Source organism: Tripterygium wilfordii, chromosome 20 (assembly GCF_013401445.1).
Source record: "Tripterygium wilfordii isolate XIE 37 chromosome 20, ASM1340144v1, whole genome shotgun sequence".
Classification (NCBI taxonomy): Eukaryota; Viridiplantae; Streptophyta; class Magnoliopsida; order Celastrales; family Celastraceae; genus Tripterygium; species Tripterygium wilfordii.
Window position 1 is genome coordinate 4208005 of NC_052251.1, and position 71142 is coordinate 4279146.

Here is a 71142-nt window from a genome sequence, read left to right on the forward strand (position 1 = left end):
ATTGAACTCAAAGCCATTGCTTCATCTCTGCTATGCAAATGGAACGCAAAAGCTAGACTTGCAATAGAGTGATGAAGAAGAAGTGTGACTCGAGTGGGAGTCTAACAAGAAGTCAATGATTCTTAGATTTAAAAAAAGAAAAGAAATAAAAACTGAACCTGCTAGTTTGTCGTTGTGGAAAGCAACAACGGCACGACACGTATTTATTGCGGTGGTCACGTGTTAATCTGTCAGTCTCCATACGATCTTATCGAAATTATTTTTATTTTAATATTATTGATATTATGTTTGGACTCGTATGATACACGAATAATAATAAAAATTTATAATTTCATTGAAATGCTTGATAATAGAAGGAGCAACACATGGGGCTAGTTTGGTAAAACATTTGTCAAGTAGTAGATATGCCAACAGAAATTATGATAGCAGAAATGCTTGACAATTTTAATAGCAGATATGCTGCTTGAATGTTGTGTGGTGTTTAGTTGAACTTTTATTGGTAACATGTTTGTTGTGTAACATATTATGATAAATTACGTGCAGGGGTATCATTCATATTAGTTGTAATTGACCAATATACATGTATCCAATTGTAAAAATTAATATATATAAATTATATATATTAATTTTAATAAATTAAATATATGTACTTAATTATCAATTAATAAATGAATTAAATTTTTAATTAAATTAAATTTATTTTTAAGTACTTTATTAAAGGAGAAATATTTTATAATATGTGGAACCACTTCACGTGAAGATTTTTGTTGTCTTACAATTACACAAAAATACATCCATATAAGTTTAACACATATGAGGGTAAAATTGGAATAAGCATATTATGATGGGGACAAAATGGAGAAAAGCTGGTCAAATGTGGTGAAATTGTAGCATTTTCAAAAGTAGTATAAATGGTCTCTCAAAATCTCTGGGAATATGTGCCCATATTATGGTGTTTGGATGGCCATCAACATTGATACTAGCAGGTAGTATAAATGCTGGTAGAAATTGTTACCCAAACGGGGCCATAAAATGAGTTTCTATTGAGTTTCGAATAGAAGGACTAATACATAAAACGAGTTTCCAAAAAAGTGTATATATAATGGTGTTTGCCATAAAATAATGATATAGAAATATTTTGATAAATAGAGTTTGGATTAGAGTTATCTAGTTTTCTTAAATATCTAACATAAAATTTTAGGGAAAAGAAAATAGTACTCAGATGACATAATATTCAAGATGACTCTCAAAGATCACATGTTACTTTTTGAAGTTATTCTGTCTTGGAAGAAAGCCTCTCGAGACACATAATCAGTGGAATTAAACAATCTAACAACTGGATCAATGAATTTGTCGACATAATTCATTTTAAAGCCTACAATCTTCAATGGAGAATTTTCAGACTTATTCAAGAAAAGATAGTTTCATGCTTCTATTTCTTGTGAAGATAGAAGAAAATAAAGGAGAAGAAGACTCAATGATCGGAGTATACCTCAGACTGAGAGAGTTGTTAATGTACATTAATATTTGCAAATACAACAAACATATTGGACTTGTAGAATGTATATTTTCTACCCTTTTGTCCGAAACGTCAAGTTAAAATATGGTAAATCCTTGTTCAAAAACCTGTGAGCATAGAAGAAAATAAGAAATTATTGATGGATCGTACTTAACACAAGAGGGGGGGTGAATTGTGTCCCCAAATTCCGATAGGAATCTCTTTTTATAATTTAAAAGGAAATCAATGTCAATTAACAATTAGCACACAAATTTGAACTCTAATGATTATCCTAATCAATATTCATTTCAATGCAAGATGTGATACAATATGGTAAATGATCAATTATCAAATAATCAAGGAATTGCAAAAACAGATTTTTTTCAAACAACACACTGCGCACAGATTTTACAACTCAAATTTCACCTAGCAAATCAAGTCAGAATTCAATGAAATTTGGTATGCAGTATCACAACACCCTAATGAATACTATATCAAAAATTCAGATTAAAATTCAAAGTTTAGCTATGTGAACAGTGCACGGACAGACTAGTGGTTCAGAAAATTCTGCAATCAAAACACTTAATCAATCAACAAGCAAGCAATGCAATCATGAAAGTCCACACAACAATTTATAGTAGTTCGGAGACTCTTCTCCTACATCTACTACCTAGGTTCACCAACCTAGGATTTTCCAACCTCCACTAAGGATGTGGTTTTCTCAAGAGCTCCACAAAACTCACAGGGGTTTTTAGGTCACCCTTAAAACTGAAGATTTCAAGACAATCTTCAAACTTTACAACCAAAGGTTTCAAGCACTCCCTTAAACTCAACCTCAACAAGGTTTTTGCCCAATGAAGGGACTTTTACAAGTGTTCGGTATAAATGGTTCACTCAAGGTTTGCACTAAGCAAATGGGGTTGAGGAACACTCAAGAATCACAATATCACCTCACGGGTTGGATAGAAAATGAAGAATAATGAGGATTTTCGAATCTGAAAATAAGAAGCCAAATGAGAGGCACTCCCTCTTTGCAAAAGCAAAATAGTGAGGAAGCCTTTAGAGTGGCTTGGGTAGAAGCTTGGATTCAATGACACAAACTAGCTTGAAAGCTTTGAGAACAAGAATTTCTTCAATGTAATTTTGGCTTCTCCTAGTTGGAATGAGGAAGAACCCCTCTTTATAATTTACCAAGCTCTTGTGATTTCCACCATTGGATCTTTTTCTATCTTCAAATCTCGACCTTCAATTACATGTGCAAATCTTGGCCATTGAATGAATAGATCATTTAAATCTCAATCTTGCAATATGTAGCCGTTGCACTTGCATCATTTTCCAAGTCTAGCTTTCCAAGATTTGAGTTGTCATGTGCACTTGCAGCCATCTTTGACAATTTGATTAAACTTGCACCAAATCTTGACCTTGGTATCTCCAACAATTTTGTCATCTTTGACCATTTGATCAAACTTACACCAAATCTTGGCCTTGGTATCTCCAATGATTTCCTACAAAATGTGTAGCAACTTGCAACCATCTTTGACTCCAAAAATCAAGTAAGATATTCTTTTAAGTCAAAAATTGCAAGCAAGAATATGGTCTTATGCACAACCATTGGATTCACCTTTTAAATGGTCATCTTAACCCTTCAAGTCTTGTTGTAATCTGATCCATTCATAATTCAAAACAATTCAATCTCAGCCATAGATTAGTGTACCATTGGAGCTTGTAGTCTTCAAGAATATCTTCATAATCTAAGTCTTGTCTAGTTGCAAAATATACTTTCTCATCTCTTACAAATTTCAACCATTGCATTTGTCCTTTAGCTTCATCAATTGTCTTCTCACAAAAATCTGATCATTGACCTCAATAAAGGAAGCATGTGCAAGATCTTGTTTGATGAAGATAAGAGATCCTTCACGTGACCAAACATGTCCCAATAGCAAGGCTGACCCTTCACACGTGCTTGCAATAACATTCTTGAAAAGTCCTTGTTGGCAACTTCATAGCCAAGCAAATTTAAACATGTATCTCTCTTGAATTCAAATGAGCTCTTTAACATTTCCTGCAATCTTTAAGCAAGCTTGGTATCTTGATTTCAAATGTGTAGAGACATTTTCCAAAGCTTGAGACATCTTCTAGAACATTAAATCAATTAATTTCAACTGCTCTAGACTTCATATACTTGGTCCGTATAGCCTTCATGTACAAATGTCTTCATATGGCATATATTGCTTAAATCGGACACCTTGTGTAACATTTAATGTCCATGTCTGAATCTTGACTTCAAACTCTGAATTTGACAGCACCACTATATCTATATTATACAGCTCCAAGGCTAATTCCAAACATCAATCAAAATGCCTTAGTGGAAGGTTGATGAACATAGGTTTTTCTTGGTTTTCTAGAGATCCAAGCTCATACTTGAAAATCGGACTTCAATTCACTTGAGCAAACTGAATTCTGAGTGATATAACATCCTCATGATGATTAACCTACAAAGAAATAGGAGGTAGAACTCCCCAATTGCATGTAAGCTCAAAGAGCTTCATATAGAGCGCATAGGTTAATTACATTAGAAAAACAACCCAGAAAATTCATATTACTGCATGATAAATAATTTTATATATATTAGAATATAAAATTTCATAACAATCGGAAATCGTTTGGTCACTCAACCAAGCAAATAAGTCACTAATAGTGAAACCGATAAATTCTAAGTGTAAATTCAATGTTATTTTGCAAACTCAGTGTAAATGACCTTTTCTCTTGAACTTTACTAATTCAAATATGTTCATAGTGATGAAACTAAGATGCACACGAAATTTCATTTAAATCGGAGTTCATTTGGTTCACCACGTTCACAAAGAACACATATGCACAAAATTAGGTAAAACCTAGTTTTGACGGAATTTAAGCATATGACCAAATATATATGTGATGCACTTAATTTATCATGATTATAGTCCTAGAACATATATTAGACCTTTATGTGCATGTGGTTCAAGTTTCAAGTCATTTGGACCTAAGTTGGTTAAGATAAATTATGATCATTAGAAGATTAATGTCCTAACTTAGTCCATGCATGTTTGTTTTCAAAACTGAATTTCCAGCACTATCTCAAAAATATATAGATATCAAATTCACATAGAGATATGCATAAGCCTTCATTTAAGTGTATATGCACAATTAAGATATTAAAAAATTAACCAAATAACCATTTAAGCATGTTTTCTAGCATTTTAGGATATGTTCAAGTCAAGCATGCTCACACATTTTAGCATACAATCATACACAATCATCAAAAACACAATGTTGACTAGACACTAAGTCTTGGTCCAACAATTATTAGTATGGATAAAACCAATGCAAAAAAGAGTGGAGAAAGAGAAAATGAATTAGCATACCCAACATGCCTGACTTCATTCCTCCCTACTTTTTACTCCAGAGAGTGCAATATATAATTGTCCATGACTAAAAATTGGCTTTGACAAATACAAACCAACATGAGAAAGTGATTGTTCTTGACTTTTTGTTTATTGTCATAATTTAAATAACCAATGGATATTGTCTTCTTTGAAATTTAAATGGCAACTGAAAATCTAATGAGGATAATATCATTTAAGAAATACATCTCTTGTGACACCTTGCTTAATGAAATAACATTAACTTCTATAACATACTTTCCCAATTGTGTCACTATTAATGCAATATTTCTAAGCAGCATGATTGGAAAAACCAATCTTTTTAATTCCTACGGAAGACCAGAAGATGCAATAGAATTTAAGAATTCAGTTGTGTATAAATTTTTACGACATTCACATCTGTTATGAAAGCATATTTCAGAACGAAAATAAGTTTTAGAACTAAAATAAGTTATGTATTCACCTAGAACTAATGAAAGCATATAATTATTCACCGTTTACACAACTTCAAGAGTATGTGCTTGAATTTTCATCTCATACAAATACTTAGAATCACTCATTTTTTAAAGCAAAGAAGGATATGTGCTATCAACAATTACTGACAAGGGATTGTCTGAGTCCTTGATAATAATTTGGATTTATATAATTTCCTCGTCATTATGATCTCTAATTTTACCGTCACCAATTTATAATATCCATTCTAAGAACTCCTTTATATTGTTTAAATTAAATTGATGATTGCCTGTTAGAAGTCTCATATTTTTTTCTCAATCTTAAAATCTTAACAAATTTCCATGAATATTAATAGTTTATCGTTGCAAATATGATGTCTTGTCTTGTCCTCTTTTGAACAACACTCAAAATCTGTCTAAAATCACCCCAAAAACTATAACTTTGTCTCCAAAGGGTTATAAAGTTAACTTATCTTCAATGTAAATGTTGATATATAAATACCCCTAACAATCATTTATAATTATAGTTTATCACTATGTAAACTATAATTTAACAATTATTCTTTATCACTATTTAAATTATAATAGTTGTGTCCTTTATTACTATGTATATCATAATTTCGTAATATGATACTTTTATCATTGTTTAAAATAATATGATTATCCTTTATCACTATGCAAATCATAAATGAATAATTTCAAATTAAGACGACTTTAGACTATAATAATCGTAAACATGTATAAAATTTTGATTATTTTAAAAATTAATTAAAGCGAACATATTTTAAATGTAAAAATTTGTTTATCATTTATCAATATTTAAATGATATTCTAAAAATTTAAATTTATGATGAAATATTTTAAAACTATACATGATAATAATATCTGCAATCAAATCTAAAATTTTTTTATCATAACTGTAAACATATTTTAATTTTATCCTTATCCATTCTACCGTCTCTGAAATAAGAAATTCAAGGAGTTTACCTGACATCCTCCTAACAAAAAAATCTAGGAAATATAATGTATGAGGAAGTTTTTGGAGAGTGTGCACTAAAGTCAATCATATGATGATTCTTTAGCACATTATATTATCATGAATATTTTATTAATAAAGTTTGTTTTAGTTATTGCAATTATTTATATTTGTATAGTATAAATTATTGTAATAATGTCCCTAGAATATAATGTATATTCTTAAATATCCTTAGCCGAGTATTATTGTAAACAGGGAAGCCAATAATACATAGAGGCTAATATGTGTTTGATTAATATATGATATTAAGTCAACACGTAGTTGCATGAATTGGAGAATTTATGTACTGGAACGACCTACCATGAAATCATTACATGGAGCGTGTTATGGATGTCATAAATAATTTCATAGTGATGATGGTGTTTTGTAGTCCTTTGACCTGAGATCACCATTGTTCCCGATATAAGAAATTGTTTATTTTGACACCGTCAAACGTCTCCCACTCTCCCTTAACAAGGTGACTATAAAGGTGGTGATCGGGTGTACAATAAATTATGTAGAGGGATATGAGTGATCAAGATGGAATTTGTCCTTCTCATAACACGGGATTGATATCTAAGGCCTCTTGATTGAATAAAGCTAATAAATGCATGGCCATGCTCAAATGAGTTGATATAATGATATCAATGTCATTTGTTTCAGTTAGCTTATTCGGGAATCAAGAAACATTGATTGAGCTATACGAGGGTGACATATCCATATCTCGTGTTCAATCAAGATATCGAGGATAAAAGGAATTTACAACACGGTAACATTAGTCGCGGTAAAGGTTGAGTCGAAACATTGACTTTCTCGTAATTTGGGTAGCAGTGATATGTTGCTAGACATCCCTCGCTGCTTGTAATTCTAAAATAGGATTTTATAATTACTACCAATATTACGGGAACCTACAGGGTCACACACTAAGAATGATAAGCAATACGAAACGTAAAATTCATTAGATGAATTTCATATTTAATGTGAGCATTTTTCGGTCCTAGTTGGACAAGGATATTTTGATTTTGGTATGAAGAAATTTCTAAAAGCCAAGAGAAAGAGTAGGACTAAAACACTAGAAGCCAAGTGAAGTATTTGAGTAGGACTCAAACATTTTGGAATTCTATTTGATCTCATTTATATATATATATATATATATATATACACACACGTTGCATGTATATAGATACGTTTCATATTGAACGTGTAAATATATGTATATATATATATATATATTCATCCTTTCGTAAATATATATAAATATATAATAATTTTATGATTGTAAAATACATGTTTTGTTAAAACATATAAGTTATATGTGAGTTTTTCAAGAGTAAGGCTGAGAATCTTTTGAAAGGTGTTCTCCAATTTTGCTCACTATATTGATTCAAGGTGTTGAATCGGATTTGAAGACGGTGGGTTCGTTTTGGTCTAGCAATCGGATGGCTCGTGAGTTTCATTCATGGACATGAGACGTACACTAAGATTGCATCGTTCGTGTTGATACCGTACAGGCACGATCAGAAAGTTTGTGTTCGTTGTATGCTTCGACAGTACGAAAGGTGCGCTACAAGGGTAATTGTTCTAAACCCATAATCGAATGTCGGTTTTAAACAGATCATCGGATTAGGAATCGAAAATTTTTATTATTCCGCTGCTTAATCGTTGTTCGGTTCCTAACAGAAGTACCTTCATGAACTCAGATTATATGAAAGTTGGTATCAAATAGCATATATAATATCAAAATTAATAAGAAAGACAACATTTTGTCTTAAATTTGTTTTGTTACATAAAGTTATAGCTATGGAAAGTTATTCATAAAGGCAATACCGGTAATTTCTAAAAGTAGGAATCGGTATGACAGTGAGGAGCGCATGTGGTCTTATTCCTAACCATGAAAACAAGGAGCTAATACTATCCAAAAAAAACATAGGATGATCCTTTCCTCCCAAACCTCAATTTTCCACACATCATCCGACCCTAAACATCATTTGGTTAAATAATAAAAATAGCAAGTAATTTTCATATTTTTGTAGTACCTTGTTGCCAATTGGATTAGTGTTGATAAATAAGAAAATCGATAAAAATTTAAGACACGAGTAAAATGATTGAAGTGAGTCAAACATAAACTTTGCAAATACTCGTCAAAAGTTGTTGATGCTGCAAATGGTGGTCTGTATTTTCTTAATTATCCAAGTTCTACTATTCTTTCTTGTGGAACGTATTTGTATCAAGTATTCATACTCCCTCTTGTCATATATTGAGGAGATAGTTCTCATTTCTAGCAAAGAAGCACAAATATTAATAAACAAGATTTATTTCACAAATCCTCTTGTTCAGACTTAGGTTTGAGCAAGTTCTATCAATGCACCCCGGCTTTTTCGAATGACATCCCTGGTTAATCGCACCCTCTAAAAATTTAAAATTTAAGATATTTCTAATCACACCAAAAGTAATCAAATGCTCAAAGTCTCAAACAATTTTGAAATACACCGAAAGCTCGCGAAAGCACTGGCGTGCCACACAACTTGATGAAGAGAAGATCGCGCGAGAGTCTTCAATTCCATCTAGCCACATGAAAAAAAGAAATAAGTATTTCTCGAGATGGATTTGTTGCTGAGATCCTCCATTGATGGATCTCCATCACACTACCATCCATCTCTGACTATATTGTAGCATCCTCAGGGACAGACAGATGGTATGCAGCTCACATGGTGATGATCTTCAGCAAGAGTGGAGATTACCGTTGGATTTGATGTGGACTCTATTAGCATTTCCTGCGTGAAACCTATTTAAGTGCTTTGTAATAGTTTTTTCAGATATTATTATTATGATGACTTTGCTTAAATAATAGCAGCCTTTGAGCGAATGTTGATTCCCATATTCCTAGCTTGTGTGTAATATAGGATTGTGGAAGAGTTGGACTGTCTTTGTGTGTTGGATTTCTACGTGAGTGATCTGCACTGAATTAGTTTCATTGCGAGCCGATCATTGATTTGATGTTTGTTTTTAATTTGAGTTCTTTGTAAATAAGTGTTCTTTGTATTTTGTTTTAAATTTGTAGATGAAGTAAATAGGGTTAAGAAGCAAATTTTATCAATTTTGGCTATGTCTCTGTTGTTGTCCTGACCTGAGGCCTCTATGATTAATATTGGCTGACTATGGATTTTTCATTAAATTACTGGGAATCTTAAAAATGATTGATTTGCTTGCTAAAATGTGGGTGTGATAATATATTTTCACAAAGTTTGTCAAGAATAATCACCTTGCCCACTTCTCTGGATTATTCATATGTTTTTATACATCATCATTCATCTCCATCTAGTGAAACCCTACAAGAGAAACATATCAAACCCACAATTTTAGAGCACAAACCAGAGGAAAAAAAAAACTATGTAAAATACAAAAAATAGCATTGAGGAAAACCATACCACCATGAGACAAAAAATGGACAATCACTGTTAGACCCATTGTAAATATAGCATTGAGGAGGACCAACTTCCCAATCGACCACTATAAACTGCAGGTGCGATTGCGGGTAGTCTTTATCAATAAGATCTCTGAAAGCAGCCTCACAGATTTTACAACGTACTCTTGACGAATCATTCTTAACGTTCATTAAGATCTGGGATACCAGGACGGTGCAGGAGTCTCCATACTCTCAGTTGCCCTCAGACAACAAGCTCATGAGAATTAAACTAGTAATAACTCACGTATTTGGAGTCCAACCCTTCTTAACCTTTGTAAGCATCCCCAACTCAGGGCTGGCATCACCACAGTAAATAAAAAACCCCATAATACTACATAAATTGATAGCGAACATCCCACTCCATGCAAAATTATAGCTAAAGCAGCGGCAATAATCCAGTTAGTTGGCATGTAGGCTCTTGCTTCAGCCATTGCTTCATCTCCATGCTTCTCCAAGCTAAGGAGTTGCTTTACCTTTGTTGTATGAATATAAGTTTTCTTAACTTCCTTTACAAATTCAGATAGCTGAATCCCCAAATTATCAAAGAAACCTAACAAATCATCACCACAACAACAAATATTAAATAAAAAAATCTAGTCTATATGCATTTGATATTTATTTATTAGATTTTCCCAATCATTAGTTTTAAAATAACAGATAACACATATACATAATTTGTGTATATAATTTGTGCATATAATTTGTGTATATACATAATTTGTGTGTATACATAATTTGTGTATATGTGTATATAATTTGTGTATATACATAATTTGTGTATATGTCTGGCAGAGACTATATAATACTGCACACTTGTGATACACAGATGTAATGCAAACAGATATATACTTATATATATAAACTCAAATGAACATTCAATAAATCAAGACAACGTCAGTATATCAAACCGAATTTATGTGTATGCAAATGTATATAAATATCAACTACTTTCTAATAAAAAATCAGTGTAATCAATTGTAAAAAGTATATGTTTATATGTATAAATAAACATATATAATATATTACTGTTTAAAATTGTATGACTTTTGTAGATGAGAAAAAAACAAGGGTTCATCACATAGAAATGTGTGAGACACAACAATGCCTTCATAACTAGAAATATATGAGCATTTACTAGGATTTTGACCAAAGCTCTTGAATTTCACACACAAAATCCACTTGACTAGACTCCGTCTTTAATCAACTGTGTTACGCAAAGGTGATACCCTTCCCTAATTACTATTAAGTTAGCAACAAATATGTCATTGATCTTGGATTTAAAAGACTAACACTAATAGACCACTATAAACTGCATGTGCGATTGTGAGCAGTCTTTATCAATAAGATCTCTGAAAGCAGCCTCACAGATTTTACAACGTACTCTTAACGAATCATTCTTGACGTTCATTAAGATCTGAGATACCAGGACGGTGCAGGAGTCTCCATACTCTCAGTTGCCATCTGACAACAAGCTCATGAGAATTAAACTAGTAATAACTCACGTATTTTGAGTCCAACCCTTCTTAACCTTTGTAAGCATCCCCAACTCAGGGCTGGCATCACCACAGTAAATAAAAAACCCCATAATATTACATAAATTGATCGCGAACATCCCACTCCATGCAAAATTATAGCTAAAGCAGCCACAATAATCCAGTTAGTTGGCATGTAGGCTCTTGCCTCAGCCATTGCTTCATCTCCATGCTTCTCCAAACTAAAGAGTTGCCTCAGGCATGGAACTTTGAGTTCAATTTTCGGAAATTGCTAATGCGAGGTTGTCAGTATTGATGGTGAATTATCCCACCATTCGGGCACTATAAGGCCTGTAGTAATGTGCCGTATAGAATCTTATGTAATTAAGAGCTTGCTAAAGCAAGTCCAACTCGAATGGGAATGTTGTTCCGCGATTAAAAATAGAGATGATTAGATTTTAGATCGATCGATTCGATGACAGAGGTTGTTTAGATCATCTAAAATTGTGTGATATTGAACTTGAGAAATTCTGGCCTCGTAGGAATACTTGTGGGGGAAAACTGATTGTATGTACTAGTCACCGAAAACTCTCATCATTTACGAATGAGTTTTGATCTTGGTTTTTTTGAGAATTTTGGATTTGGTTGTGCTTCGAAGCCTAGGATATTTCTGTGTCCGAGTACATTCGGCACCGAGTTCCTTACCCGAGTTGTAAATGGAAGATGCCTGATCCTGCTAAGATTGACACGGTGGTGGTTTACAAGAAACCCGATCCACATCTCTGGGATAGAGTAAGTACCTTATTACTGGATATTAATTTGAAGTAAAAAAAAGACTGATGTTTTCTGATGCAAAGTTTTGTGAAATTGTTTCAGTCTCCAAGAAGAAACTGTTGCAGGGTGAAGGAGGCAAGTAAGAAAGGGAGCATGGTGGTGGATGTGGGTGTATGTAGGGAAGGTGAGATCAGTGGAGTTAATTAGGGATTGTATGTAGGATCTTCTGCTCCTCCTCCTCGTATCATTCTCTCATTTGTTTTATTATTTATCTGTAATTCTATTTTACAGTAATCATTGGACAGACGAACAGGTTGCTAAATCTACGGAACTTGTAATTTATGCTTTTTTTTTTTTTTAATTTATATGGATGTTGAAGCAGCCTAGTTTGTCAATTAAATAGCAAAACCTACAAAGTTTTTGATTTGGACAGGGCTCGTGATGTAGTTGTGTTTTTTTTTTCCCCTTCTTCTTTTGGTAATGATCAGGCACCAGGAAGACAGAGATATGAATGCTTTATAAATGCTGTGTGTCCAATCCAAAGACATGATCATTGTGATGTATAGGGTTAGTCTGCTTAAAGAGAATTTCTTTGAAGAGTTGGATTGAGTGTCAGCTGGAAATCATTTGAGGTAATAGGTTCAACTTGACAATTTTCACAAACCTAATAATCTAAGGGAAAATTGCACCGGTCTTTATGTATCCATGAAAATTCTAATTACATCAATATCCCCATTATTTATGAGTTGAAAGAAAAAGTCACAAATCCTAATGATTTTAATGACGGTTTGTTACGTCACCACCATCGTTAGATTCTCCTCATTTAGATGCATAATGTCCAGTCAGATTCTATCCAAAACAGTCATCGGAAAAGGAGACCCGAAATTAACCCGTTTTACTCGAGTAATATTAATGTTTGAAATGTAAGTCCTTATACTTTTCTTTTTCTTTTTTTTTTTTCTTCTTCTAAAAGAGTCTCCGTTAAGATTATCCGTTCATGACATTTTTAATGTCGTGGATTTTATTATATGTATGTAGAAAATGACCCGTCCGAAGAAGACCCACGAAGGTCTAATTCAGAACGATGGCAGAGGAAATGACGCACCTATCGGCTATCGGAGAAGATCCATGGCCATGAGTACTCTCATTCTTCTGATTCTGACCACGCTGAGAAGTCGTCGATTAAGTCCAAAACATACCTATTATGAGAGCTGGAGTCTAATGATATGGGTCTTGGTCTTGCCGTCTTGGAATGGAAGCTGACAGTGATAGACAAGACAGATGGGTCTTCTCTAGAGATTGGCTTTAAGAGTTGTATGGTTGAGGTAATCTATTAATTTTACGTATGATTATTCTTGAAATATTTTATTTGTCATGGTGAAATAACTTGATAAGGAATAATATAAAGTTGTTATTAAATAATTACCTAACTAAGCGTAATTCATAGGCATTTGCTTATCGAATCTCATGATGAATTTATGCAATGCGTAGTGCCAATGGATAAACGAAAACGCAAAAATTAGCAATTTTCTCCTAACTCGTTGATTCCTAAAAATGTCAAGAAGGCATGGCAAAATTACAAAGAATATTCTTCTCAAAATTTATTTCAATAATCAATTTTTAACTGTACTAAAATTGGCCTAAAAATCATCAAGATACGTAGACAAACCAAGAGGTGCTCGAACTACAGTCGTTGAAAAGTCAAGGTGGGCCACTAGCAACCTACAAGATACGTAGACAAGAAACACTCAGAAAAACTTGGCACCGATGGAGTGCCAGCCAAAGAAGTTTTGATGGTCAAGACAATAAAGGCGAAGAGCCAAAAAGAGAAATGCAATAGATGCAGATGGTGGCTGTTATCATGGAGATCGGCGCGGTGGAAGAAAGTATGAAGAGAAAGAGTGTGATATAAGTTTTTACAAAGAACAAGCTCGGGTAGGCTTAGTTCTTCATGGTTCGTCATCCCTTCTCTAGGAAGAACAAAGGTTTATATAGTTTGGTTAAAGTAAAGATAGTGACATCACGTCAGGCGAGGCCATGTCCCAAAGATGATCTGTAAAAGAATGATTTTGAGGTTGGCGTGTGTCAAGAAGGTTGACATGATTGGTAACAAAAAGAAAATATCATCAATTGCGGTTTGTCCTCTATGATAGGATTAGTGCAAGTTACGAGGTTGTATGGGATAGGTGACCCTGCATGCCTGATGTCCAAGGAAGACAGTTGATTGGATAATCCCCGAGGTCGACTCTGGGAATTACTACTAAAGCCAATGATGCTGGCAGATGAAAGAGGAATAGGGGGTGATAAATTGCCTTAAGGTTTGGTGATGTGGACAAGGTCTTTAGTTATGCACGTGAAATGAACAGTAAAAGTAGAGTGTATAGCTGTCATACCTAAGGCCGTCCATGGATCAAATCATACATAATCCATGGGCTTAGTGGACCCATGTACAAAGAGTGGACTTTGGGTCTCGTTAGCCAAAGAGTGGATTGGGCTTGGAACCATATTTGAAGAAAATGGACTTGAACTATTTTTGGCCGTTATAGTTTGTCTCCCACTCTCTAAATTAAAGTGTTGCTTGGCTTAGAGAGTAGTGAGTCGTGTCAGGCGATCCAAGTGTTGATTGCATCAATTATGCATGTGAGAATGTCGTGTTGGCGACCCTAACCAAGTAGTAAGTAGCTTAGTGAACGATGTCACCATTCAGTGAGCTACTTGAGGACACATGGATGGTAATATCAGAATGAGCGAGTATGGAAGTTATAGATGATCTGGGAATACCATGTGGTGAGACCCAGGGGTTGCGACTAGCAGTGAAATGTCCTGAAGGCTCGGACTTACAATCAACCTGGTGTAGCATTGAGGTGTTACCAAAATTTTGTATAGTATAACAAATGATTATGGGAATATCATACAGTGAAACCCAGAAGCTCTTTGTAGCGTAAGTAAAATGCTCCTGGATTACCACATGGTGAAACCCAGGGGTTACGGCTAGCAGTGGAATGTCCTAAGAGCTAGGACTTACAGCTGACCTAGTTTAGCAGCAAGACATTACCATGATTTAGTATAATAGGTGTGGGAGTATCGTGTGGTGAAACGCATGGATTGCGGCCTATTCTGGCATGGCAGCGAGGCGATACCATACTTTATGCTATAAAGGCTTGAGAATAACATGTGCTGAAACTTAGGGACGGTGGTTGGAGTTCCCTCTATGCAAAGGTCAAGTTGTCAGTTGAAGGAGGAATTATCATATAGATGAACCATCTTGTGTAGGTTTTTTTGGCGGGAGTTTCACCAATTTCATTTTGTTGGTGAGGTGTCATCATGTGGATGGATTTTTCCTATAAAAAAGAAGTTTTACATTAAAATATTAAATGCATTGACATTTATGCAATAAATGCATGTATGGCTAACATGTGTAATCAGAAAATGTGAAAGAACGTGATAGATTGTTTTGTTCCACGTGTCCTATCGGGTGTATTTGAATCAATGCATAGAGCAAGTTTTCTCGTGTTTTGAGGGGAGATGCCTCGTTACGAGTGAAATGGTGCTTAATGATGTCAGTATGATTTTCACAAAAAGACATTTCTAAAGACCCATTTTAAAAGGAATAAATCAACTTGCATTCAGACTTTCCACTTTGTGTGCATCGAGAGGATCTCAGAGACGTTCTATAGTACATAGTTTCACAAGGTAAACTTTTTTTCTTTTTAAATTTTCCTGCATTCACACGAAAACGAGTTCTAGAGAATCGTCTCAATACGGGATGAGTGATGAAATTGCGATGAATGAAATGACGCAGGTGCAGAGCCTCACTCTGTGAGAGAAGAGTCTGATCATCATAGTGTTGAAAGAACTGTGTCGAAGGCAGGATTGACCGCCTTAAAAGTGTATCACAAAGCTTGGAGGAGGTTCTAGAGGACACAGGTTCTTCAGGAGAGGGGACTCCAAAAAGATCCGACGTTGTAAAGACTTTCATTTGCGAAAAGAACTCAAGAGTCTTGTGTTCAAGAATATGTCGATGCGATAGCAAGGGCAAAAGACAATGCAAAACATTTTCTTATAGCACAGAGAAGCAACATCGAACTGTAGAGGGAAAGGGATGAAGCTAAACCAAGGGCGAAGAGAGCTGAGGTTACCCTCATATAGTATCAAGAGCAAGATCAATCTGAAAAGAGAGATGGAGATAATAGCAGAAAGAATAAAGTAGGAGTTAGAAGAGAAGATGGTCATTTGTGAGGCCAATTTTGACAAAAAAATAGCTGTCATGGCAGAGCAGGTAAGGGATATTATAGGGATTGCTGCATTTGCCATAAAGCTTAAGATGCTTCAGCAGTCCAAGATGGGTGAGGTTGGTACATTGAACGTGGACGAGGACATCGCCAAGTGTGAAGATTTGTTGAAGGCATATCCAATGTCCAAAGAGCTTGACATGAAGAAGGGAGTGGGTGAGAGTTTTGCCCACGTCGTCATAATTGAACGTCATTCGTCCACAGGTCTGGTCGACAACTTCTGTTGCCATGTCATTAAGCTTAAGCCCAAGTCCAATGATCTTGAACTACCTACTACTGTTGGCTCCTTGGTTGAGATTGAGCTCGTCATTCATGAGCTCTATGTAAAGTCAATTGAAGTCGATGTTGTTTCCCAGTTTGTCATTGAGCCTGAGTCTAATCCTACTATTGTGGGGTCGGAGGAAATGATTGTTGATCCTCATAATCTTTGAATAATCAATTTTAATTTTTGTTATGTTTTTGAATATTTTATTCAGACTAGTTTTAACTACTATTTTAATGATCCTTTGTATTTTAAAAAATGCTTTGGGAATTGCATTCCCAGCGAAAATATTTTTGAGATCATTTAAGGCGATCAGAAGGTTGACCTTGAAAAAGATAAGGAACACTTTTCTAAGGACCCAGTCACTTACCTTGAAGGCCTTGGTGCAAACATATTTGTTGAACTGGTTGGAGTTCCTTAACTTATAAGCGGCATTGTGAGTGAGGGTTGTTTCCCTGAGCTTGTCTATGGTAGCTAATTAATAATTAAGTTCTGCTAATTGGCTCGTTGATTTATCCACTGATATCTGGTTGAGAGAAGTCTGGCTTCCATTGAAATGACTGCTTCTAAATCATAAAGAAGTGAAAATGGAGGTTCACCCATTGAGGTTTCTACTGTTATGCGATAGGACCATAGAACGCCTGGCAGCTCATCTATCCATTTTCATTTGGCCTTCTCAAGACACCTCTTTAGTGTGTTGATGAGCGTCCTGTTGGATGCTTTGCCTTGAATGTTTGACCGAGGATATCTTGGCGTAGAGAAGTTCAACTTACTACTCTAGTCATTGTAGAATTTATGGAAGGCATAACTGATAAACTGGGAATTGTTATCAGTTATGATTTCTCTTGGCACTCCATATCTACAAATAATGTTTTGCCATACGAACTTCTTTACTTCAGTATCTCTGAATCGCCAAAAGGAGTTTGCTTCTATCCATTTCGTGAAGTAGTTTGTCATGGCTAGAAAGAAAAATCATTGCCTAGAAGCATCATGTAAAGGTCCAATCATATCCATTGTCCATTTCATGAATGGTCAAAGAGATTTAGATCGGAGTTTGTCATTTTGGGGGCCGAAGAGGTATCTAGTCAAACCACTAGCACTTTTCATATCGCCTTTCGTAGGCGTTGAATCAACTCACATAGTCGGTCAAAAGTATCTTCTTGAGAAGGCTTGATTCGCCGAATTCCTTTCACTTGAGTGATTGCCACACTCTCCTTCATGTAACTCTGCTAGGAAGTATAGGGTTTGCTCAGGAGTAACACATCGTAACAATGGTGCAGAGTAGGATCTCTTGTATATTTGTCATTCGAAGACAGTGTATCTTGTTGTCTTTGTGCGCAGTTGTCGTGCCTCATTGTTGTCTATTGGAAGCATGCCATCTTAAATGTACTTGATCATTGATGTCATCCAACTATCCTTATCAATTTTGTGGGCATTGCATAGATAGTGAGTGTTGAGGCTAGTTCTTCGCTATCTTTAACAACAGAAAACCATTTGAGATAAATTATTGAAATTGGCTCAAGAGTGTCTATCTGGATTGACGATCCAAGGTTTACTAGTGTATCTATGTGCAAATTCTCTGTTCTTGGTACCTACATGATAGAGAATTTCAAAAAGGAGTCTTGCAGATCTTTTACCAAGGCGAGATATTTTGATATTTTGGGATCTTGGGATGTACAAGAACCTTGGAACTAATTCACTATCAACTGTGAATCTGATCAGATCGCCAGATGTTTGTCTCCCTTTCCCTAGGCTAGGTTCAAAAACAATAAGGACTTCATACTTGGCTTCATTTTTTTTCGTCCAGAAGTCGCATATGATTACTGCTGGAGGATACTTTCTTCCGGAGATATTAATACTATTCCGAGGCTATTGCCTTTGGAATTAGTAGAGCTATCCATGGAGAGAGTCCAAGGTGCAACGACTTGGTTGGTTATGTGCATCAACTCTTTCTTAGCTCCGTCAAGTGTCAAAGGAGTGAAGCCAACGATAAAATTCACTAGCACTTGAGATTTGGTGGCAGTGCAAGACGAGTAAGAGTTATCATGCTTACTGAGCTCAACCTCCTTTTAGTAACTTTCGAGTAGTTGTTACCAAGGCGAGAGTCGACTTCTCTAACTGACTATAGCGTGTCTCAACATCAAGAAGGCTCTTGCTAGTGTAGTAGATTGGATTTCGAATTCTCTCTTCCTCTCTTACCAACACTTCGCTTACAACGATTTCAGATACCGCCAAATAGATGAATAACACCTCTCTTTCCTTAGGATTAGAAAGAAGAGGAGGTGAAGTCAAGTAACACTTTAGTTGTTGTAGAGCAACTTCATACTCAAGAGTCCACTTAAAGTTTGTCATCTTCCTTAGCGTGTCGAAGAAAATGTGGCACCTTTCAGATGACCATGAGATGAACCGAATGAGAGCTGCCACTTGTCCCACCAGTCGCTGGACGTCTTTTATGTAGCTCAACGATGGGATGTCGAGTATGGATCGTATTTGCTCTGAATTGGCTTATATCCCTCGATGAGGTACCATATAGTTTAGGAATTTCCTGGAGGCTATGCTGAACAAATACTTGATGGGGTTTAACTTCATATTTTATTTGATCAATAAATCGAACGCCTGTTGTAGATTACCAAGTGTTGCTTGGCAACCAAAGATTTCATGAGCATGTCGTCGATATATACTTCTATCTCGTCCCTTAGCAATCCAAAGAACATCTGTTAATCAATCTCTGATAGGTGACTCCTATATTTTTCAAATTGAAAGACATTACTTTATAACCTCATTTGTCAAAGAGTGGATTGGGCTTAGAGTCAAACTTGAAGAAAATGGGCCTGAACTATATTTTGCCACTATAATGCCAGACTAGGAAAATGCCAATCATAAATTAAGAGCATCTTAAAATGAATATCATTGATTAATTATTTTCATTAAGCTAACAATTTTTCAATTCCAAGGGGAAATTGCTATTTAACCTATGAGATTTGATCATTTAAGTAAACTAGGCGCACACCCAAGCTACGCGCATCGTGTCTGAATCATGAAAGTTATAACTCCTACATTATTAAAGGAAAGGAGGAACAAATGATTCTAGTTTCAATGGGAACTACAGATAATCCAAAGGATTACATCAAGTTTTTTTCTTTGGACTTAAAAAGTAATGCATGCATGCAAAATCAGATATTTCCTTCAATATTTGAAATGACATTAAAGATTCACATACAACCATTGAGATGGTCGCATAATAACAGAAGCAAAAGATGCCAAATCTAACAGTCAAAATATAGCAAAGAGGGCTAAAAGTTCCAAGTTTTGAAATAGTTGCTGTACCAACTTTTCAAGTGTTGCCAAAAGAAATCCATCATCCTCTGCAAACTCCGTCATGCTCTTTTTTTCTTGTTTTTCGGTTGCCATTTATGTACAAAGCTTCTCAATCCTGAATTGTAGAAACACTCGCTATTCACAAAACTTAAAATTAGTGCGTCAATTGAAAAAGAGAGAACAAATTTACAAATAAAAAACCCAAACAGGGACAACAGAGAAAAAAAACATAGGAAAAACCAAAACAGTCGTTAGGGCTTCTCGTCGAGTTCGGGATTGGATATTAGTCTCCGAGATTTTTGGGAGAGGTTCGCCGATATTCCACCTTGATTCAACAATCATATAATGTCTAAACAGAATAAAAAAACCTTTTGTTTTATTTAATTATTTTAACAATTACCTCTTAATCTAAAGTCACCATCCTCAGATTATTTGAAGTTGGTGTAACCTATTGTCACTATCATCCACTATCACTGTGAAGATAATTTTCCTTATCCCTGCACTTCTGAGATTGCCATGCCCCATTCAAAAAAGTATTGAACATTCCCAATAAGTTTACGAAAACAATTAAACGAAGAGAGAACAGAAGCAGTGAATGGAATGCTTGTGTAATCCCTTCTCTCCACAACTTTTCTTCATCTAAACAATTAAACCAAATTAAAGACAGCAATTAATTTATGCTTATTTCACATAAGGTGAAAACATATACCTCCACTTCCAAGATAATAAAGAATAAATAATAATTTGACCAACCTAAACATTTGATAATGCAGCAACATAGGGAGACCTGTATGTTAAACCAATGCCTAAATCTTTTTTTTATTAATTGGAGGAGATTACCAGTATTGGTTTGGGCCCGTACTCAAAGAGCTAGAACAACACGATATTGGCTCTTGGCCTTGTTTGGGCCTGCACTCTCAGTTGGGACAGCGTTGTTGTTTGACATCTTGACATCTCAAGTCCTGCATGCTGCAACCCAAAAGCCTGGTAGCAATATTTGCAGCTGCCAAAAAAATTAATCACTTGTCACTCCCACATAAACATCTTAATTTGACATCCAGTTCTTGCATGATCAGAAATTGTAAATTCTTACCTACTCAATACAAAATATGCGATTTAATATAATTAAAAGGATTGATGACCGTGAGGTACTGAGGTCTATAGCAAATGGCTCATCCACCTAATTTGGAAAAAAATTGGCCTAAAAAATGAATCTCTAACTACTTTTGGGTAGTATAGCTTTTTTTGTCTTTTACCTCTTTGAACTGAATGGATTTGCAATGTGTGTTTTCTAACATGCAGTTGGTCACACAAATCAATTCATGTACCTTCTGTTGCAAAAATTTATGTAAAAAACTGAATCTCTAATTGTTCAACTTCCTATAGAAAATTGAAGGGGACATACATAGACAATCAGACGCAGTTGCAATATGGAGCTTCGAAAGAGAAACAAATGGAAGAATTTCATAGAAAATATATCACTTATCAAATCGGGTAATACCCAGACGCACGATTCACTACATAATGCTATGTTGAGCCTTTAATACTGAACATGGTAACTAAAAGACAGATTTCCTCACTCACATGTTCGGCGAGGGCAAGGTTTGCCCCAAATAAGGATATGATGGTCCCTAATTGACCCTATGTCTTCCCAGAAGTCATTGAAGAGTTAAGCCTACAAGAAATTCAAGACAGTCACCAAAGCGAACGAATAAACTTAAACATCAAGTCAAATACTCCTATGAAGCAGTGAAATTGAGCACATATGAAGCATACCTTGTATCCCTTGAGAATAATCAAATAACAACAAAAAAAGTAAAGGAATTGAAAAAGTCTAGAAAGTAACAGTCAAAGCTTACCCCGTCATTGCTTCTTTTTTTCTCTTTTTTTTTTTCCTGATGCCTTTGTTGTTCGAAGCTTGTCAGCCCTGCATTGTAGAAACACTCCCTATTAACAAAACTGGAAATTAAGGGCTTCAACTGAAACAGGGAAACCAATTTACATACATAGAAAAGACCGAAAAAAGGAAATTGGCGAAACAAATTTACACAAAAGAATAGAAGATGATGTGTCATAGTTTTTAATCCCCTAGCCCAAGAAAATGAAAAGAAACACCCCCTATTAACAAAACTGAAAATTAGGGCTTCAATGGAAAACAGGGGAAACTAATTTACTACGAACTCCTCTGAGATTCTCACTCCGCAAGCCTTTTTGTCCAAGTAGCCGTTCAAGATTTTAACAGATTTGCAAAGCTAAGCGTTAAGAGCTCTGCCTCTCTGCATCGAACCGCTCAGAAAATCCTTCCAGCGGATCTAACAACAACCGAAAAAAAAACAGAAGGGGAGAGTATAAATAGAGAAGATCACGAAAGGATAAGAGAAATGGAACCCTTGAAAACCCAACCGACTACTTTAAAAGAGGAGAAGCATTAAGTCACATGCATGAAGCTCTCCTACGAAGCCTTCTTATTAAGTTTTGTAGCTTCCATAAGGCGATTCTTCTGCCAACTACCTGTAGCATTCGAATTGGTCTTCATCTTCACCTACTCCCAAGAGGGAAAACGAAATTCATTCTTCATACGCAAAATCATGAATTTTTGAAGACCCAAAACAATTATTTGTCGGATTAAATGGATAATCATAAATGAATAAATATAAATTAAGCGGATGTACATGCACCAACAAAGAAGAAAGACAGTAGAAGCTGAAGAGGCGTGAATTGAATCGTGCATAAGGAGATGGAAGAGGTGTTTTATAAATCGTGTAGTACCCGATTTTCGTCCGGCTAAAATACAAAAAAATACAAAAATGAGAAAAAACACAAAAATGCAAAAAAAACACATTTGTTGTACCTATAAGCCCATAAATATTCTCTTTCTTGGATTCTTAAGCCCACAAATACTCACATCTTAGCCCAATTCATACCAACCTATGTTCAACATTTGTTGGCCCACTTCATGAAGAGCTAATTTGCTTGTGTCCACTACCATCTTGACCAATGTTTTGATTATCATTTGAAAGCCCACCACATGATTTGTCAAACCCATTACTATTTCCACCTATACATATATACACATATATGTATATCTCTCTTGACATCATTCCATGCATCACCATCATTTTAGTGCAAATTGATGTGCAACTCCACTTAAATTCAATGGTGGTGACTCCATTTACATTCAATGGTGGTGAATCCATCATTTTAGTGCAAATTCAATGGTGGTGACTCCATTTACATTCAATGGTGGTGAATCCACTTACTTAGTGCAAATTGGTTATTCAATGGTGGTGACTCCACTTAGGTTGCCATGGTTGGTCATTCAATGGATGGGTAGCTCCTAATTTCCTATAAATAGAGAGCTAAGGGAGAGAGCTAGGGGAGAGAGCTAAGGGAAGAGAGAATAAATAGAGAGCTAGGGGAAAGAGGAAGAAAAGAGAAAACACAAGATAACATTGAGGGAAGGACACAAGACAACATTAAAGGAGAGGAGAAAGAGGCAAAAGGAGAAGAAGAATTAGAGAGTGAGTTCTTGAGTTTTTATTTTCTTTTTTACAACAATTCTCTCACATATTCTTTCTAGAATTTTGTGAGATTAATTGTTGGTTGTGTAAATCTAGCATGAGGAACTAATCTAGGGTAATGATGGATCCACTCGATTGTATCTATATGTGTTCATATGTGTTTGTATATGTTTTGTGTGTATATATATATATGGTGTGACGCCCATTGGTATATGTGTATATATGTACATAAGTTTGTGAGTTTATATTTGTATATGTGTGTAATCATGGTTTGGAGATGAATATGTGTATGATGTTATCATATATGTTTATATGTGTATGTGAGTCTTTAAATATGGGCTTGGTTTGCTATTATGTTTGGATATCCATTTACTCCATTCTTATGTTTCACTGGTTGGGTTTGGTTCGGATTTAAACTAGACTTGACTCCATTTGGATCGAGTTGGACTCTATTTGGGTCGGGATCAAGGAGAGTTTGAGTAATTTTAGGATCTTGTTTGAGTTATTCTTTGTGTTTTATTTTTCATATGTATATTTGGCCCTTATGTTGTGTACATCATTCACATTAACATGTATAACTTAAACATTAATTATTTGGATTTTTTTTATTTATTTATTATAAGTATATGAGTTTAAAATTGAATATAGGTCATTTCAATTAAGGAAATCATAAGTTGATTTCCTTTATTTGGATTATGGACCTTATTTGATTTCACTTATGAATTTGCCATAAGTTGGCAATAAAAGATTAAATCGATAAATGAAACTTTTCCAAATGATCATTTATACCATAAGTTGGTATTGAAAATTAAACCTACCAAAAGTTGGTAGTACATATAATCATTTATACCATAAGTTGGTATTTAAAATCAAACTTACCAAAAGTTGGTAGTACATTTTATCATTTATACCATAAATTGATGTTTAAAATTAAATCTACCAAAAGTGGGTAGTGTATCTCCAAATAAAAACTATCATAAGTTGATAGTGATATTCCAAACCTTTTTTCAAACACTATCATAAGTTGATAAGTGTTATTTCAAACCCTTTTTCCAAAGCTATCATAAGTTGATAGTATTTTTCATACCAACCTTTTTCTCAAAACAATTATATCTTGCAAAGAGCAAGTTTCCATAAGATAGCCATTAGATTAATCCGGGTAACCGTTTTTCAAACGGGAGTTGTGGGGTGCCTAACACCTTCCCCACACTCAATCGATCCCCGTACTCTTTTCTCTGGTTCGCAGGTCTTTTCGGTGTCCAATTGCACCTTAAATCAATTGGTGGCGACTCTAAACATTTTCATCCTCCAACGTCGGTCCGCCTCGTGACCCCGGTTGCGACAACTGGCGACTCTGCTGGGGAACACCAGGTTTTTTTTAAACCTAAGAGGGTCAAGCGCATATGATTAAACCGATTGGCTACGGTTACTTCTTTTTGTATGATTAATTGTTTGTTTCCTTTATATGGCAGATATGTTGATTTATTTTGTTGTGGTAAAGTATTTGTCATCTCATACATTTACACTCACTGTAGCCTACCAGCTGGGCTCTACCTTTAGTATTAGAGAGGGTTGACCACTATTCTCGTGAGATTCCGTCTCCGCATGGGTAGTGGAAGATATCCTCACCGGATCGACTTCCCTTAAAAGTTAAGGGAGGAGCTTTTGTCCCAATAGTTGGGATTTTAAAAGCAACATGATCTGGGACCTCGTGGAATAGTTAGAAAAACTTACCCAAGCACTTTATAAAGCCCTAGATCCATGTCCGAAACCTCCAGAAATTTAGGTTACCCCGTGTAATGGCATATTCTATTTTTGTGTGATTTATTCATTTGTCGTTGATGTTTTGTTTTACACATTTTTAATTGTAATTTCCATTATTGGTTTCTTCTCTCATGCATTCACGTAGGCACAGTCATTGCATTTTGTCAAACTAAATAAGTTCATAGTCATGCATGAGAAACAAAAAAGAAAAAAAAAAGAAAAAAATTCACTCATATCATCGCCATCCTTATTACACAAGATTACAGTTGTGAATTGCTAAAACAATGAAAAATGAGCAGCAAAAATACTGGGGCAGTTTTTGAGGAAATTGACTCTTAATTTTCTTGTTGATCGAGTTGGAATGGATCATTCTTTGTCTGATTCTGAGGAGGTTCATGTTTTGGCTATCGATGACAACCTTGTTGATAGAACGGTCATTGAAAGGTTGCTCAAGATTACTTCCTGTAAAGTGACTGCGGTGGATAGTGGAATAAATAGTACTTCAGTTTCTGGGATTAGACGAGGAGAATAATTGTTCTGTTGGGTTTGATAGTTTGAAGGTGGATCTGATTATCACCGACTACTGTATACGAGTTGCTGAAGAAAATCAAGGGATCGTCTGCCTTGAGAGAGATTCCAGTGGTAATCATGTCATCTGAGAACGTAGTGACTCGATCAACAGATGCTTGAGAGAAGGAGCAAAGGATTTTATTGTAAAGCCAGTGAAGTTGTCAAATGTGAAGCGCTTGAAAGGTTACATGACCAGAGATGGAAACCAAGAGAGATGCATCAACAACAAGAGAAAGCTTCCGGAGACTTGTGATCTATGTTCATCATCACCGTCACCGTCATCCTCCACTCTTAGCTCTCCGCCCCCATCGCTGTCAGTTTCTCCTTCACTACCACCATCACCATTAGAGTCATGTTCTCCACCACCGTTAGAATCTCTTATCAGACAGCTTAGAAGGTCCTGCTGGGATTAAATCCTGATCGTCTGTTATGTACCCTGCCTCACTGTGCAAATATTCATAATTTCTTGGGGAGTGTGAAAGTTTTTATTATTATTATTATTCTGTTTTATTTTTATTTAAGTTGAAAAAAAAGAGAAAAGAAAAAAAAAAGAGAGAAAAAGTTTGTCCTCAAACGGGAAATGAACAGTTGAGTGTGACAGTTTTGTTTTTTTATTATTATCTAGTTGAAAAAAAAAGAAGGAAGAAAAGAGTTGTCCTCAAGCGGGAAAATAACAGTGGATGGTGACAGTCAAGTAAGTACTGATGTGACAGGCACCGCAAATGTCTTCGTATATGCAGAGCCATTTCCGTCTCCATCTCCATCTCCATCTCCATCTTCATCTCAATCATTCCTGACAAAAGTGTGTTCTCTCACAAAGATCAAGAGCTATGCCGAGACGCTCGCGCACCATTGCCTCAAGATTACAGTCCAGGCTTGCGTTGTTCAACAAAGCTGAAATTATTCCTGAGTGTAGAATCGACGAAACGGTACAGCGAGAAGCACTCAACAAATGGGCGATGCGCTACTTGAGGGAGCATTCCTTGCTGTTTCTAGTAGACCCAGATCCAGAAAATGACTTACTGGTGTATCCTCAGATCGTTCACTCCTTTTATCACACTCTCATCGAGCTACCACGAAGTGAGCGGACTAGGAATCAACTGGTTTATCAGGTCATCTAGATGGTATAAAAGTTCAATTCACGACAGCAGATCTGTGTTGCTGCTTGGGATATCCACCAGTAGATGATAAGCCCACTGGATCTCGACAACCGATCTGTGCGTCAAAGCAGAAAATTGTTGATGATATGTGTGGAGGAAAAAAGAATAGGCACAGCAACGCTACACGCCGTGCTTACTTGCCTTCAAAGATGTGGTTGCTGGATGATGCTGTCAGGAAAAATCTGTGCCCTATTAGCCATGAGCAAGAACGACGAGGAAAATTCTTGTCAGTCTTATACTCTATGTATAAAGGGCAGTGGTTTGATATTGGGAAGATCTATCTGGCCACGATCTTCAAAGCCAAGGATTTTGTCGAGAAGAAGCCAACAAAGGCGGGGAAGTTATTTTTCCCACGGCTTATCACAAGGTTGCTTTTGTTCAAAAGCATTCGACCTCCTCGGCCTCAAGCATCTTTGGGATATCAGGTCATCATGATGGAAAGAAGGACATGGCGTCAGAGCATCAGCCATTTGAAAACAACTTATGCTGGAAAAAAGCAGACCCAAGAAGGTCACTCAGTATCACCACCTAGTGATTCCTCATCAGTAGTTGCAGCATCTCCACAATCAGATCGCATGCGTGCAGCGATAGCCCGGCTAGAGATGGGGCTACAAACACTAGAAGAGGGACAGCAAAGGCTGGAGCACATGTTGGCCGCAGTCATGGATATGGTACGGAAGTCCAAACACTAGAAATTTTGGGGAGTTATGTTTTAAACTCAGTAACTGGACCAATTTGGAATTGCCAGATTCTGTCAGCAGCCTTCAAGAGTAATATCCATGTGCACTATGATCTGTGACCCAGCTCATGGCCACTGATTGGGTTTTTGTAATGAGCATGTCTTTACTTTATCTTTTGATGAATTCACATAGTAAAGCCTTTGCATGTTCTCATGTTTCTGATGATTCTGATATGCTTATCATACACAAAAATCGTTGCTCATAATTCTCACATCTATTCATTTCATTTCATCCATCACCTCCAAAATTCCAAATCTTGCAAATTCCATTTTGACAGGATTGAAATTGATGATAATGAAAAGATGAACCGAATGAACCAGATTTTGGGCCACCCATTAACAATGTCGAGTTTGACTTGAACATTGAGGATGAATCTGAGATATAGTCAGAAATGTTGAAACAAGTTTAATCAAAAAGAAAAGATAATTCAAATGGATGAGGTTGTTAATTTGGGGTTGGAAATTTGAATTGGTGCAAACTTGGAAGATTAGAGATGAAATAAAGAAGCAATTTGATGCGGGATGTCTTGCTGTAGTAAAATACCCCGAATGATATGGAAATATTGCACCAGTACTGAAGAAGGATGATTGTAATCAGATCACGATGGCACTAGAAGATAAAGAGGAAATTACTTTCATCACTTTATGTGATACCTTTTGCTATGAAGTCATGCCATTTGGTCTAAAAATGCAGGAGATACTTATCAGCAAACCAAGGTCATTCTGTTTCATGATATGATGCATAAAGAGATTGAAGTGCATGGGGATAACATAATTGCCAAGCCAAGTGAGGATGAAGATCACATGATTAACTTGGAAAAGTTTGTTCAAGAGGTTTAGAAGACGCTAGTTGAAGTTGAACCCCTCAAAATGCACATTCGGGACAATTTCAAGGAAGTTGTTAAGTTTTATTGGTAGAAAAAAAAATAAATAAAAAAAATATTCCCGCTAGAGTGAAAACCTGCAAGGGCGCTCTAGGCAAAAATAGGGGCAAAAAAAAAAAAAAAAAAAAAAAAGAATTCCGCTAAAGTGAAAAAAAAAACCTTATGGGCATTTTAGTTTGGGCTACAAGATGGTTGGATCACGAATCTGTTGAATTGATGAGTATTGCCTGAGTTGGCTGTTAACTTGTCTCACATTGACATAGGTGGGAGTGCAAAATTAATTTCGTAATTGAAGGGTTGAAGATCAGTTAATTGGACATGTACCCAAAACTGGGGTAGATTTTGGGGTGCTCTTGATACCATCAGATATTTTACCTTGCTAAGGTGTTAGTCTGTTACATAGAAGAAGAAGTTTGTTGGCAGAAATGGAAGGTTCAGAGATAGCCTCATACAAGTCAGATTTGATTATTGTTAATTGGGTGCACACCAAAATTGGGGCAATTTTGGTACAATCTTTGAATTATCACATATTTCATCTTGAAGAAGTTCGGTTTGTCCTTCTTGCCTTTGACCTCCCTAATTTCTTGTACATATTTCATTCTAAAATATTTTATTACCACCCATCCTTTTCAATAAAAATTGTGAGGAAATTCATTTCTTCAATTTTGTGGTTTGTAGTCTCCTTTTACATATCTCAATTCAATTCTCATTTGATACTCCAAGAAACAAATTGTGAGGAAATTCATTTCTTCAATTTTGTTGCTTGTTGTCTCCTTTTCCACATCCCAATTCAATTCTCATTTCATACTCCAAAAATTTATCATTTGCTTTCAATAATTGACAAGCATGGCTGTACTTTTGAATTTATCACTGACAAAGTTTTGACAGAAAATATAATGAGTGCATCAGGACAATACTTTTGATAGGAAGTTGATGGATTTTGGCATCCTAAGCTGGAAAGGATCTGAGTGAAAAGCCTGAAGCTGAAGCAGGTGTTAGCAGGAAAGAGAAGCTCACATTCCTAAGCCGTGCAAAAAAAAAAAAAAAAAAAAAAAAATTTTAAATTGAATAAAGAAATTCAGATAAATGGGTAGCTTTGAACTCAGATGCGTACGAACATGCAAATTTAAGGGAAAATCAATTGATTATGGGAATGCACATTGGAAAAGGAAAAGAGATAGCCCAAGAGCTAGAATCCAGAATGGAAAAAGGCCTTCACTAATCAGATTAGAGAAGATACATTGAAAGCTCAGTGAGTCAGAAGGTCAACCCTAACAGAGAAACAAATTTGGTTTAGCAATTCGTAATTGTGCGCTTGTTGGAGGATGGCAAAGCCTTGAGAAAACATGCATTCATTCATTCATGAGACATTCATAATTGAGCAAAATAGGTCAGTGCATGCATCATCGCTGCATAAATAAAAATTTTCCAGGCAAGCCGGGAATGACTATAATGATCCCAAGCATCTTTTTCTCAAAAAAAAAAAAAATCAAAAAAATCAAAAAATCTTTTCCAGCCAATTCGGGAATGGCTACAATGATCCCGAGCACCTTTTTCTCAAAAAATCAAAAAAATCTTTTCCAGCCAAGTCGGGAATGGCTACAATGATCCCGAGCACCTTTTTCACAATAAAAAAAATCAAAAATAAAAAGTTTTCAGCCAAGCCGGGAATGGCTACAGTGATCCCGAGCACCTTTTCACCAAAAAAAAAAAGTCAAAGATTAAAAAAAAACATTGGCCAAGCCGGGAATGGCCTTGTGATTCCGTGCCCCTTTATTCTCTTGCACAAATATTTGGCCAAGCCGGGAATGGCCTTGTGATCCCGTGCCCCTTTATTTTCCTGCACCAATATTTGGCCAAGCCGGGAATGGCCTTGTGATCCCGTGCCCCTTTATTTTCCTGCACCAATATTTGGCCAAGCCGGGAATGGCCTTGTGATCCCGTGCCCCTTTATTTTCTTGCACAAATATTTGGCCAAGCCGGGAATGGCCTTGTGATCCCGTGCCCCTTTATTTTCCTGCACCAATATTTGGCCAAGCCGGGAATGGCCTTGTGATCCCGTGCCCCTTTATTTTCCTGCACCAATATTTGGCCAAGCCAGGAATGGCCTTGTGATCCCGTGCCCCTTTATTTTCGTGCACAAATATTTGGCCAAGCCGGGAATGGCCATAGTGATCCCGTGCATTTCAATTCTCGTACGAAACTCGGTTGACTATACCTTTGTTTGCCTTTTATTTCATAAAAGACATACAAAGGGGGGCAGCTGTAGTACCCGATTTTCGTCCGGCTAAAATACAAAAAAATACAAAAATGAGAAAAAACACAAAAATGCAAAAAAAACACATTTGTTGTACCTATAAGCCCATAAATATTCTCTTTCTTGGATTCTTAAGCCCACAAATACTCACATCTTAGCCCAATTCATACCAACCTATGTTCAACATTTGTTGGCCCACTTCATGAAGAGCTAATTTGCTTGTGTCCACTACCATCTTGACCAATGTTTTGATTATCATTTGAAAGCCCACCACATGATTTGTCAAACCCATTACTATTTCCACCTATACATATATACACATATATGTATATCTCTCTTGACATCATTCCATGCATCACCATCATTTTAGTGCAAATTGATGTGCAACTCCACTTAAATTCAATGGTGGTGACTCCATTTACATTCAATGGTGGTGAATCCATCATTTTAGTGCAAATTCAATGGTGGTGACTCCATTTACATTCAATGGTGGTGAATCCACTTACTTAGTGCAAATTGGTTATTCAATGGTGGTGACTCCACTTAGGTTGCCATGGTTGGTCATTCAATGGATGGGTAGCTCCTAATTTCCTATAAATAGAGAGCTAAGGGAGAGAGCTAGGGGAGAGAGCTAAGGGAAGAGAGAATAAATAGAGAGCTAGGGGAAAGAGGAAGAAAAGAGAAAACACAAGATAACATTGAGGGAAGGACACAAGACAACATTAAAGGAGAGGAGAAAGAGGCAAAAGGAGAAGAAGAATTAGAGAGTGAGTTCTTGAGTTTTTATTTTCTTTTTTACAACAATTCTCTCACATATTCTTTCTAGAATTTTGTGAGATTAATTGTTGGTTGTGTAAATCTAGCATGAGGAACTAATCTAGGGTAATGATGGATCCACTCGATTGTATCTATATGTGTTCATATGTGTTTGTATATGTTTTGTGTGTATATATATATATGGTGTGACGCCCATTGGTATATGTGTATATATGTACATAAGTTTGTGAGTTTATATTTGTATATGTGTGTAATCATGGTTTGGAGATGAATATGTGTATGATGTTATCATATATGTTTATATGTGTATGTGAGTCTTTAAATATGGGCTTGGTTTGCTATTATGTTTGGATATCCATTTACTCCATTCTTATGTTTCACTGGTTGGGTTTGGTTCGGATTTAAACTAGACTTGACTCCATTTGGATCGAGTTGGACTCTATTTGGGTCGGGATCAAGGAGAGTTTGAGTAATTTTAGGATCTTGTTTGAGTTATTCTTTGTGTTTTATTTTTCATATGTATATTTGGCCCTTATGTTGTGTACATCATTCACATTAACATGTATAACTTAAACATTAATTATTTGGATTTTTTTTATTTATTTATTATAAGTATATGAGTTTAAAATTGAATATAGGTCATTTCAATTAAGGAAATCATAAGTTGATTTCCTTTATTTGGATTATGGACCTTATTTGATTTCACTTATGAATTTGCCATAAGTTGGCAATAAAAGATTAAATCGATAAATGAAACTTTTCCAAATGATCATTTATACCATAAGTTGGTATTGAAAATTAAACCTACCAAAAGTTGGTAGTACATATAATCATTTATACCATAAGTTGGTATTTAAAATCAAACTTACCAAAAGTTGGTAGTACATTTTATCATTTATACCATAAATTGATGTTTAAAATTAAATCTACCAAAAGTGGGTAGTGTATCTCCAAATAAAAACTATCATAAGTTGATAGTGATATTCCAAACCTTTTTTCAAACACTATCATAAGTTGATAAGTGTTATTTCAAACCCTTTTTCCAAAGCTATCATAAGTTGATAGTATTTTTCATACCAACCTTTTTCTCAAAACAATTATATCTTGCAAAGAGCAAGTTTCCATAAGATAGCCATTAGATTAATCCGGGTAACCGTTTTTCAAACGGGAGTTGTGGGGTGCCTAACACCTTCCCCACACTCAATCGATCCCCGTACTCTTTTCTCTGGTTCGCAGGTCTTTTCGGTGTCCAATTGCACCTTAAATCAATTGGTGGCGACTCTAAACATTTTCATCCTCCAACGTCGGTCCGCCTCGTGACCCCGGTTGCGACAAATCGTAAACTACAATAACTTTAATCATTTTTTTAAAAATTTATTTGAAATTATTATCCAGGTGACAATAATATGTTGAACGTAAAAGTTGAGGTGGTCTCTTAAAAATTCAGTAAATTTTCTCTCAGTTTCTATAATATTGTATTGTATAGATATAGATAGATCGATGGGTCTGAGGCCCAATGGCATGGCTTCGTTTGTATCGTGCTTTGAGCATCACCTTGAGGGTTTGGTACTACCCATATGTTTTTGTTTTTTTTTTTGAAAGGTTCACAAGTCACACACATGCTAAGTCATGCCTAAGGGACATGAAGGCCACCACAATAGATGGAAAACTACTCAAATCCCAAACCTTCTAGTAAGAATAGAACTCTGGACCTCAAGGTACTACCCATATATTACCTTGCATCAATTGCCATTATAAGATTGTGAGACGTATTATAGTATTGAATACATAAAGCTACGTGCTACTCCAGTGTCTTTAATTGCAGAACAAGTTGCTCAATCTCAATTTAGCTATTAACAGTTCGACAATATAACGTGGATTACATTAACTCAACCTTGTTCTTCTACACATCTAACAACTTGCTTTCCTTTCTCATTAGGAAACTATGCAATAAAAATAAAAATGATTATATTGGGGTCTCGAAAATAATCAAGGATTGGACCCTAAAATGCACAAAGACATGATCTATGGAGATCCAGAGGTCTTCAAATACAATTATAATAATTTCCCTATACATGAATTTAGATCCACTGCGCAATCGAGGAAAAACAAAAAAGGGTAAAAAAAATATTGATTAATACAGCAGGAAAAGTTCCAACAAGACACTATCCTATGCACATTCTCAAGCTCCTCAATCAAAAGGCATGCTCATTCTACAATTGTTGGCATATAAAGAAGAGGATGAAAAGAAAATAGAAACTAATTACCAGCAATATTTTTTCCAACCCAAAGGTGACCTTTTTTTAGAACCCCATACAAGTACAAATACAAAAGTACAAATACTCACAAATTATAAAAGAATACAAAACGACATCGTTCTCACAAAGAAGAGTACCTTCTTTAGACCCCTATCCGTCAATCTCTCCAACAACCATTACTTTGGTCACAAATTGTTTATAGCAACCAGAAACGTCTCAACAATTATCAAATTTATGTAAGAGTTTAGAACCAAGAAAAATTAGTAGTGACTAAATTTTTTTTTTTATAGCAACCAAAAACGTCTCAAGAATCACCAAATCTATGTCAGACTTTAGAACCAAGAAAAATTACCAGCCACTTGAGAGAATATTCAAAAATTGAAACAAGTAAGAAGAGGTTACTAGAAAATGGGGTTCATAGTACTTTTAGTCACGGAATAAATTGACCCACCCCAACTCGGTCTCTCATTTTTTAAACGTTTCAAGTTGAGTATCGAATTCTTAAAATTGTTTCAAACTCATCACATGACCAGATTTCTACCATTTCGATCAGTCAACTTTCCTATGTGACAAAAAATAATAATAATTTTATATTTCTAATTGATGTGTTCTGACATGTGCTTACTCAGCTTTTAGGGTTTATGCCACATAAGAAAAAACACATAGAAAAAATAAACAAAAGAAAAACATAGAAAACAAATAAAAAAAAATAAAACCCTAAAAAATTGAAATCCTCTTCTTCTTTTTCACGAACGCCGCCCACACAACCTAAAAGTCGAAAACCTCCGTTGTCCATCTTCCCCTCACAACAGACTGGATCCAGCTCGAAAAATCCACGGCCCTGATAGGATCCAACATATAAGATGATGACACGTATACTGTATGTGGTCTATCATCCAAAGGTGGTTGTGGAGCCACCTGTCCAGGATAGTTAAGTCGGTTTAGGTAGTATATTAGCGGGGAAGTTAGTTTTGTATGAACCGATTTGATAATAAACAATTGTTCTTTCTTCTTCTGCAATCCTCTTTGCCATTTCTTGCTAATTCTACAAGGTTCAGGACGCAAGAGCGTATGAATTGGTATCGAAGCCGTTGATCCTCAGATTCCCTGCCTGTGTATGACTCATAAGAACACCAGATCAGCCATGGATAAATCGCATGTCTGCAATGGAAGCTAATATGGAGAAATTATTAGCAACTTTGGATACCATTCTTGGGGAAATCGCTAAGTTCCCGGGCATGGTCGATGCAAGGCTGGATGCGCGATTACCAGTCAAGGAGCCAAAAGGAAAGATGGATCTGAACAAACAAGATTCAGTTCTTGTTGAAGATGATGAGCGCAGTGAGTTAGGGGCTATGAGGAGTTCAATCTAGAGGAAATTGGCATAAACTTGATTTCCCTCGTTTCTCAGAAGGAGATGATCCAGTCATGTTGATCTACTGAGCTGACCAATATTTCAATTTCTATGGGACTCCTGGGTAGCAGAAGGTACTGGTATGCTCTTTTAATCTTGAAAATGAGGTACTTCAGTGGTTTCATTGGGTTGACTGCATACATACTACTCCTCGGTGGGAAGATTTTACGAAAATTGTTTGTAGGGAGTATGGACCTACTGAATTTGATAATAATATGGAAGCACTGTTTAAACTTCAACAAACTGGTTGTTTAAAAGATTATGTGAGAGAATTTAGGAGGTTAGCTACTAGAACAGTTGGTTTAAGTCTTGAAATGTTGAAGAATTGCTTCTTGGGAGGCTTGAAGGATGAACTTAGATATGATGTCAAATTGTGGAAACCAGATTCTGTTCATGATGCTATTGCTATAGCATTACAGATTGATTCTAAGTTGAATAGTAATAATCGAAATTTGTTGCCTAAAACAATACATTCAAGAAATCAAACAATACCTACTGCTTTACGAAAACATGCTGATGTGCCCTTTAAGAGGTTCAATCCAGATAGTTCTGTTAAAAAATCATCCTCAGAAGAATATCAGGAGAAGAGGTTGAAAGGTCTTTGTTTCTATTGCAATGAAAAATATGACAGAGGGCATCATTGTGCCAAGAAACAATTGTTGTTGTTGGAAGTTAATTTTGAAGATGAGAATGACGAAAGGGAAACGAATATAGTTGAGGAGTCACAGACTACTGCTATGCAAATGGAACTTAGTGTTTGTGCCTATTATGGAATAGCTAATTTCCAGGAAGTTAAAACTATGAAGGTTGAAGGAACTGTTAAAACTCATCCAGTCATAGTTTTAATAGATTCAGGCAGTACTCATAATTTTGTGAGTTCAAAATTAGTTAAGCAAATGGGATGGCAATTGGAAAAAACTGTAGAATTCAAGGTAATGATGGCTGATGGAGGGCAAGTGATGAGCATGGGTTGCTGTAAGTCAGTACCTTTAATGATGGGAAGTTACAGTTGTATGATGAATTTGTTTGTGTTACCATTGGGAGGCTGTGATGTAGTACTTAGGGTTCAATGGTTACAAACCGTGAGTCCTGTCCTATGGGATTTTCAAGAATTAACAATGCAGTTCATAGCAAACCATATACCATTTCAGTTAGTGAGCATCAATCAGAATCAACCATTTGTGCAATAGATATCACTCCAACAGATGGAAAGGGTGATCCAAGATTCTAGCTTGGGAATGCTATTATATTCACAAGAAGTTGTTGAGGTACAACCTGTTAATACAACCTTGTCTCCCAAACAGTTAGCTGAATTGGAAGCTTTGTTGCTTACCTATGATCATATCTTTCAAATGCCTTCTATTCTACCTCCATAAAGGTTATATGACCACATGATACCTCTTTTACCAAATGCTAAACCTCCTAGTAAAAGGCCCTACCATTATGGACCTTTACAGAAAAATGAAATAGAAAAAGCTGTTAGTGAGCTGAAGCAGTCTGGTTTTATAAGGGATAGTCACAGTCCTTTTTCATCACCTATGCTATTAGTCAAAAAGAAAGAGGGCACATGGCGCATGTGTATGGATTATAGAGAATTAAATCAGTTGACTGTCAAGGACAAGTACCCTATTCCTTTGATAGATGAGTTGCTAGATGAGTTGCATGGAACTCAATATTGTTCAAAGTTGGACTTGAGATCAGGTTATCATCATATTAGAATGCATCCTGATGATATGGAGAAGACAACATTTCGTACTCATGAGGGTCATTATGAATTTTTAGTGATGTCATTTGGTCTTACTAATGCTCCTGCTATATTCCAGAGTTTGATGAATGACATTTTCAGGAATTTTTTAAGGAAATTTGTTTTAGTATTCTTCGATGACATTCTTATTTACAGTACCAGCTGGGAGAAGCATTTGGAGGATTTGAAGAATACTTTTGATTTACTTCATCAACATCACCTTTTAGTTAAAAAGTCCAAGTGTGCTTTTGGGCAAGATAAGGTGGAGTATTTGGGGCATGTGGTTTCGAGGGAAGGGGTTTCTGCAAATCCTAATAAAATCAAAGAAATACCTGAAAATGTTAAGGAGTTGAGAGGATTCCTTGGTTTGACAGGGTATTATAGGAAATTTGTTAAAGACTATGGAAAGGTTTGTCATCCTTTGTATCAACTAACCAAGAAGAATTGTTTTATTTGGACATCTATGGCTACTGTGGGATTTGAGAAGCTTAAGTCTCTTATGGTGTCTCCTCAGGTGTTAGCACTACCTGATTTCAATCTGCCCTTTACAGTGGAATGTGATGCATCTGGTTTAGGAGTGGGAGCAGTTTTGCAACAAGCTGGTAAACCAATTGCCTTTTATAGTCAAACTTTGGGACCTAGAAATCAATCCCTGTCCACATATGAGAAGGAGTTGATTGCTTTGGTTTCTATTGTCAGGAAATGGCAAAATTATCTCCAGGGAAGGCAAAATTATCTCCAGGGAAGGCAAATACCACATTTCAACAGAAATGGGTGTCTAAGTTGTTAGGGTTTGACTATGAGATTCAATACATGAAAGGTGTAGACAATGTGGTTGCAGATGCCTTATCTAGAAAAGGTGGTTCTACTTCTTTGCCTGAATTACCAATTGAATCTGTTGCTTCCAAGAGTCAAAATGAATGTTTGGCTATCACCTACCCGTATTTTGGGTGGTTAGATGATTTGAGAAGGCATTTGGAGTAGGATGAATGGATTAGGTTAAAATGTGAAGAACTGAAGTCAGTTGATGCTGATGTTTCTGTCTCTCTTAATAAATATGTTGTGGATAATGGGTTCTTAAAGTATAATAACATAATAGTGGTTAGTTCTACTTCACCTTGGAGGGCTAAATTGTTTGCTGAATTCCATGAGACTCCATCAGCAGGTCATCCTGGGGTCTTAAAGACTTATCACAGATTAAAGAGGGATTTTTACTGGATTGGTATGAAGAAGGATGTGAGAAAAATGGTGGCTGAGTGTGGCACTTGTCAGCAGAATAAACATGAGACTTTGTCTCCTGCTGGACTTTTACAGCCTTTACCTGTTCCAAAACAGAATTGGCAAGACATTAGCATGGATTTCATTACCTCTCTACCTTCTTACAAGGGTAAATCAATGATAATGGTGGTGGTGGATAGATTAACTAAATATGGGCATTTCATTGCTATGGCTCATCCTTATACTGCAGTTACAGTAGCTCATTTATTCATTGAACATGTGTTCAAGCTACATGGAATGCCTTCTACAATTGTGAGTGACAGGGATCCAATATTTCTGAGTGATTTCTGGAAGGAGTTTTTCAAATTACAAGGTTTCAAGCTTTGCATGAGCTCAGGTTATCACCCTCAAACTGATGGGCAAAATGAGGTAGTTAACAGGTGTGTTGAGACTTATTTGAGATGTTTTGCTGGACTTCAACCAAGGAAATGGGTCAATTATCTACCTTGAGCAGAATGGAGTTATAATACTGCATATCATTCAGTAGCTCAGGCCACCCCTTTTGAGTTGGTCTATGGTCATCCACCTCCACATTTAATTACATATGAATTGGGCACGGCAAAGTTGGATGTGTTGGAAAAGGCCTTAATGGACAGAGATGGAATGTTGGCATTATTGAGGCATAATCTGTTATTGGCACAAGAAAGAATGCAGCTCCAAGCAAATAAGCACAGAATTGACAGAGAATTTGAGGTGGGGGCTTTGGTTTATCTCAAGCTCATCCCTTACCAGTTCCCTTCTTTGAATAAGCATTCATTTTCTAAGCTTCACCCTAAGTTTTATGGCCCTTACGAAGTCTTGGAAAGAGTTGGGAATGCTGCTTACAAATTTAAGTTACCTCCAGAGACTAAAATTCATCCTGTCTTCCATGTGAGTAATCTAAAAGGGCATTTGGGATCAACAGTATGCCCTACAACCAAGCTGCCAATGGTGACATATGAGGGTCTTGTTCAACAACAGCCTATAACAGTCTTGCAGAGGAGGATTTACAAGAAAGGTAACATTGTAGGAACACAATTGTTAGTACAGTGGGAGCATCATACTATAGAGGAATCAACTTGGGAGGACCATGAGGAATTTGTGAAGAAATTTCCTGATTTTGTTCTTTAAATTTGAATCTGCGCTTGTTCTGTAGTTTTAAAACATACTGAACTGTTGATAATCAGTATTTTGTATTGTTGCTATGTTTGTAATGTCCTTGTGGACAAGGAGTATTTTGACTGGGAGGGAGTTGATGGGATCCAGTATATAAGATGATGACACGTATACTGTATGTGGTCTACAGTGGCGGATCTAGCTAAAGCCTAGCCCACCCTCAAATTTTGAAAAAAAATACCATATATACTTCTAAATACCCAAATCTCAAATTAAATTCACTTATTTAGATTTTAATAACTATATATATGTATGGTTAATTTAATAATTATCGATTGATACATGCACACTCATACAAGAGAACAAATATTGATTGTTACACACTCGTAGCACTCGTACATGATAGAAGATTTCCACTCAATGAAAAATCGTCTAACACAATTTAAACGATTCTTTATTCTCGATCATTGTTCAATATATAGATTTTGATGTGTAATTTAATGACTATATAAATATTTACTTAATGCAATAACTACATAGATATTTGTTTATCTCTGGTCACTTTTCAGTAAATGTTCTAAAAAAAATTTCGGGGGCAGCCCCCGTCAACCTTCAACTCTCTTCTTATAAATTCCTACATCCCAACTAACCAAGCCCACCCTAAATTCATTTTCTAGATCCGTCCCATAGTGGTCTATCATCCAAAGGTGGTTGTGGAGCCACCTATCCAAGATAGTTAAGTCGGTTTAGGTAGTATACTAGCGGGGAAGTTAGTTTTGTATGAACAGATTTGATAATAAACAATTGTTCTTTCTTCTTCTGCAATCCTCTTTGTCATTTCTTGCTAATTCTACAAGTTTCAAGACGCAAGAGCGTATCAGCCCCCGCCATGCGTACGCGCACCACCAGTCAACTCCGGCGCACGGTAGCCGTTCGATCTTGGGGCAGAGGCCGTTGGGGATATAAATACGGAAGCCGTTTGATCTTGGGGCAGAGGTAGTTGGGGATGCAAATACGGAAATCGTTCGATCTTGTTGACTCGGGTGCAGTAGCCCACCATCGGTGTCATTTAATCCACTATGTTGGCTCTTCGTCGATTTCAACTAGTACAACACTCTTAAAGGCTACACCTATGATCTGCTTACCATTTTGGAGGAATTTCAACTTGAATCGTGTATTTATGTTGGCCACTCCTTCTCTCTCCCATGTTTGCTGCGAGAGGTTTTATTTCATGTTGTTTAGGTGTTGGTTTTTCTGGTGTGTTTCTTGCTCCTATCGTTCGGGTTGCTGTCCTTGGCTAAGTGGATTGTTGCTCTGATTGCCGCATCTCGTTGATGATAACATTGGAGCTGTGTGGGCGGTCGTACAGGAAGATGAAGAAGAAGCCGGAGTTGTGTGAGTGGCGGTTGTATGGGAAGATGAAGAAGAACAAGGTTTTTATTTTTATTTTTTTGGTTCATTTTTTTTCATGTGTTATTAAATTTTTTTGAAAAATATAAACAAATATCCACATTAGTTAAAATGTAAATTATTTGACTTTTTAATGTCACCTAAGCAAATTGACTGTCCGAAAATGCAAAACTCTACCCGTGTGATGAGTTTGAAACAAATTTAAAATTTCGATACTCAACTTGAAACGTTTGAAAAATGAATTTCGAGTTGGGTCAAATTATTCAGTGACCAAAAATGTTATTAACCCCTAGAAAATGATTGTGAGACTGAAAGATAATTGCTGTAGAAGTTGAGTTAAGGTTAAAACACCATATATTGGATTGGTCGATGATGGTGGAGAAGGTGGAGAACCATTCCTAATATGATCCGATTCAAGAGGAAGAAGGTGATGAGTCATCGAAAGTGTCAAATGAGCTGTATAATATCAAGCAAGATGTCAATCACAGATTCAGCAAGATTATAGGAGTCTAATTGTAGAAAGAACTCAATCATTAGTTCCTAAAATTACTCTGTAGAATATTTCATTATTCTCTGTATATAATCAGTGTATCATGACATATTGAGGTATGCAATAATATTATTCTTCTCTTCCAATTTTGAGATGGTATCAGAGCAGTCGATACTGGCCGTCTCTTATCCAAACTCTACCATACTTCCGCAAACTCATTCATTCATCACCAAATACAGTCTGTTGAAACTCATCATCTTCTCATTCTTGAGTCATCATGATGACAAGTGAAGATGTCTCTCCCAAATCAAATTCAATCCCCCAGATTTTCACCATACAAGGAGACAATTCCAACTTCTCAACTGGCATAAAGTAAGACGAAAATAACTATTCTCTATGGCACCAAGTCATGGAGATGAAAATTGCTGGACGAGAAAAACATGGTCACTTAACCGGTGATACTATCCAACCTGCAGCTACAGATCCAACATACAACAAGTGGCGTGCATCAGATTGTCAAATTAAGAGTTGGCTAGTTGATGCCATGCACCCCAGTCAGATGAAACGATTCATTCGTTATGATACAGCCAAGCAAGTATGGGATGCCATCAAGAAAACATACTTTGATGGTTCTGATGAGGCAAAGATTTATGATGTACATCGACAATCATTTATGATGAAACAGAATGGTAGATCGGTTGCAACGTACTACAGTGACCTCACAGAGATATTTCAGGAACTTGATCAGTTAAGCCCCAGCAACATGCAGCACCCAGAAGATATGGAAATAAGACGCAAGGAGATTTTTCTTGCAGGTTTGGACAATAATTTTGATCAAATCCAAGGAGAAATTTTAAGGGTGGAGCCTAAACCTGAACTCGGGGCAGTATATGCACATATTAAAAGAGAGAGTAATCGTCAAGGCACTATGTCTGAAGCAGATTCCACATCTGAAACCATAGCCTTGGCTACCACAAGGTATAAGCAATCTCGCTCTCAGAATTCAGGTGCTAATTGTAACAGACCTCCAATGAAGTGTGCAAAATGTGGTCTCGAAAATCACACAATTAAAGGATGTTACGAGATTATTGGTTATCCAGAAGGATGGGTTCATAAAGGCCGAAAGAAGGAACCAAGTCGGGCTTCATTCGTCTCTGCTGGACGATCCTAGGAGAAAGATTCTGAACTTCCATCAGGTACATCTGAATCCAAGGCGTTGGTGACCTTAGGTACTTCCTCACTTACTTATAATAGATCATTGATTATTGACACTGGTGCTACTGACCACATGACATCTAGCTCAATTGGATAACTGCACTCATTGTGTATGTTGATGACATGGTAGTTACAGGGAATGACCCAGAAGAGAAGGAAGCATTGCAACATTATTTAGCAGCTGAGTTTGAGATGAAAGATCTCGGCGCACTAAAGTATTTTTTGGGCATTGAAGTAGCACGTTCAAAGCAAGGAATATTTCTATCACAACGAAAATATGTCCTTGACCTTCTAACCGAAACTGGAATGTTAGCCTGCGAACCAGTAGAGACTCCAATGGAGGTGAATCTTAAACGTCATGAAGATGCTGAACAAGTACCTACCAATAAAGAATGATATCAACGTCTTGTTGGTAAGTTGATTTACTTATCACATACAAGACCTGACATAGCATATCCTGTTAGCATCGTAAGTCAATTTATGCATGCTCTGAGAGAAGCTCACATGGATGCTGTGATTCGAATTCTGAGATATCTTAAATCTGCTCCGGGGAAAGGATTGATGTTCTCAAAACATGGTCATTTGGATGTTAAAGGGTATACAGATGCTTCAAAACATGTTCATCTTGATGTTAAGGGGTATGCAGATGCAGATTGGGCCGGTTCGGTTACTGATAGAAGATCAACATCTGGCTACTTTACTTTCGTGGGAGGTAATTTAGTCTCATGGCGTAGTAAGAAACAGAATGTGGTGACCAGGTCAAGTGCTGAAGCAGAATATAGGAGTATGGCACATGGAATATGTGAACTACTCTGGATAAGAAATTTGATGAGAGAATTGGGGTTCAAACAAAAAGGAGCCATGCAATTGTATTGTGATAACAAGGCTGCAATAGACATCTCACATAATCCTGTGCAACATGATAGGACCAAGCATGTTGAGATCGACATACATTTCATTAAGGAGAAACTCGAGGCCAAGATCATTGAGGTACCATTTGTCAAATCTGAAGATCAACTTGCAGATATTTTCACCAAAGCAGTTACAGGCATAATCTTTCACAGCTCACTTAGCAAGTTGGGCATTAAAGACATATATATACCAACTTGAGGGGGAGTGTCAAATGAGCTGTATAATATCAAGCAAGATGTCAATCACAGATTCAGCAAGATATAGGAGTCTAATTGTAGAAAGAAATCAATCATTAGTTCCTAAAATTACTCTGTAGAATATTTCATTATTCTCTGTATATAATCAGTGTATCACGACATATAGAGGTATGCAATAATATTATTCTTCTCTTCCAATTTTGAGAGAAAGTAAAATTGACAAGGAGAGATTATCGCGTGGAAAATAATTTTAAACTCTGTTCACTCTCTTCAGAGTTTACATTTAAATCAAAGGAGAAATTTTAAACCCTCTAAATATGAAATATAACCATGTGTCATGCCATCAGTGGAGCATATGAAGTGGTGCTTAGCTCCCACTGAATATTTTCTCCTTAAACCCGTCCCTCTCTACGTATCACGCAGCAAAAACAAGGACAAATGCTAAATTTATTTGTTATAAAAAATAAATTAATTTATAAGTTGAGCAATAAATTATCAATTATTTGATGAAACTTATAGTTGATTCTTGTTTATAACAAAACATATTTATATAAATAAAATTAAGATTAATAATTTAAAATATTATATATATAATATTATCTTAATAAAAAAGAAAAAGGGGAAAAATTTTAAAAAAATTTCAATTTGAAACTTATTATTATTATTCTTTGAGAGAAATCTGTGCGAGTGATTTCTTGAAACAAATTTTAAATTATGATACTTAAGTTGAAACATTTCAAAAAAGAGTTCCTCAATTGAAATGAGTCAAATTATTCAATATTCAAAAATATTATTACCCCAATTACATTTATAATTAAATCAAACTTTAACCACACATATGTCCCCAATCACATTTATAATTAAATCAAAAATATTATTACCCCAATTACATTTATAATTAAATCAAACTTTGACCACACATATTTTTTTTTTGAGTACAAGTATAAATACAATATACGATACCACCATACCAAGCTTATGAAAATACAGGTGTCAACAGGCTTTACGCAGGAGGCATAAATCAAGCCTATGCAGGGACAAAATAAGCCCACACACCTCCTTATAAATAATTCGGAGAAGGTGAGACTAGAACCATCATCTAAAGTCAAAGACATACAAAGTCATTGCCACTCAACCAATGGCTCATTTGCTGACCACACATGTTTAACATTGCAAAACTCTTTTTGGTTATTTAGAGCATCCACAGTGGTGTTGGTAATATCCAGTACTCCAAAATTATTCTCTCTCTTCTCCTCTGTCTTATGTGACACAATTTTAATTGGGTAAATGGGTTCCACAATGAACACTATTCATCAACACTCCATATATTTAAACATTCTATACTCAATTTCTCTATTTTCTCTCTCTTCCTTTTCATCATCTCTCTTCCTTTTCATCACCTCTTTCTTTCATTTTATCACCTCTCTCTTTACTATTCAACAACTAGATATATACTCTAACTCTTACCTATCATTTTTTTACAACTAAATTTTCAAGTGTCATTTTTCACCCATTATGTACATGTAGCACTATAGTTATCAAAAAAATAACATTTCAAGAACTTGAAATACACTCTAATATACCTATTGTGAATATCTAACACTTCACTTCTCAAAAAAATATATGTAACTACCCCAAAATCATCCCATTATAGATGCTCTTTAACGCTTGCCTTGTTCAACTTGTTAGCCGCTCTTCTCATAATCCCCTCGCCACCGCAGCCGCCACTATTTTGCCGCTTAACATATCAGAGACCGCGGCGGAACAGTAACGCCTGCCGCACATCACCGGAGGGCACCGAGGTCTCTCGCTCCTCATCAGTCTCCTTCTCCAGTGTCCCCTTCTTCCCCTTCCTCTCCGAGGAAATTCCCTGACGCGCCATCAAAAGGAGAGGGAACGAGAGAAAGCGAGGTTGCCCATCCAATTCTCTGTCGTCTCTTTATATGCTATTGTGAGTGTTTCTATGATTATTTATTTGATGCTCTCTTTTTATAGAGTCAATCATCAATAGTTCATGCCTGTTTTCAGTTCCAATCCTGTGGGACTATTATAAGCTCAGTTCAGTTATCGCCAATTCCTAGTACACGGGTTTTTTTCCTAGTCATTTTCAAGGAAAATCTCTCAGGGGGCCAGAATGTTACAGGCGGCTAGAACACAAGCTCTGCTGCCGAGAAACAAGGATTCTATTGTTGTTTCCGATTCCAGATTGAAGCCTGGGTTTTCCCTTCCGAGGGCAAGCTCACTAGGCTTCTCTTCCATGAAGGTCTCCTTGATCAAGCAGAAAAGTTCAGTCTTGGCTTGTCGAGCTTCGGGTGAATTGCACGAGACTCCCGTCAGGTGTGCTTCTAGTGATAAATGCTTACCCATGAGACACTAACTTCTCTATGCTTTGAGTAATAATATCATCCTTGATTGATTCTATTGTCTTTGCATTTTTCAAATAAATTGGTGCTTTCTTTATTTAATTACCGTGTGATTATTTAGTTGCACTGGAGAGTCTTAGAAAAGTATGATTGGGTTTGAAAAATTACAATTTTTTTAAAGTTGAGATGCTATAGTTTGTTCCTTTCCTGGTAGTTTGTTTGCCTTTTTAAGTGTGCATCATGAGTGTTTGTGCTATAATTCTTGTACAATTACAATTAAATTAGTATTTTAATGTTACTTCTCCTTGGAAATTTTGTTACAGAAAATCGAAATCAAAATCAAGAGAACTTGTTTCTATTTTTTTTTCTTCATTTTCTTGATTGAACAGTTGTCTATCGTCAAAATGGAAATCTTAAAGAACTAGTATATCAAGATTGATTAATGACGGTATGTTTATGTGATAGTGTGGATAGGAAAGTTGATTCACCCATCCACGGAGTAACTGAGATGTTGGTTGGCGTCTTGGGAGGGGGACAATTGGGTCGTATGCTATGTCAAGCAGCTTCAAGAATGGCCATCAAAGTATGCGTTTTAGATCCCTTAGAAAAATGCCCAGCTAGTGAAATTGCACATAATCACATGGTTGGAAGCTTTGATGACAGTTACACAGTTCAAGAATTTGCAAAAAGGTCTGATCCTGGCAAACCCGATAATGTTAGGGTTTATATTGTTGTTCCTCTGACAGTATTATTGTTAATGGTATATTTTTGGATCAATTTCTTTTGTGGAATTTAGATGTGGAGTGTTGACTGTGGAAATTGAACATGTTGATGTTGCTACATTAGAGAAGCTTGAGCAGCAAGGAGTTGACTGCCAGCCAAAAGCATCTACTATTCGTATCATCCAAGTATGTCTTTAGTTTTTAAATATTACTATATGTGATTTACTTTATCCATAGGAAATAAACTCCTAAACTGTCTCACCATTCTTGTTTTCAAACTTCAGATCTGGATGTTTGGAATTTTCATTAAGTATTTCCTTTTTAACTTGCACTAAATTGGAATATGCTAAAGATTCTTGATGAAATTATTTTTGGTTCTATGCAACTTATTTATTGGATATGTTTTTCCTTTCTTACAGGATAAATATCTCCAGAAAGTTCATTTTTCTCGGCATGCCATTCCACTTCCTGAATTTATGGAGGTTGGTTGCTCCTCTAAGTGTTTAATTTTGGGTTCAAATGCATTTTCAGTAAATATTTACTCAATATACCAATTTATTTGTTGTGAAATACTACCATGGCAGATAGATGATTTGGAAGGTGCAAAAAGAGCTGGGGACCTCTTTGGTTATCCTCTTATGATAAAGAGCAGAAAATTGGCCTATGATGGCCGTGGAAATGCTGTTGCAAAGAGTGCTGAAGAACTTTCTTCTGCTGTTACTGGTAACATGTTACTACTGAAATTCAAGAATATGGTTTTTATAAACTTTATATTTCAAATTGAATGATAACCCATGCAGTGCTCTATTTTTTGTTTTACCTCCATTAGTTATTAGATTGGCTATGCAGTATTTTCTTGACTCTTGGTTTTCCAAATACATGTTGAACCTTCTAATAATGTGGCTGGGCCGCTAGGGAGAGGTGTATTGTAATTTTTTTGCCAGCTTACAACCCCATTATGATCCGGGTCACTTATAACGAGTTGAATTGGGGCATCTTATTAAAGCAAGCATTTCTGCTTGAACATCTTTACTTGTGCTTGGATTTGGTTTTTCTGAGTGTCTTTACTTTGTAATCTGTGTTTCATAAGAGATGTCATGTTGGCATCTCAACATTTGTTCTAGCCTTCTAGGCCTAGTTTCTATGTTATTTTTCTTCAACACATTAGTATCTATGATATTCTGATTTATACTCATATATATCTTACAGCCACAGGCATATGTACCTTTTAATAATCAAAGTTTGTGATGTTGCAGCTCTGGGTGGATTCAACCGTGGTTTATACGTTGAGAAATGGGCGCCCTTTGTAAAGGTTCATATCCAGCATACCTTCAACTTTATTGATGATATATTCTTCAGGATTCACACCATGTATTGTACGGGATCATACCTACCCACCCCTACCTGAAAAAAAAAAAAAACCACTGATAAACTTAACAATTTGCTTCCGCTTTCCTTTTTTCCTTCTTTTTCTATATTGGGTGGTGCCTTTCTTTGATTTTAGAAGCTCCAAAATATACAGATAGATGACAATCTCTAATTTTTTATTTTAGGAGCTGGCTGTCATTGTGGCAAGAGGAAGAGATGACTCTGTCTTGTGTTACCCTGTCGTTGAAACCATTCACAAGTAAGTAGACTGATTAAATACCTTTTTCTCTGGGTAGCTTTTGACTCTTTCCTATTGAATTGAAACCTTAGTAATCTTTCCACTCTACAAGATGCATAAAATGAAAGTGTTAAAATATGAAATTAGAATCTAGCCAAGGGTTAAAATTGAAGTGGAAATTTCTTGAGTTTTGTAGGGAAAACATATGTCACATAGTTAAGGCACCAGCTGATGTGCCATGGAAGATTGGGAAACTTGCCACTGATGTTGCATGCAAAGCTGTTAAGTCATTGGAAGGTGCTGGCGTTTTTGCAGTTGAGTTGTTTTTGACGGCAGATAATGAGGTTGTGACCCCATTTCTTTCTAGCGCTGCATAATCATATATTCTTATTAGTGCATGCACCAGGTCCTGTTTGCTTATTTTCATTGACTCGTACGTTTCTCTGCTTAACAGATTTTATTGAATGAAGTAGCTCCTAGACCTCATAATAGCGGTCACCACACAATTGAGTCTTGCTACACCTCACAATATGAACAGCATTTGCGTGCTGTTGTTGGTCTACCACTTGGTGATCCATCAATGAAAACTCCAGCTGCTATTATGTACAATATCCTGGGCGAAGATGCGGTGACATTCTTCTCCTTATTTTTCCATGTGTTTTTTTCCCACCCACCCAAATTTTTTTTTGGTATTTTTTTTTATCTGAGATTTAAGTGCCCAAATATTTTTCTTGGTGAGTCATGGGGTAATTGAGTTAATTTTCCCGACACCCGCACCCGCACAATGAAGAACTTCAACTTCATTAGATGGTGAATTTTTGATAAACTTTATGGAATATATCAGGATGAAGTTTACTAGTTGTGTGCTTCAAGCTTAAGGAGATTGTTTTTTGGGCCTTGTGAATTAGAAACCTGTGTATCAATGCTAAGTTGTGGCATGAGAGTGAATAAATATTCTACAATGTAGATGTGGAAAAAGATTGATAGCATCTTATGATAGTCTTATGAAGTGCATGTTGTTGATGTTATGAGTAAACTAAGTTGTTTATATATGATGTCTTATGAAGTCTATGCTTTTGATGTATGAAGTGCATGCATCTATGGTTTCTGTCTCCCTAAGTTGTTTATATAATGACCATTGAGATGATTAAGAGTAAGCTAAGTTCTCGTAACTGGTGAATGTCCTGCCGTAGCTACAGGAGAAGATTTTATCTTCAATAGACTTGCAGTGCACCAGGCCTATGCCTATTAATTGTAATGCAAATATCCATAGTAGAGACTCAAGGGCAGTCAGTTGTGATGTGTGTTTCTTTGCACATGTAGCATCTGTCCACTACGGCGAGGTCCCTTTTTGGATGCTATCTACGATCAGAATTATGCCCCATGCAGTTTTCTACTTTTCTGAGCAAATAAGGCAACTCTTGAGGGGGCCTTTGGACTTCCAACGTTTTTTACAGGGGAACTTTGGCATTCCTTCCCCTCAAGTAAGGGGCAGTTGGCTGCAGTCTTATACGTTTTATGAGCCTCCCATCCTCTTGACTCTACCTTGCAAAGTATGGGTTGGGTGGCTGGCGTTTATGAAGTCAAAAGAAAGTGGCAAAGTCATGCAGTTCCCAATCCATCTACTCAATAATGACTTGGGTATTCACAGACGATACTTTGTTGGAGAGGCTGAGTCGCTGAGATAGTTTCTGCTGTCTCATTCTTTTCTGTACTTAGTGAGTACACATTTGGAAAAATATCCATTAGCTTGCTTCGCTGACCCACAACAGGTTTCCCTCCTGAAAGAAATTATGTTCCCCATTCCAGCCACATAGGGATGAGTTAATGCTCCATGCTATATGCTACTTCAATATCTTACCTTGTTTGTGTGTGTGTGATACTGTTCAATGTGTTATTCGAGCATGAATATAGTGCTGAATGTTGTTGAAATTGTTCACTGTTCTAATTTTGCTGATGGAATGATTTTATATCAAAAGTTTATCCGATGCTAATGTTTTCAGGGTGATCCTGGTTTCGTTCTGGCTCATCGAGTTATTGGAAGGGCTTTGAGTATTTCAGGAGCCACTGTCCATTGGTATGATAAGCCAGGTTAGATTGTGCCTAGCTTATAGTTGTATTTGAGTCCCCCTCTCTCTACAAGTCTACCTCTTCCTCCTGCCACATTGGGGAAAAAATTAGGTTTGATTAATCGTCTATGATTAAATGATTTATCAGAAATGCGAAAGCAACGGAAAATGGGTCATATCACAATTGTTGGGCCTTCCATGGGCCTTGTGAAAGCGCGTCTTAATTCCATAATCAAGGAAGAAGGTTCTGATGGTGCATCTGCAGGTTAGTGCACATAAACTGACTTTAAACTACAATTTAATATATTGGATTTTTTTTTTGTTATAAATTCAATAGCCATATTACGCTACTTAATATCCTATATTCATTTTATATTTCATGTTGCTTCCCATCTTTCACTAAAATGTAGGGATACCACGTCCGCGTGTTGCGATCATAATGGGCTCAGATTCAGATCTTCCTGTTATGAAGGATGCTGCAAGGATATTGAATATGTTTGATGTGCCTAATGAGGTAAAAAAAAATATGATTTACAGTTCTGTATCTGGGAGTCTTTAGCCTATGGATGTAATTTTTATTAAAATGTTTGTAGTTCCCCATCATGATTAAAAAGCAAAAAAGTTGCAGGTCAGAATAATATCAGCCCATCGTACTCCTGAAGCAATGTTTTCTTATGCATCATCTGCTATTGAACGAGGGATTCAGATTATAATTGCTGGTGCTGGTGGTGCAGCCCACTTGCCAGGCTAGTAACAAATTAACCATGGTCTAAATATGGATTTGGAGTGCCTTAAATATCTCTCCAGCTTTACATAGGCTCTGATTTGGCTCATTCAGGTATGGTAGCTTCGCTTACTCCCTTGCCGGTTATTGGTGTTCCTGTGCGTGCTTCTGCCTTGGATGGAATTGATTCACTTCTGTCAATTGTGCAGGTATTTTTTTTATTTGTTCTCCCACACCCCGCCCCTACTCAAAAAAAACAAAAGAAAAAAACTGTATGTAATAGTCATGATGTCCTAGGAAGTATGGTCTACACTACTTTCTCTAATTGAATTAAAAAATATAGTATTTTCTTTGGCTGCCTTCAGAATACAACCTCATTAAATAGGCAGCCATATTTCATTGTGACTCGACTCAAGATGATTCTTGTGTACCCAGCCAGAGTAGTCCTGTTCGAATTGTAGGTTATAGATAAAAATTCATAGTTCTAAAGTAATATTTGACGAGAAGAATTTGTGCACACTTGTTTTGACATATATCGTTTTTTTAGTTCTTCTCACTTCATCTTTTTCCATTTTTTTTTATTTTCTTGCGTTGTTTGTAGTGTTGTCAAATTATATGGAAAATATTAGTTCTCCATGATATATACATCAATAGATGTGTGATTTATTCATTTTTATTGATTGCATATATATATTTGCGTTTCATTTGTTTTCAAAACATTCCTTTTCCATTTTGATTACATAGATGCCGAGGGGGGTACCGGTTGCAACTGTTTCAATAAACAATGCCACAAATGCAGCTCTGCTTGCAGTAAGAATGTTGGGTATTGGCGAAGCTGACCTACTGGCGAGGTAGAACCCTGTCCCTCGCTCTTCTATGTCTTCTGCGTGTCTGTATATGTTACCAGAAAAAATCTACTTTGAATGAAGTGTTACTTGTTTCACTTTTTCCTAAGTTGAAATGTCAAAGAAATTGAAGGAATGCATCAGTATGTATGATTACTGTTGTACTTGCTCTTGCTGATGTGGTATAAATGCATGTGCAGAATGAGACAGTATCAAGAGGATGCAAAGGAAGATGTCCAGAGAAAAGATAAAAAGCTTATGGACGAAGGCTGGGAATCTTGAATCTTTGTATGATTTTTCAATTTTGGTCACTGCAGATATTTTCGTCATCAGGGTACACGTTAGCAACATTGATTTAAGAACCCACAACCCCAAATTGAGAGCTGATAATCCATCGTCGAGCTTTCAGCCTTAGACCCCATGAGATAAAGGTTTCTGTGTGTAGCCAGATAGCTACCAACTTTGCTGCTACCCAGTCGATGCCGAATGATTCTCACTCTTTCTGCTAGGGGTTCACCATTTTTTTTGGGGTGGGTTTGAGTAGGTGTAATATTGGCTTAATTTTATTCAAGATATTTCACCAATATAAATACATTTACGTTTAATAGACATCCTACAACAAGGGATGTGAGATGCAATTTGTGTTACCTGGAAGATAAAGATGATGGGTCTGTTTGATAAAGTGGAAATATTGATTTTCAATGTCAACGTCTAGTGGAAAACGGGTGGAAAGAAAGTTAAGTTTAAAACTGTAGAATATATTGTGAGGTAGAATCTGTTATGAGGTATTTGATGGTATTTAGGATATTAAAAATTGACGATGGCGGAAAAGTTGTTGAGTAAAAGTATTATAATATTAGTTTTTTTTATTTTTTCATTAAATTTGTTACTAAATTTAATTTAATAAATATAATTTTAAAAAAAATTAATTTTAGGTATAAATTATTAAATATTTTTATATCAAAATTAAAATGATTATTTTAAAATATTAATAATATGATTTATTAATAAAATATATATTTTTTTAAGTAAAATTATTAAAAATGTTAGTAGAATAATAAGATATTAAATTAATAAAAAATTGTTAAGTAAATAAATGCTAAGTCGAATAATAAAATAAAATAATAAAAAATGTTAAAGTAAAAAGGTGTAATGAATACTTAATATAAACGTGGGTCCCATATTTTTTTATTAAAAAAATATTGAATTCATAAATTTGTAATGATTTGTGGGACAAAGTGAAAAAGTGGGCCCCATTGTTTTTAAAAAGAAAATTAAAAAATTACACGACCCAAAACCTAATTTCGACTGCATTGAAACTCTCTCCGACTATCAAAATTGTTTATTGTCAGAGTGTTTCGTGCCCTCACTCATAACTCCTTTTTTGAATTTTATTTTGTCTATTTTGTGTCTCACAACTTTATTTTGTGTCTTATCACTCATAACTCATTTTTTTTTGTTGTTTTTTATCTTGTCTATTTTGTGTCTGATAATACCTAGCTCAAACTAGGGGTTAACATTGGGCCAGGCTAACCTGGGGCCGAGGTCGATATTTAGAATTGGGTTTTGGGTCGGGCCTAACCCTCAAAATGAGGCCCAGGCTCCTAAGGCTCCGGCCTTGGGCTTTGGGATGGGCTTAACCTGACATTGACAATTTAATGTTTTTTTTATTTTGACCATTTTTTCTTTTATTTTTTCTTATTTTTATGGAATATAAAATTCAATAATTCACACAAGAATTGAAAACATCAGCAAGAATTGAAATTTGGGTGTGTTTGAAAATATTTTTGCTTTTTTGTTTCTAAAAACTTATTTTAAGTTTAGATTTTGAAAATAATTTTAAGAAATAATGATGAAAATAAAATTCATTTGATAGATGATTCTGCACGGAGAAAGAGGAAAGATGAAAGAGAACAAGAAAGAATTTTGCAAAACTTCGAATAACAGTTTTGGTTTTTTGGTTTTTGAAAACCAAAAACAGTTTTCAATTTTACGAAACAGTTTCTAAAAACACCCACCCAAATCAATTTCAATCCCATTTGAATTTTCAAAAACAGAAAACAGTTTTGGAAACTGTAACCAAACAGGTCCTACAGTCCGACTGGCTCAATTTAGACGAACTTGAAAAAACCTTTGACCAAAACCAATCATTCATGTATGCTTCCACTTAAGCAAAGGATCTCTGAAGACATTTCACCTATTCAAAGCAGATAGAAGAACAAAAAATGGCATAAAGCCATTATGTACAAATCCAAGCAGCCGAATTATCCAGTTGTGCAGTTGATTTGCTCAACAATTGTCAAAAAAAATACGCATTAGATACCAAGCATAACGAGCAAACAAGCAGCAAACTCAAAGGGTCTCTTAAGGATTCAGATATTTAAATTTATAGCAACTGCAGCTCGTAAAAAACACACAAATGCCTCCTCTTACTGAGCCACCGTACACATTTAGGTGCAGACCAATGTTTTCAACATTCATTGATTTTTCGGGCAAGGTCTCGGGCTCAGACCAAGGTGTCGGGTTTTGGGCCCGGTCCGGCCCTAGAAATCAAGCCCAAGCCCACCCATGCATATAGGGCCGGGCTGTCCAGGCCCATTGTAACTTTGGATCGGGCTAGACTCGGGTCTGGTCGGGTCTAGGTTCACAGATCAAATGGTGACCCCCAACTCTGACAGAGGAAAAATTAATTAATTAAACCGTTAATCAAATAGAAAAATAACTCACATTTTGTCTTCACAAAATTAATTAATTAAACCGTTAATCAAATAGAAAAATAACTCACATTTTGTCTTCACAGTAGAGCAATCCTTGGGGCCTTGTGTTAATCAAATGTTGTTTTTTTTTTTTGAAAGACCCATAGGCCACACACATGCTAAGTCATGCCCGAGGGGTATGAAGGCCACCACAGCGGATGAAAGCTACCCAAATCCCAATCACCCAGGTGAGAATGGAACCCTGGACCTCAAGGTTCTGGGTAGACAACCTTACCAACCAGACTACTTGGCCCATGAATGGTGTTTGATATCCCTTTTAATGGGCGAGGAAAAAAATGGGCTCCAATGGATGGTATTAAACCATACTCACAAATACATCAAAAATCAATATTGGACCTCCACCTCTATTACGCCAAAAACAGAAATACGTTGAAAACTTCCAATGCAATTGTCATTTCGTTCCAAAGATCTTCCAGACCATCATCTTCAATCTGAGTTGGTCAGCAACATCAGCTTGCACACGAACTGTAAGTCGATCTTACGCATCAAATATGAACAAAATCTAATAATTGACAACATTTCAAGATCAACATTCATGCTCATTTAAGATAACTCATAACTCATAAGTCATTTTTTTTTTTTGTTTTATTTGGTCTATTTTGTGTCTCATAACTCAATTTTTTATTTTTTATTTCGTCTATTTTGTGCCTTATAATTCTATTATGCGTCTCATAACTTATAACTCATTTTTGTTTTTTATTTTGTCTATTTTGTGTCTCATAACTCATTTTTTATTTTGTGTCTCATAACTCTATTTTGTATCTCATAACTAATTTTTTATTTTGTCTATTTTGTGTCTCATAACTCCATTTTTTATTTTTATTTTGCCTATTTTATGAATTTATTTTTTATTTTATCTATTTTATGTCTCACTCACAACTCATTTTTAAATTTTTTTTTGTCTATTTTGTGTCTCAGAACTCATAATTCATTTTTTTTTACCTATTTTCTATTTTTTTTTCTTTTGTCTATTTTATGTCTCACTCATAACTCATTTTTAAAATTTTATTTTATCTATTTGTGTCTCACAACTCTTTTTTGTGTCTTATAACTAATAACTCATAGTTCATTTTTCTTTTTTCTTTTATCTATTTTGTGTCTCATAACCCTAACTCTGACGGGGTAGAAATTAATTGATTAAATCGTTAATCAGACGAAAACCATCTCACATTTTGTCTTCACAATAGAGCAATCCTTGGGGACTTGGCCTTTTTGTGCCCATTTACAAGACTCTATAGAGTGAAAATATATGCTTTGTGTTTTGTTTGGCGTGGGTAGTACTCTTGAGGGTATTAATTAGCAACTTCAAGAGCTACTATGAATGAATGAGTGTCACACACTACTGGGATGTTTTTGGGATAATTATCACTGGGATCTTTATTAATTTGGGTGAGTGTAAAGATTAGTTGTTCAATTTTTTTAAAAATTACCTTGTCATCCTACTTAGGTGGCATGCGACTTAGGTTATGTAATGTTATAGATGAAATAGTTAGGTGTGTATACGAACATTGATTCTACTTTTACATCATTTTTTAATCTAGAACCGTACCATAAGGCATAGGGTGCGTTTGGTAGAGCGATTGAATTGATTTCAATGTTAGCGGAAAAGCTATATATGAGAAAAAAGTTGAGTTTAAAGCTGTGTAATATGTTGTGAGATGTTTAGCGAATTAAAAACTGATGTTAGCAGATAAGTTGTTGAATTAAAGTATTATAATATTAAATTTATGATTTTTAAATTAAATTTTTTTAAATTTAATATTAAATGAATCTAGTGAATATAATTTTTATTAAAATTAATTTTAAGTATAAATTATTAAATAACTTTATATCAAAATTAAAATGATTATCTTAAAATATTAATAAAATGAATTATTTTGAATAATTGTTAAGTATAATAATAATATAAATTATTTTTTAAGTAAAATTAATAAAGAAATAATAAGTACAAAATTGTTAAGTATAATGATAATGTAAAATTAACGAAGATATTGTTGCTGCGGATCCGCCTTACCATACAGGTAAGATATACGACAAGATGTATATAAAGAGAGTGATAACAGGCCTCAAAGTCCAACTCTCAATCAAAGGCCCACAAAAGTTATAACCAGTAAGACATTTAGCTAGGCCCACTATTGTATTTTAAATCCTTTAGTCTATCACAACGGTTAGTTGTACTCATCTCTATTTTGATCTTTGTATCTCTGCAACTAAGTGTCATTTCTGTCTTATGACCATTGCATATTGTCTTTATATTGGCTGTAAATTGTTCTTGTTCATTAATGAAAATAATCTCCTCAAAATTTCTTTATGGTATCGGAGCTGATACGGTGAACTCCGCCGAGTTCGATCCATCTTCTTCAATGGCTTCTACCAATGCATCTATTAACCTTTCTACTACTACTGTAACTATCTCCATTGTTGGAGCAACTCATCAAGTCACTATTCATTCCTATCCCCTATTGCTACTAAGTTTTTTCTCACAAATTTCACTTCATGGCGTTTTCAATTTGTTACTCTATTACGAGCTTATGGTCTCATGGGCCATGTTGATGGCATTTCGCCCTGTCACCCTCTCCCTCAATCTTCCACTACTAACACCATTGATGGTGTTGCTCATCATACATGGAGCGACAAAATCAATTAATCTTGCATGCTATAGTAGCTTCTATAGATGGCACTCTACTGCCACTTGTGGGGGAAGTTTCTACTAGTGCCAAAGCATGGACCAAGGTTCATCAACTCTTTTCTAATAGCTCCATATCACGGGTGCTTCAATTGATATCTCAATTGTCTCGCTGTAAAAAAGGCGACACTAGTATGTCCGACCATCTTCAAGCTGTCAAATGACTTGCTGATAAGCTGGCATTGGTTGGTCATCCTATTTCCACTGATGATCCACTTTACATATTCTTGATGGGCTAAGTTAGGAATTTACTAACATTGTCGGCTCGATTGGCACTTGTGAAACCCCATTTTCCTTTGAGGAGCTTAAAGATGTTTTGGTTGCTCAAGAAGGATTTATCACCCGCCTTCAACAAGTTAACTCAGCTGCTATTACCACTGCTAATTTTGCACAAAAGCAACCTGGTGGCTCAAGCACATCCTCTACTGGTTACAAATCATCACAATCTTGGAATGGCTCTCGTTCAAATAACTCCAATTGGCATAGTTGCCATGGTTGTGGCCGCAGATAACCACGGATTACTTGCCAACTCTATGACAAACATGGTCATGTAGCTAGTAAATGTCGCAAATTTAAAATCTCTGCTCAACCAACCCCTATCTATCATCACGCTCCTGGTCCCTCTTATACTCTTACAACTAACTATGGCTATACTACTGGTTCTTATAGTCATAATGCTGACCCTACTTAGTCTTGGTTACTTGATTCTGGCGCCAGCCATAATATGACAAATCACTTCAACAACTTATCTATACATTCTAAGTATGATGGCACGGACGAGGTCAAGCTTGGTGATGGCTCATGTTTGCCTATTTCACACACGGGTACCACATATCTACCCACTAACACACGACCACTACAAGTTACAAACACTCTCTATGTTCCTCTTTTAAAAAAAATTTACTATCTGTGCAAGAATTGACTAAACAAAATCATATCTCTATTGAATTTTTTTCTTCTCATTGTGTTGTTAAGGATCTTACTTCGGGTGAACAGATGGCTCATGGTCGCTGCTTTGATGGCATCTACTATTTTGAATCACATCCAATTACCTGCTTTGCTGCATCTCTTTCTACTCCAGCAATAAAGACTACCCTAAATGGTTGGCACCATAGACTTGGGCTCCCTCCTTCAAATTGTTTTATAATATTATGAATCATGCTTCTTTTCCATGTACTTAGAAGCTATCTTCTGATTCTTTGCCTTATAACTCTTGCACTGTCAATAAAATGCATAAGCAACCTTTTGGTCCATCTACCATTACTAGTGCTGCTCCTCTTCACATTGTTTATAGTGATGTTTGGGGGTCAGCTCCTACTACATCCATTGATGGTTATCGATTTTATGTTATTTTTGTCGATCATTATACTCGTTATACTTGGCTTTATCCTCTCCGCTTAAAATCTAAAGTTTATGATGTTTTGTTACAGTTTAAGAAGCTGGTGGAAACCCAGTTTCAATTGCAAATTTGCACTCTCTACATCGACAACGGTGGAGAATTTTAGAAATTACAACCTTTTTTGGCTTAACATAGAATCAGTTGGTTTACCTCCCCACCTTATACTCCTCAACACGTTGCACTTGCTGAACGCAAGCATCGCCATCTTACGAAAACAATTAGAACCTTATTACACTAAGCCAACCTTCCATTTGCCTTTTGGAGTTTTGCCTTTCAAATTGCTGCTTACTTAACAAATAGCCTTCCTATATCTCCTACTGCATCAATCACTCCCTTTCAGTAATTGTTCCAACAAGTACCTAACTACTTAAAATTTCGAATCTTCGGCTGCCAATGCTATCCTTGGCTTAGACCTTACACATCTCATAAGCTGCAACCACGATCAACTCCTTGTTTGTTTGTAGGCTACTCTACTGCCCAATCCTCATACAAGTGCTTTGATCCCATAACTGACAAAGTCTATCTCTCCAGACATGTAAGTTTTCATGAATATATATTCCCTTCGTATCATTCCACCTTTAACTCTCCTTCCTCCAATTCCAATGTCTCTCCCTCTAATACTCTAGCCTCACTTATTGTGCTACAACCTGCATCTACCATCACTGCCCAAACTCCAAACTCCCCTCCGATCAATCCCTTACCCACTCCTTCTGTCATTCATCCTCCCACTTCAACATTACCCACCTTTGCTGAACCTTCTCCTATTCCCTCCACTGAAACTTCTTTTGTCCCCACTACTGAATCAGTTCTCACTACCTCTTCCCGTGTGGTCACTCATCCATGAACAACATTTTAAAACCCAAGATCCTTCATCACACTACCTTACATCCTCTTCTAATGTCCTGAGAATCCAAATATGTCAAAACACAACTCTTGCTCATCCCTCATGGAAAGAGGCCATGCAACAAGAATTTAATGCACTCATGCAACATCAGACATGGACCCTTGTCCCACCCTCTCCTATTCGCAAACCTATTGGCTCAATGTGGATTTTTCGTTTCAAATATAATCCAGATGGTTGAATTGTGCGCTACAAAGCTCGTCTTGTAGCTCAAGGCTATGATCAACGCCCTGGCCTTGATTACAAGCAAACATTCAGTCCTGTTGTTCGCCCAGCCACTGTGCGTATGGTTCTTACCATTGCTGTCTCACGGCATTGAAAAATTCAGCATGTTGACATAAATAATGCTTTCCTCCATGGGTCTCTTGAAGAAACTGTGTACATGAAACAATCTTGAGGTTTCAAAGATGCCACTAATCCTCATCATCTTTGTAAATTACAACGGCCCATCTATGGACTCAACAAGCACCTCGTGCTTGGTACTTTGCTCTTAGCAACAGGCTTCTTCAATTGGGTTTTATTCGCTCTCTAGCAGACACCTCTCTTTTTATTCTTCGTGAACGAAATCATACCATGTACATTCTTGTCTATATAGGCGATCTCATATTAACCTGTTCTGATTCTGATCTTTTACGTAGGATCACTGCAGCTCTTGCCAGCTCATTTTCTCTAAAAGAACTGGGTGATCTCTCCTTCTTTCTCGGTGTTCAAGTTCAACCTACCACAATTGGTCTCTTCCTCTCTCAATGTAAATATATCCAGGATATCTTAGAACGGGCTGACATGGATGGCGCTAAACCTGTCCATACTCCCTTTACCAACACATTTCTCTGTTAGTATCAATGGTGGTGATCCTCTACCGGACCCTAAGCTCTATAATCAGATTCTTGGAAGCTTATAGTATCTTAGTCTTACTTGACATGATTTGAGTTTCGCCATGAATCTTCTTGCTCAGTTTATGCACAACCCCACCACCACTCACGGGTCTCTCTTAAAATGTGTGCTTCGCTATTTGAAGGGCATTCTTGATATGGGTCTACACATTCAACCTGCTACCAATTTCCAACTTACTGCATCCTCCGACTCTGACTTGGCCGATAACTTCGATGATAGCATCTCTACTTCTACCTATCTCATCTATCTTGGCTCTACTATGATTTCATGGAAATCCCAGAAACAGTGAGTAGTTGCTCGTTCATCCACAGAAGATGAATTTCGATCTCTTGCTTTCACTGTCTCAGAAGTAATTTGGATTCGTAATCTCTTTCATGGACTCCGTTGTGCTCATCCCACTCCTTTGATCTACTACGATAATCAAGGAGCCACAAATTTAAGTCTTAACCCTGTTCAACACTCTCGTATGAAACACATCGCCATCGACCTACATTTCATTAGTGCCTTAGTTACAAATGGATCTCTTCGTGTTCAGAAATTGCCTATTGAGTTTCAACTAGCTGATCTCCTAGCCAAATCCTTCCGTCATGCCAGATTTGATACTCTGCATTTCAAGCTTGGAATGGTCACTCTCCCTTCCAGCTTGTGGGGGTGTAAAGAGAGTGATAACAGACCTCAAAGCCTAACTCTCAATCAAAGGCCCACAAAAGTTATAACCACTAAGACATTTAGCTAGGCCCACTATTGTATTTTTAATCCTTTAGTCTATCACAACATTCTATCATGCCCCGACAAGCGCAAGCAAGTCAGAAGAATGCTAAGCTTGGTACAATGATTTTGGAACAACTTTTCGGGCTAGCGGCTTGGTAAGAGAGTCATCCAACTGATCAGCAGAATGAACATGAGAAACACGAAGTAAACGCTTTGTAACTTGATCTCGAACGAAGTGGAAATCAATGGCAGTATGCTTCATCCGAGAGTGAAACATAGGGATCGTGCATAAGTAGGTAGCTGCTCCAACATAGTCACAATATATTGGAGCAGAAGGCAATGTAACACCAAGTTCACATAGAAACTGTTAACCAATTAACTTCAGCAGTAGTGGAGGCAATGGCACGATATTCAGCTTTCGTAGAAGATCAAGCCACATTAGGCTTTTTTTTTGAGCTTCAACTTATCAGGTTAGGCTCAAGAAATAAGACATAAGCTGAGGTAGATGTGCTATTATTGGCATTGCCAGTCCAATCTGTGTTATCAAAGGCATGAAGTGAGATAGGTAGACGACTATTCAAAAAATAAGCCATAGTTACTAGTGCCTTCAAATATCTTAGTATCCGTTTCACCACAATCCAGTGAGTAATGGATGGTCGGTGCATGAACTAAGAGAGTTTGTTAACAACGATCACAATATCCGGACGAGTAAGAGACAAGTATTGAAGTGAACCAAGTACCTGCCTTGTTGGAGATATGGGAATCATAAATAGGCTGGGCCCAAATTAATGGCTCAATATAAGGAGCACCCAATATGGGTATGTGATTTGATTAAGCCCATAAGGTTGTTGTTTATGATAAAGCTCAAATCTCCTAATTGGATTTGAATTGAGCTTATCAGTAAATAACAACTTAATACTATTTCAAATATTAAATAGAATCCAAATACCAATTAAACTCTATCCTTAAAGGTCTCTATATTAGGACTGTTGGAGAGTTTTTGACGTACGCTTCTAAGACGCACGTTAATTGAAGAATTGGAGACTTTCAATTCTTGAAACAGAGAGAACAAACACTTGTGAGAAGAGTGTTTATCAAGCTAACCTGTTTTATTGTTTAGGGTATTTGTGCTGTGAAATTGGTGACCGATTGAGTATTGCATCACCACAACCTGAAAGTTCCTGACAATTCACGCTACAAGAGGTATGTAAATTCCGCTGCGTACTTAAGTTGTGAAATTCTACATTGGTATCGAAGCAAGTAGGTTTTTCACATGCTAAATACGTAAAAATTGCAGATAGTAAGTATGCATATTTTCTGTTTTTCATTTAAGTGCCTTAGATATGCATATTAAGATATGATTTATTGTTTTTGATACAAACGATATCTAATTCACGTGAAATTGTGTGTTGGTCACAATAAATGTTTAGATTTATCCCTGCGAATTTCATGTTGATATGTGCAATGAAAAAGGCCAAACCTAGCAAAGTGTCCCGAAACTTGTTTTAACACAATTTTTTAAGCAGATAAAATTAGGCTTTGATTTTGATATGTATGGAAAGCTTATTTAATTATCTTTCTATCGATATATTATTTGCCTAATTTGGATGTGTAGGTTAAAAGTTATGATGCTTTAAATTTTTTCTGGACTTGATTGAAATTATTTTAAAAAACTGGGTTTTAGTGAAAATAATTTGTGCAGAATCTTACAAATTTACTCTTGGGAGTGGAAGGTGTAGTTCACCGTCCTACTCCCAGCCACGATTTGGCCAATATGAGGCCATGGAAAAGACCAAAAACACACATGATATGATCAGATGTTTTTAGTCAAGCTATAAGCCTAGTATGGCGGCGCGCGACATGCACGCGCCACAACGTCCGAGATCATCAGCTATTTGGTGGGTTGTGAACTGGATCTGGAATCGGGTCCGGGCTGGGATGACCAGCGCTCAACGAGTTGGGCCGCGCGCAAACTGGGCCACGCACTGGACTGGGCTGCAACATGGTTCCGGCCCAAATGTTTATAATTGAACCAGATTTAATTTTTGCATAATTAAATATTTTTCCTACTAGGCTGGGCCACGGTGGGAGAGTGTGAAGGCCTATAAAAAAAATTAGAGAAAATTTTGTTAAAATATAAAGATTATGTTTATATTATTTTTCTGAATTTTTATTGGAATAAACATGTTTTATGTAGTGATTTGGACATAAAATGCATATTTTTTTTATGAGCTACTGCAAGGTAAATAAAGAGAAAGTCAATTTTCTTTTGCTAAATTAAATTGCTTGATTGCTGCCTAATTCTATACTTATTTTTAGTATGGATAACCTAGAGTATGATGAGCCACTGGATGTCAAGCCTTTAGCATGGGGAGAATATTATGGTGCTATCTCCTCTGCATCATCTAATTCAGATGATGAGATTGATGAAGAGATTGATCTTAACAGACAGTGATGACTCAGTTAGGTCGGTCATAAATATTGAGTCTGACCCCGAAATCATCGATCTAATATCGGATGAAGACATTGCGGCTGAGGGCATGCATGATGGGCCAGAGGTGGCCAACATGGATGAGCCAATATTAGATGCTGAGCCGCAAGATAATCTGAAGGATTTATTGATTTTAATGATTATTCTCATCATTTTAGGGCGCAACTAGGATTATAAGAGAGCAATTTTAATTTTAGGCATTTAATTCATTTGAGACTTTTCATAGTAAGTTGTGTTGGATATTGGTTTTATAATATTCATATGTTATTGTGTTGGATATTATTTTACAATATTCCTATATTGATCTATTTAAGTTGGACTAGTATGGTAGAAGTATGCTACTTAAAATTGATTATGTACAAGTATATATATTGTTTTTCTTAGCATATGAGATACAGTATGATATGTCTAGCTTGAAATATGATACAATAATGTGTGACAATAAATATTGTACTTGACTCTAAATGTGAATTAATTTTCTTTGACAAGAGAGTTATGGTCGCAGCAAAAAGCGTTGTCGCTGACCTGAACAAGGGTGATAAACTGACTGACTGTCGTATAGGTAGTGATGAATTCTAGTGAGTTGTGGTTGGTTGTTGACCAACATAAAGCATGGGAGTTGGAATGCAAAGCATGATTTTAGATCTTCTACCGCCCCTATTGAGTAAGGGGGCCTTAGTACACGGAACACTAAGAGAATCTCTGTTCAAACAAAAAGGACAAGCAAACCCGAAAACGAAAGGGTCACCTTTGTTGCTACGTCTACTAGTGTTTCTGATAATAGTATGTTATGGCATGCTAGATTAGGACACATTGGGCAAGATAGACTTAATCGTCTAGCTAAAGAAGGCCTATTAGGCCCCTTATCCAAATGTGAACTGCCCACATGTGAAAATTGTTTAGCTGGAAAGGCAACAAGGTTACCATTTGGAAAAGCAAAAAGAGCCACTTTTCCTTTGCAGTTAATTCATTCTGATATCTGTGGCCCAATGAATGTGAGAGCAAGACATGGTGCTTCATATTTCATTACATTTATAGATGACTACACACGATATGGTTATGTTTATTTGATCTCCCATAAATCTGAGGCATTGGAATGCTTCACTAGATATATGAATATGATAGAGATCAATTAAACAAAAGCATAAAGGCACTAAGGACCGATCGTGGAGGTGAGTATCTATCAGAACAATTAAAGGAATTGTGTGATGAAAAGGATATAGCTAGACAGCTAACTGTTCCATATACATTGTAACAAAATGGTGTTGTGGAAAGGAGAAATAGAACCCTTATGGACATGGTAAGATCAATGATGGCGCAAGCTAATCTCCCAATTTCATATTGGGGCGATGCATTGTTAACTGCGGCCTATATACTGAACCGTGTGCCATCAAAGTCTGTCACAACAACACCTTATGAATTATGGACAGGAGAAAAGCCCAAATTAGGGCATTTGCGTCCATGGGGTGCTGCTACCAACATTCATACGCCCACTTCAAAATTTGAAAAGCTGGGAGCCCGAGAAAAGAAATGTATCTTCATTAGGTATTGTGAATATTCTAAGGGTTATGTTTTCATTGGAGAAGACAATGATGGTAGGGTGACAGAAATTGAGCCACGAGATATCACATTCCTAGAAAATGACTTCCCTACTCAAGGGGAGGTTGAAAAGGATTTTCAGTTCTATGAAACTGAAGATACCAACAATGGCGCAAGTAGTTGCCCAATTGAGGAAAATGAGGAAATACCTCAACCTCTTAGGAACAGTAGGAGGGACTTTGTACCTGAAAATGTTCAAGAGGAGCATCATCAGGATAAATCTTAACCTCGAAGGACTATGCGTGAACCTGTCCCTCGTCGTTGATTTGAGACTGAAGGGGAGGCATTCATGATATCTTCACTAGATACTGAAGATGAGCCAAAGTCAGTTAAAAACGCTCTCTATAGTGCTAGATCTAAGGAATTGATGGATGCAATGAAAGAGGAGATGGAGTCAATGGAACAAAATCATGTCTGGGACTTGGTTAGTCTTCCACTGAACGAAAAACTATTGGGAATAAATGGATTCTCAAAATCAAATGTAAATCTGATGGGACCATAGATCGATATAAGGCTAGATTAGTAACCAAGGATTACAATCAAAATGAGGGAATTGACTATGAAGAGACATTCTCACCAGTTGTGAGGATTGCCTCAATTCGCCTTATCTCGGCAATTGTCGCACATATGGATTTGAACTTATTCCAAATGGATGTAAAAACTGCATTTTTAAATGGTGAATTGGATGAGGAGATCTATATGGATCAGCCTTTGGTTTTGAGGTCAAGGGTCAAGAGCGCAAGGTTTACAAGCTCAAAAGATCCATTTATGGCCTGAAACAAGCATCTAGGCAATGGAATCTCAAATTTCATCAAGCCATCTTAAAGGATGGATTCACAATGATGGAAGAAGATCATTGTGTATATATTAAGACATCCAAGAATAGCATGGTCATTCTATCCTTGTATGTGGATGATATTTTATTTGCTGGGAATGACAAAGAGTTGATTACAACCATCAAAGGTTGGTTGACATCAAACTTTGAGATGAAAGATATGAGTGAAGCCAGTTATGTGTTAGGCGTAAGAATCGTTAGGGATCGTTCGACAAAGTTTTTGGGTTTATCCTAAGAGACTTACATCAAAAAGGTGTTAGAGCGATTCAATATGCATAATTGCAAACCCATTGACACTCCTTGTGAGAAAAATGTGAGCCTTAGTCGAAATATGGAGCCCAAGACTACGAAAGAAAAAGAGAGAATGTCCAGGGTATCATATGCAAGTGCTGTTGGTAGTCTTATGTATGCAATGATGTGTACTAGACCAGATATAAGCTATGCTATTGGGCTAGTTAGTCGATTTCAATCGAATCCAGGGCCTGAACACTGGAAAGCAGTCAAGAGGATATTAAGGTAATTGAAAGGAAGGATGAACTATATGCTAGTTTATCGAGGAAAGGATTTGCGGTTGTTTGGATATTGTGATGCTGACTGGGGAGGCGATGTAGACGAGCGCAAATCCACACAGGATATGCTTTTATACTTAATGGAGGAGCTATCTCATGGAGTAGTAGGAAGCAAACTTGTAATGCCTTGTCAACAATGGAGGCTGAGTACATTGCTTGTTGCTCAGCAGTCCAAGAGGCAATTTGGCTAAGAAGGTTTCTACAGCATTTGTCAGTTGTTAAGTCTGCATCGGAACCTGTCAAAATTTAGTGTGACAGTGTGGCTGCACTGGCATATGCTAAAGATCCTAAGTACCATGGAAAGGCCAAACACATTCAAATAAAATATCACTATGTCAGAGAAATGATTGCACAGAATGAGGTGGTCCTAAAACACAGAATGAGGTGGTCCTATATCTAGGGACTCCTTTTTGTCACATGTGAAGTCCCTAGGATTTAGTAGGATGTGATTGTTTGTTATAATGGTCCACTATTTTCATAGACTCATGTGTATGATTAATTTTATGTTGAGAATGTTATTCAGTTAATCATTTGATGAATTTTGTGAATAGATAAGTACAATATTGTCAATATGTCAATAGGCAAGATTGGCTCACTCATATGAGCAATCACCTTTTTCGCAGTGGGAGGGAGTAAAGATGAGATAAATTTGAACATTGACACTGGAAGCGATTGGTGCACTATAGAGTGGTCAAGATTCAAATATAGATCGTCTTAGTAAATGCTAAGATGAGATTTTTTTTAAGGAATCGACATGATATATCCACAATGCGCTATAGAGTGGTCAAGATTCAAATATAGATCGCCTTAGTAAATGCTAAGATGAGATTTTTTTAAGGAATCGACATGATATATCCACAATATATCGTGAGCCTATAAAGAAAGCCAAGTATGAAATTCTTTTGGAGCTGGTAATAGCGAGCGAAGTTTGTAATTTCAATTTGGGTGGCAAAGGAAATAGGCGACCAAATTAATACTTGTGTGGTGTAATTTGAGAGTAGACATATACTTTTAATTCATGAACGAATGAGAGAAACTCCGCTATAGCATGCATTTCATACTGCATGTGCTTGTGACCAATTGGAAGATGAGTGAATTAATCTCTGCTTCCTCATCATGTGAGTTCCAAGATTTCTTATTTTAAAAAAGAAATCTATATTCGTACCCTTAGTTGACTTCAGACTATGTCATAATGTTGTGAAGTAGTGATCGCTACTTTAACATGTATCTAATGGTCATGTGATGATGCGACCTAATGGATCATAGTTAGGAAAGCGAGCTATATTAACATCCAATTGATATGAGTGCTCAAGGAAAAACTGTAGTTGATTACACTAAGTTGCTTGTATTCACTGGCGCTCGCCAATGATGTCTAATAGGACAATATTGTGAATACATATAATAAAACAAAGCTGACAAGCACAGGACTCTTTGAGGGATTGAGTAATGCTTGGCCAAGCTGTAACCAAACAAGTTTGGGGTATGTAAAAGTACGCGGCTTCCACACTGTTATAGTAAAACACTTCGTCGTGGCCCTCATGGGTTTCTACTTTGAAGATACCACAACAAGTGTACTTCAGGTCACACGGCCCATTTACCTGTATGAAAACATAAAAAGGTTAGCAAACAATATAAGAACTTCTCTCTCAATTAGACCCAAGCTCATAATGGGTGAGTGGGAGTAGGTTGGAGATATGGGAATCATAAATGGGCTAGGCCCAAATTAATGGCTCAATATAAGGAGCACCTAATATGGGTATGTGATTTGATTAAGCCCATAAGGTTGTTATTTATGATAAGGCTCAAATCTCCTAATTGGATTTGAATTGAACTTATCAGTAAATAACAACTTAATACTATTTCAAATATTAAATAGAATCCAAATATCAATTAAACTCTATCCTTAAAGGTCTCTATATTAGGACTGTTGGAGAGTTTTTGAAGTACGCTTCTAAGAAGCACGTTAGCTGAAGAATTGGAGACTTTCAATTCTCCAATTCTTGAAACAGAGGGAACAAACATTTGTGAGAAAGTGTTTATCAAGCTAATCTGTTTTATTGTTTAGGGTATTTGTGTTGTGAAATTGGTGACCGATCGAGTATTGCATCACCACAACCTAAAAGTTCTTGACAATTCACGCTACGAGAGGTATGTAAATTCCGCTGCGTACTTAAGCTGTGAAATTCTACATGCCTATACTCAGTTGCATCATGAGCTGGAGACCCATCATAGAGTCGAAGAGACTCAGTTGGACATGGGCGTGTGGAATTTCTTGGCATCACTCGTCTTCAATTTTACAAGTAAGTCTTGTACATATTTCTTCTATGAAAGTTGAAGGCCATTACAAGTCCTATGAGCTTCAATGCCAAGAAAGAAATGTAGTAGTTCCAGATCTTTGAGAGAGAACCGGTGTGCAAGTTTGTCAACGAACAGTCAGATAGTCACTGCTGCCTATAACAAATATATCATCCACGTAGACTAGTAGATAAAGTGTTGCACCTGAAGTCGTGGTGAATGAATAAAGAGGTGTCACATTTGGTGTTAAAAAAGTCACTGTCGAGGAGAAAGGTGCACAACTCATTGTACCAAGCGCAAGGAGCTTGTCGGAGATCATAGGTAGCTTTATCGAGCTTGCAAACATAATTAGGAAATTGAGGGTGAACAATACCTTGTGGCTGCTGCATAAAGACATTGTCAGTTAAAGTACCCTGTAAAAATGCATTCTTAACATTCAATTAACTCAAAGACCATCCAAGGGACACCGTGATGCTAAAAACAAGATGTGCAGTGGCAAGTTTAACAACCGGACTAAATGTTTCAGTGAAATCTATGCTCGGGCGTTGATGAAACCTTTTGCTATAAGACGGCTTTGTAGCGGGCAATGGTTTTATCCGGGTTCAACTTGATTTTATAAACCCATTTACATCTGACAATATTCTGCATGGGGTAAGACGAAACAATGGACCAATTGAATTTTTTTGTAAGGCATTAAACTCATTAGATATAGCATCACGCCATTTAGGATTTTTTTGAGCTTGAAGAAAAGTCATAGGTTCATATAGTGGTAACAGTGAGGAGGAGGTAGTGGTGGTGTGCGGATCAAAAAACTTTTTTGGTTTGTGAATATTATTTTGAGCCTCGTGTAGTCATCCGAGAAGGGGGAGGAATGGTGGTAGGGGAGACAGGATCTAGTGGTGGAGAGGAGTTAGGAAAGGGACTTGCCAAATCAGAATTTGAGTCCCTACATCAATGGACCGTGAGCTGGAATTGGAAGAAGGAGACAATTTGTGTACCTAGTTGACAGAGTGGGGTTAGTGTCTTGGGAAGCTGATTCATCTTGATGTGGAAGAGGTGACACTTGTGGAGCTGTAGTTGTTGGAGTGGAGTCAATTGGATAATTTACAGGAGGAGAGATAGGAATTATTGAGGGTGATAGAACGTGAGTTGGGGAAAGACTTGGATCAGGTGAGTCATCTACGGAAGAGTTGTGTGCAGAATTTGGTGATGAGAAGTTGGAGACAAGGTTGGGAAAAGACTCAGTAGTGACCCGAGTATCCAAGGAGGAAAAGTGTTTGAAAGGGAATTTTTGTTCAACAAAGACGACATGTCGAGACACAAAAACTTTGTTACTCTTTGGGTCGATATAGTAAAATGCATGATGATGCACTGATTAACCAAGAAATACATATTGTCGAGACCGATGTTCCAATTTATGGGAGTATGGGCCAAGCCACAGATAACATAGGCAATAAAAAATTCTAAGAAAATTGTAATTGGGATGATGTGGAACAGTTTGTGAAAGGGTGTGTCAAATTGGAGTGTGGAGGAGGGCATACAGCTTATTAGGGACGTGGCTGTTTTAAAGGCATAAGACCAAACACGAAGGGGAACAGAATATGCATGATGTAAAAGAGTAAGATCAGTTTCTACGATGTGACAATGTTTTGTTTCAGCTGAGCCCACATTTTCTTGTATATCTATACTTCACTTTAAAGTTCATAGATTTCGTCACGAGTCCCGCATGTTTCTATACTCGTGAGACTCGTTTGTCCGTTTTTGTTGACGCTATCCTGTTATGTCACCGTAAAAACCAAAATTACTCAGCATGACAAAACCCGATCCATGCATCTACGATTCCGCGACAATGCTTTCAATCAATCTTGACCTCACAGTCGATTTCTCCTTCCACATGGCTCTTTCTCTCCAAAGCAAAGAGAACTACTTTTGAGGTTCATGCATCTTTGATTTGGCTTCTAGGTTTCTACCTTTATGACTCTCCACGATTTGCACTTTCT

At 36.4% G+C, this 71142-nt stretch overlaps 1 protein-coding gene and 1 long non-coding RNA gene across 9 annotated transcripts; one reads left to right on the forward strand and one right to left on the reverse strand.

Moving 5' to 3' along the window:
• Nucleotides 1-19819: 19819 nt before the first annotated feature.
• Nucleotides 19820-22609, reverse strand: LOC119987465. 2 transcript variants are annotated; one of them, XR_005465451.1, is made up of 5 exons: nt 22382-22609; nt 21831-22283; nt 21556-21646; nt 20812-20974; nt 19820-20106 (listed from the first exon to the last, which is right to left on the reverse strand). It is a non-coding gene; the product is annotated as an uncharacterized LOC119987465 (long non-coding RNA). The 2 variants fall into 2 exon arrangements; XR_005465450.1 differs by having other exon boundaries at nt 19820-20974.
• A 22714-nt stretch (nt 22610-45323) lies between these two features.
• LOC119987566 (phosphoribosylaminoimidazole carboxylase, chloroplastic-like) lies at nt 45324-52623 on the forward strand. 7 transcript variants are annotated; one of them, XM_038832498.1, is made up of 17 exons: nt 45324-45607; nt 45685-45993; nt 46485-46709; nt 46816-46927; nt 47161-47223; nt 47326-47464; nt 47998-48053; nt 48295-48368; nt 48544-48691; nt 48802-48975; nt 50351-50438; nt 50565-50681; nt 50827-50930; nt 51039-51162; nt 51255-51349; nt 51885-51991; nt 52186-52623. In XM_038832498.1, exons 2-17 carry the CDS (start codon nt 45791-45793, stop codon nt 52265-52267), a joined length of 1911 nt encoding a protein of 636 aa, XP_038688426.1. In that variant the 5' UTR covers nt 45324-45607; nt 45685-45790; the 3' UTR covers nt 52268-52623. The 7 variants fall into 7 exon arrangements, with proteins under 7 accessions (XP_038688426.1, XP_038688429.1, XP_038688430.1 ...); XM_038832501.1 differs by having other exon boundaries at nt 51045-51162; XM_038832502.1 differs by having other exon boundaries at nt 50836-50930.
• The last annotated feature ends 18519 nt before the right edge of the window (nt 52624-71142 follow it).

Bases quoted from the DNA above. Each gene is read 5' to 3' on its own strand.
- LOC119987566 (XM_038832498.1), top strand. From the start codon at position 45,791: ATGTTACAGGCGGCTAGAACACAAGCTCTGCTGCCGAGAAACAAGGAT. The intron at 45,994-46,484 runs GTGTGCTTCTAG...TTTATGTGATAG, and splicing joins TTGCACGAGACTCCCGTCAG to TGTGGATAGGAAAGTTGATT. The intron at 47,224-47,325 runs GTTGGTTGCTCC...CTACCATGGCAG, and splicing joins CACTTCCTGAATTTATGGAG to ATAGATGATTTGGAAGGTGC.